We start from the raw sequence: 72,089 nt of genomic DNA on the forward strand, positions 1-72,089 counted from the left end.
TGGGGCCATTCACAGTGAGAGAGGTGCAATGGGGCCTTCACAATGTGAGAGGGGAAATGGGGCCATTCACTGTGAGAGAGGAGCAATGGGGCCATTCACAGTGAGAGAGGAGCAATGGGGCCAATCACAGTGAGAGAGGAACAATGTGGCCACTCACAGTGAGAGAGGAACAATGGGGCCATTCACAGTGAGAGAGGAGCAATGGGGCCATTAACAATCAGAGAGGAGCAGTGGGGACATTCACAGTGAGAGAGGGGCAATGTGGCCATTCACACAGAGAGAGGAGCAATGGGGCTATTCACAGAGAGAGAGGAGCAATGGGGCCACTCACAGAGAGAGGGGAGCAATGGGGCAATTCACAGTGAGAGAGGAGCAATGGGGCAATTCACAGTGAGAGAGGAGCAATGGGGCCATTCACAGAGAGAGAGCAGCAATGGGGCCACTCACAGAGAGAGGGGAGCAATGGGGCAATTCACAGTGAGAGAGGAGCAATGGGGCCATGCACAGAGAGAGAGGAGCAATGGGACCACTCACAGTGAGACAGGAGCAATGGGGCCAATCACAGAGAGAGGAGCAATGGGGCCAATCACAGTGAGACAGGAGCAACGGGGCCAATCACAGTGAGGGAGGAGCAATGGGGCCAATCACAGTGAGAGAGGAGCAATGGAGACATTCACAGAGAGAGAGGAGCAATGTGGCCACTCACAGTGAGAGAGGAGCAATGGGGCCATTTGCAGAGAGAGAGGAGCAATGGGGCCACTCACAGAGAGAGAGGAGCAATGGGGCCACTCACAGAGAGAGAGGAGCAATGGGGCCAATCACAGTGAGAATGGAGCAATGGGGCCAATCACAGTGAGAGAGGAGCAATGGGGCCAATCACAGTGAGAGAGGAGCAATGGGGCCAATCACAGTGAGAGAGGAGCAATGGGGCCATTCACAGAGAGAGAGGAGCAATGGGGCCATTCACAGAGAGGGAGGAGCAATGGAGCCATTCACAGAGAGAGGGAGGAGCAATGAGACCATTCACAGTGAGAGAGGAGCAATGGGGCCACTCACTGAGAGAGAGGAGCAATGGGGCCATTCACAGTGAGAGAGGATCAATGGGGCCATTCACAGTGAGAGAGGAGCAATGGGGCCATTAACAATCAGAGAGGAGCAGTGGGGACATTCACAGTGAGAGAGGGGCAATGTGGCCATTCACACAGAGAGAGGAGCAATGGGGCTATTCACAGAGAGACAGGAGCAATGGGGCCATTCACAGAGACAGGAGCAGTGGGGCCATTCACAGAGAGAGAGGGGCAATGTGGCCACTCACAGTGAGAGAGGAGCAATGGGGCCACTCACAGTGAGAGAGGATCAATGGGGCCATTCACAGTGAGAGAGGAGCAATGGGGCCATTAACAATCAGAGATGAGCAGTGGGGACATTCACAGTGAGAGAGGGGCAATGTGGCCATTCACACAGAGAGAGGAGCAATGGGGCTATTCACAGAGAGAGAGGAGCAATGGGGCCACGCACAGAGAGAGGGGAGCAATGGGGCAATTCACAGTGAGAGAGGAGCAATGGGGCCATTCACAGCGAGAGAGAGCAGCAATGGGGCCACTCACAGAGAGAGGGGAGCAATGGGGTAATTCACAGTGAGAGAGGAGCAATGGGGCCATGCACAGAGGGAGAGGAGCAATGGGGCCATTCACAGAGAGAGAGGAGCAATGGGGCCAATCACAGTGAGACAGCAGCAATGGGGCCAATCACAGTGAGAGAGGAGCAATGGGGCCAATCACAGTGAGAGAGGAACAATGGGGCCAATCACAGTGAGGGAGGAGCAATGGTGCCAATCACAGTGAGAGAGGAGCAATGGAGACATTCACAGAGAGAGAGGAGCAATGTGGCCACTCACAGTGAGAGAGGAGCAATGGGGCCATTCGCAGAGAGAGAGAGGAGCAATGGGGCCACTCACAGAGAGAGAGGTGCAATGGGGCCAATCACAGTGAGAGAGGAGCAATGGGGCCAATCACAGTGAGAGAGGAGCAATGGGGCCAATCACAGTGAGAGAGGAGCAATGGGGCGAATCACAGTGAGAGAGGAGCAATGGGGCCATTCACAGTGTGAGAGGAGCAATGGGGCCATTCACAGTGAGAGAGGAGCAATGGGGCCATTCACAGAGAGAGAGAGGAGCAATGAGACCATTCACAGTGAGAGAGGAGCAATGGAGCCACTCACTGTGAGAGAGGGACAATGGGGCCATTCTCTGAAAGACAGGAGCAATGGGGCCATTCACAGAGAGAGAGGAGCAATGGGACCATTCACTGAGAGAGAGGAGCAATGGGGCCACTCACAGAGAGAGGGGAGCAATGGTGGAATTCACAGTGAGAGAGGAGCAATGGGGCCATGCACAGAGAGAGAGGAGCAATGGGGCCACTCACAGTGAGACAGGAGCAATGGGGCCAATCACAGTGAGAGAGGAGCAATGGGGCCAATCACAGTGAGAGAGGAGCAATGGGGCCAATCACAGTGAGAGAGGAGCAATGGGGCCAATCACAGTGAGATAGAAGCAATGGGGCCAATCACAGTGAGAGAGGAACAATGGGGCCAATCACAGTGAGACAGGAGCAATGGGGCCATTCACAGTGAGAGAGGAGCAATGGGGCCAATCACAGTGAGACAGGAGCAATGGGGCCAATCACAGTGAGAGAGGAGCAATGGGGCCAATCACAGTGAGAGAGGAGCAATGGAGACATTCACAGAGAGAGAGGAGCAATGGGGCCACTCACAGAGAGAGAGGAGCAATGGGGCCACTCACTGTGAGAGAGGGACAATGGGGCCATTCACTGAGAGACAGGAGCAATGGGGCCATTCACAGAGAGAGAGGAGCAATGGGGCCATTCACAGAGAGAGAGGAGCAATGGGGCCATTCACAGTGAGAGAGGAGCAATGGGGCCATTCACAGTGAGAGAGGTGCAATGGGGCCTTCACAATGTGAGAGGGGAAATGGGGCCATTCACTGTGAGAGAGGAGCAATGGGGCCATTCACAGTGAGAGAGGAGCAATGGGGCCATTCACAGAGAGTAAGGAGCAATGGAGACATTCACAGTGAGAGAGGAGCAATGGGGCCAATCACAGTGAGAGAGGAACAATGTGGCCACTCACAGTGAGAGAGGAACAATGGGGCCATTCACAGTGAGAGAGGAGCAATGGGGCCATTAACAATCAGAGAGGAGCAGTGGGGACATTCACAGTGAGAGAGGGGCAATGTGGCCATTCACACAGAGAGAGGAGCAATGGGGCTATTCACAGAGAGAGAGGAGCAATGGGGCAATTCACAGTGAGAGAGGAGCAATGGGGCAATTCACAGTGAGAGAGGAGCAATGGGGTCATTCACAGAGAGAGAGCAGCAATGGGGCCACTCACAGAGAGAGGGGAGCAATGGGGCAATTCACAGTGAGAGAGGAGCAATGGGGCCAATCACAGAGAGAGAGGAGCAATGGGGCCAATCACAGTGAGACAGGAGCAATAGGGCCAATCACAGTGAGAGAATAGCAATGGGGCCAATCACAGTGAGAGAGGAGCAATGGGGCCAATCACAGTGAGGGAGGACCAATGGGGCCAATCACAGTGAGAGAGGAGCAATGGAGACATTCACAGAGAGAGAGGAGCAATGTGGCCACTCACAGTGAGAGAGGAGCAATGGGGCCATTCGCAGAGAGAGAGGAGCAATGGGGCCACTCACAGAGAGAGAGGAGCAATGGGGCCAATCACAGTGAGAATGGAGCAATGGGGCCAATCACAGTGAGAGAGGAGCAATGGGGCCAATCACAGTGAGAGAGGAGCAATGGGGCCAATCACAGTGAGAGAGGAGCAATGGGGCCAATCACAGAGAGGGAGGAGCAATGGGGCCATTCACAGAGAGGGAGGAGCAATGGAGCCATTCACAGAGAGAGAGATGAGCAATGAGACCATTCACAGTGAGAGAGAGGAGCAATGAGACCATTCACAGTGAGAGAGGAGCAATGGGGCCACTCACTGAGAGAGAGGAGCAATGGGGCCATTCGCAGAGACAGGAGCAATGGGACCATTCACAGAGACAGGAGCAGTGGGGCCATTCACAGAGAGAGAGGGGCAATCGACCCACTCACAGTGAGAGAGGAACAATGGGGTCATTCACAGTGAGAGAGGAGCAATGGGGCCACTCACAGTGAGAGAGCAGCAATGGGGCCATTCACAGAGAGAGAGGAGCAATGGGGCCAATCACAGTGAGAGAGGAGCAATGGGGCCATTCACAGTGAGAGAGGAGCAATGGGGCCATTCACAGAGAGAGAGGCGCAATGGGGCCAATCACAGTGAGAGAGGAGCAATGGGGCCAATCACAGTGAGAGAGGAGCAATGGAGACATTCACAGAGAGAGAGGAGCAATGGGGCCACGCACAGAGAGAGAGGAGCAATGGGGCCACTCACTGTGAGAGAGGGACAATGGGGCCATTCACTGAGAGACAGGAGCAATGGGGCCATTCACAGAGAGAGAGGAGCAATGGGGCCATTCACAGTGAGAGAGGAGCAATGGGGCCATTCACAGTGAGAGAGGTGCAATGGGGCCTTCACAATGTGAGAGGGGAAATGGGGCCATTCACTGTGAGAGAGGAGCAATGGGGCCATTCACAGTGAGAGAGGAGCAATGGGGCCATTCACAGAGAGTAAGGAGCAATGGAGACATTCACAGTGAGAGAGGAGCAATGGGGCCAATCACAGTGAGAGAGGAGCAATGGGGCCAATCACAGTGAGAGAGGAACAATGTGGCCACTCACAGTGAGAGAGGAGCAATGGGGCCATTCACAGTGAGAGACGAGCAATGGGGCCATTAACAATCAGAGAGGAGCAGTGGGGACATTCACAGTGAGAGAGGGGCAATGTGGCCATTCACACAGAGAGAGGAGCAATGGGGCTATTCACCGAGAGAGAGGAGCAATGGGGCCACTCACAGAGAGAGGGGAGCAATGGGGCAATTCACAGTGAGAGAGGAGCAATGGGGCAATTCACAGTGAGAGAGGAGCAATGGGGTCATTCACAGAGAGAGAGGAGCAATGGGGCCAATCACAGTGAGACAGGAGCAATGGGGCCAATCACAGTGAGAGAGGAGCAATGGGGCCAATCACAGTGAGAGAGGAGCAATGGGGCCAATCACAGTGAGGGAGGAGCAATGGGGCCAATCACAGTGAGAGAGGAGCAATGGAGACATTCACAGAGAGAGAGGAGCAATGTGGCCACTCACAGTGAGAGAGGAGCAATGGGGCCATTCGCAGAGAGAGAGGAGCAATGGGGCCACTCACAGAAAGAGAGGAGCAATGGGGCCAATCACAGTGAGAATGGAGCAATGGGGCCAATCACAGTGAGAGAGGAGCAATGGGGCCAATCACAGTGAGAGAGGAGCAATGGGGCCAATCACAGTGAGAGAGGAGCAATGGGGCCAATCACAGTGAGAGAGGAGCAATGGGGCCAATCACAGTGAGAGAGGAGCAATGGGGCCAATCACAGTGAGAGGAGCAATGGGGCCATTCACAGAGAGAGAGGAGCAATGGGGCCATTCACAGAGAGGGAGGAGCAATGGAGCCATTCACAGAGAGAGAGAGGAGCAATGAGACCATTCACAGTGAGAGAGGAGCAATGGGGCCACTCACTGAGAGAGGAGCAGTGGGGCCATTCGCAGAGACAGGAGCAATGGGGCCATTCACAGAGACAGGAGCAGTGGGGCCATTCACAGAGAGAGAGGGGCAATGGAGCCACTCACAGTGAGAGAGGAACAATGGGGTCATTCACAGTGAGAGAGGAGCAATGGGGCCACTCACAGTGAGAGAGCAGCAATGGGGCCATTCACAGAGAGAGAGGAGCAATGGGGTCATTCACAGTGAGAGAGGAGCAATGGGGCCATTCACAGTGAGAGAGGAGCAATGGGGCCATTCACAGAGAGAGAGAGGCGCAATGGGACCATTCACAGAGAGAGAGGAGCAATGGAGCCACTCACTGTGAGAGAGGGACAATGGGGCCATTCTCTGAGAGACAGGAGCAATGGGGCCATTCACAGAGAGAGAGGAGCAATGGGGCCATTCACAGAGAGAGAGGAGCAATGGGGCCATTCACAGAGAGAGAGGAGCAATGGGGCCATTCACAGATAGAGAGGAGCAATGGGGCCACTCACAGGGAGAGAGGAGCAATGGGGCACTCACTGTGAGAGAGGAGCAATGGGGCCATTCACAGTGAGAGCGGAGCAATGGGGCCATTCACAGAGAGTGAGGAGCAATGGAGACATTCACAGTGAGAGAGGAGCAATGGGGCCAATCACAGTGATAGAGGAGCAATGGGGCCATTCACAGAGAGGGAGGAGCAATGGAGCCATTCACAGAGAGAGAGAGGAGCAATGAGACCATTCACAGTGAGAGAGGAGCAATGGGGCCACTCACTGAGAGAGAGGAGCAATGGGGCCATTCGCAGAGACAGGAGCAATGGGGCCATTCACAGAGACAGGAGCAGTGGGGCCATTCACAGAGAGAGAGGGGCAATCGACCCACTCACAGTGAGAGAGGAACAATGGGGTCATTCACAGTGAGAGAGGAGCAATGGGGCCACTCACAGTGAGAGAGCAGCAATGGGGCCATTCACAGAGAGAGAGGAGCAATGGGGCCAATCACAGTGAGAGAGGAGCAATGGGGCCATTCACAGTGAGAGAGGAGCAATGGGGCCATTCACAGAGAGAGAGGCGCAATGGGGCCAATCACAGTGAGAGAGGAGCAATGGGGCCAATCACAGTGAGAGAGGAGCAATGGAGACATTCACAGAGAGAGAGGAGCAATGGGGCCACGCACAGAGAGAGAGGAGCAATGGGGCCACTCACTGTGAGAGAGGGACAATGGGGCCATTCACTGAGAGACAGGAGCAATGGGGCCATTCACAGAGAGAGAGGAGCAATGGGGCCATTCACAGTGAGAGAGGAGCAATGGGGCCATTCACAGTGAGAGAGGTGCAATGGGGCCTTCACAATGTGAGAGGGGAAATGGGGCCATTCACTGTGAGAGAGGAGCAATGGGGCCATTCACAGTGAGAGAGGAGCAATGGGGCCATTCACAGAGAGTAAGGAGCAATGGAGACATTCACAGTGAGAGAGGAGCAATGGGGCCAATCACAGTGAGAGAGGAACAATGTGGCCACTCACAGTGAGAGAGGAGCAATGGGGCCATTCACAGTGAGAGACGAGCAATGGGGCCATTAACAATCAGAGAGGAGCAGTGGGGACATTCACAGTGAGAGAGGGGCAATGTGGCCATTCACACAGAGAGAGGAGCAATGGGGCTATTCACCGAGAGAGAGGAGCAATGGGGCCACTCACAGAGAGAGGGGAGCAATGGGGCAATTCACAGTGAGAGAGGAGCAATGGGGCATTTCACAGTGAGAGAGGAGCAATGGGGTCATTCACAGAGAGAGAGGAGCAATGGGGCCAATCACAGTGAGACAGGAGCAATGGGGCTAATCACAGTGAGAGAGGAGCAATGGGGCCAATCACAGTGAGAGAGGAGCAATGAGGCCAATCACAGTGAGGGAGGAGCAATGGGGCCAATCACAGTGAGAGAGGAGCAATGGAGACATTCACAGAGAGAGAGGAGCAATGTGGCCACTCACAGTGAGAGAGGAGCAATGGGGCCATTCGCAGAGAGAGAGGAGCAATGGGGCCACTCACAGAGAGAGAGGAGCAATGGGGCCAATCACAGTGAGAATGGAGCAATGGGGCCAATCACAGTGAGAGAGGAGCAATGGGGCCAATCACAGTGAGAGAGGAGCAATGGGGCCAATCACAGTGAGAGAGGAGCAATGGGGCCATTCACAGAGAGAGAGGAGCAATGGGGCCATTCACAGAGAGGGAGGAGCAATGGAGCCATTCACAGAGAGAGAGAGGAGCAATGAGACCATTCACAGTGAGAGAGGAGCAATGGGGCCACTCACTGAGAGAGGAGCAGTGGGGCCATTCGCAGAGACAGGAGCAATGGGGCCATTCACAGAGACAGGAGCAGTGGGGCCATTCACAGAGAGAGAGGGGCAATGGAGCCACTCACAGTGAGAGAGGAACAATGGGGTCATTCACAGTGAGAGAGGAGCAATGGGGCCACTCACAGTGAGAGAGCAGCAATGGGGCCATTCACAGAGAGAGAGGAGCAATGGGGTCATTCACAGTGAGAGAGGAGCAATGGGGCCATTCACAGTGAGAGAGGAGCAATGGGGCCATTCACAGAGAGAGAGGCGCAATGGGACCATTCACAGAGAGAGAGGAGCAATGGAGCCACTCACTGTGAGAGAGGGACAATGGGGCCATTCTCTGAGAGACAGGAGCAATGGGGCCATTCACAGAGAGAGAGGAGCAATGGGGCCATTCACAGAGAGAGAGGAGCAATGGGGCCATTCACAGAGAGAGAGGAGCAATGGGGCCATTCACAGAGAGAGAGGAGCAATGGGGCCATTCACAGAGAGAGAGGAGCAATGGGGCCATTCACAGAGAGAGAGGAGCAATGGGGCCATTCACAATGAGAGAGGAGCAATGGGGCCATTCACAGTGAGAGAAGTGCAATCGGGCCTTCACAGTGTGAAAGGGGAAATGGGGCCATTCACTGACAGACAGGAGCAATGGGGCCACTCACAGGGAGAGAGGAGCAATGGGGCACTCACTGTGAGAGAGGAGCAATGGGGCCATTCACAGTGAGAGCGGAGCAATGGGGCCATTCACAGAGAGTGAGGAGCAATGGAGACATTCACAGTGAGAGAGGAGCAATGGGGCCAATCACAGTGATAGAGGAACAATGGGGCCATTCACAGTGAGAGAGGAGGAATTGGGCGAATCACAGTGAGAGAGGAGCAATGGGGCCAATCACAGTGAGAGAGGAGCAATGGGGCCAATCACAGTGAGAGAGGAACAATGGGGCCATTCACACTGAGAGAGGAGCAATGGGGCCAATCACAGTGAGAGAGGAGCAATGGGGCCAATCACAGTGAGAGAGGAGCAATGAGGCCATTCACAGAGAGAGAGGAGCAATGGGGCCATTCACAGTGAGAGAGGAGCAATGGGGCCATTCACAGTGAGAGAGGAGCAATGGAGACCATTCACAGTGAGAGGAGCAATGGAGACATTCACAGAGAGAGAGGAGCAATGGGGCCACTCACAGAGAGAGAGGAGCAATGGGGCCATTCACATTGAGAGAGGAGCAAGGGGGCCATTAACATTCAGAGAGGAGCAATGGGGCCATTCACAGAGAGAGAGGAGCAATGGGGACATTCACAGTGAGAGAGGAGCAATGGGGCCATTCACAGAGAGAGAGGAGCAATGGGGACATTCACAGTGAGAGAGGAGCAATGGAGACCATTCACAGTGAGAGAGGAGCAATGGGGCCATTCACAGTGAGAGAGGAGCAATGGGGCCTTTAACAATCAGAGAGCAGCAATGGGGCCTTCACAGAGAGAGAGGAGCAATGTGGCCATACCCAGTGAGAGAGGAGCAATGGGGCCAATCACAGAGAGAGAGGAGCAATGGGGCCATTCACAGTGAGAGAGGAGCAATGGGGCCTTCACAGAGAGACATGAGCAATGTGGCCACTCACTGTGAGAGAAGCATTGGGGCCACTCACAGTGAGAGAGGAGCAATGGGGCAATTTACAGTGAGAGAGGAGCAATGGTGCCATTCACAGTGAGAGAGGAGCAATGGGGCCATTCACAGTGAGAGAGGAGCAATGGGGCCAATCACAGTGAGGGAGGAGCAATGGGGCCAATCACAGTGAGAGAGGAGCAATGGAGACATTCACAGAGAGAGAGGAGCAATGTGGCCACTCACAGTGAGAGAGGAGCAATGGGGCCATTCGCAGAGAGAGAGGAGCAATGGGGCCACTCACAGAGAGAGAGGTGCAATGGGGCCAATCACAGTGAGAGAGGAGCAATGGGGCCAATCACAGTGAGAGAGGAGCAATGGGGCCAATCACAGTGAGAGAGGAGCAATGGGGCCATTCACAGAGAGAGAGGAGCAATGGGGCCATTCACAGAGAGGGAGGAGCAATGGAGCCATTCACAGAGAGAGAGAGGAGCAATGAGACCATTCACAGTGAGAGAGGAGCAATGGGGCCACTCACTGAGAGAGAGGAGCAATGGGGCCATTCGCAGAGACAGGAGAAATGGGGCCATTCACAGAGACAGGAGCAGTGGGACATTCACAGAGAGAGAGGGGCAATGGAGCCACTCACAGTGAGAGAGGAACAATGGGGTCATTCACAGTGAGAGAGGAGCAATGGGGCCACTCACAGTGAGAGAGCAGCAATGGGGCCATTCACAGAGAGAGAGGAGCAATGGGGTCATTCACAGAGAGAGAGGAGCAATGGGGTCATTCACAGTGAGAGAGGATCAATGGGGCCATTCACAGTGAGAGAGGAGCAATGGGGCCATTCACAGAGAGAGAGGCGCAATGGGACCATTCACAGAGAGAGAGGAGCAATGGAGCCACTCACTGTGAGAGAGGGACAATGGGGCCATTCTCTGAAAGACAGGAGCAATGGGGCCATTCACAGAGAGAGAGGAGCAATGGGACCATTCACTGAGAGAGAGGAGCAATGGGGCCACTCACAGAGAGAGGGGAGCAATGGTGGAATTCACAGTGAGAGAGGAGCAATGGGGCCATGCACAGAGAGAGAGGAGCAATGGGGCCACTCACAGTGAGACAGGAGCAATGGGGCCAATCACAGTGAGAGAGGAGCAATGGGGCCAATCACAGTGAGAGAGGAGCAATGGGGCCAATCACAGTGAGAGAGGAACAATGGGGCCAATCACAGTGAGACAGGAGCAATGGGGCCATTCACAGTGAGAGAGGAGCAATGGGGCCAATCACAGTGAGACAGGAGCAATGGGGCCAATCACAGTGAGAGAGGAGCAATGGGGCCAATCACAGTGAGAGAGGAGCAATGGAGACATTCACAGAGAGAGAGGAGCAATGGGGCCACTCACAGAGAGAGAGGAGCAATGGGGCCACTCACTGTGAGAGAGGGACAATGGGGCCATTCACTGAGAGACAGGAGCAATGGGGCCATTCACAGATAGAGAGGAGCAATGGGGCCATTCACAGAGAGAGAGGAGCAATGGGGCCATTCACAGTGAGAGAGGAGCAATGGGGCCATTCACAGTGAGAGAGGTGCAATGGGGCCTTCACAATGTGAGAGGGGAAATGGGGCCATTCACTGTGAGAGAGGAGCAATGGGGCCATTCACAGTGAGAGAGGAGCAATGGGGCCATTCACAGAGAGTGAGGAGCAATGGAGACATTCACAGTGAGAGAGGAGCAATGGGGCCAATCACAGTGAGAGAGGAACAATGTGGCCACTCACAGTGAGAGAGGAGCAATGGGGCCACTCACAGAGAGAGGGGAGCAATGGTGGAATTCACAGTGAGAGAGGAGCAATGGGGCCATTAACAATCAGAGAGGAGCAGTGGGGACATTCACAGTGAGAGAGGGGCAATGTGGCCATTCACACAGAGAGAGGAGCAATGGGGCTATTCACAGAGAGAGAGGAGCAATGGGGCCACTCACAGAGAGAGGGGAGCAATGGGGCAATTCACAGTGAGAGAGGAGCAATGGGGCAATTCACAGTGAGAGAGGAGCAATGGGGTCATTCACAGAGAGAGAGCAGCAATGGGGCCACTCACAGAGAGAGGGGAGCAATGGGACAATTCACAGTGAGAGAGGAGCAATGGGGCCAATCACAGAGAGAGAGGAGCAATGGGGCCAATCACAGTGAGACAGGAGCAATGGGGCCAATCACAGTGAGAGAGGAGCAATGGGGCCAATCACAGTGAGAGAGGAGCAATGGGGCCAATCACAGTGAGGGAGGAGCAATGGGGCCAATCACAGTGAGAGAGGAGCAATGGAGACATTCACAGAGAGAGAGGAGCAATGTGGCCACTCACAGTGAGAGAGGAGCAATGGGGCCATTCGCAGAGAGAGAGGAGCAATGGGGCCACTCACAGAGAGAGAGGAGCAATGGGGCCAATCACAGTGAGAATGGAGCAATGGGGCCAATCACAGTGAGAGAGGAGCAATGGGGCCAATCACAGTGAGAGAGGAGCAATGGGGCCAATCACAGTGAGAGAGGAGCAATGGGGCCATTCACAGAGAGAGAGGAGCAATGGGGCCATTCACAGAGAGGGAGGAGCAATGGAGCCATTCACAGAGAGAGAGAGGAGCAATGAGACCATTCACAGTGAGAGAGGAGCAATGGGGCCACTCACTGAGAGAGAGGAGCAATGGGGCCATTCGCAGAGACAGGAGCAATGGGGCCATTCACAGACACAGGAGCAGTGGGGCCATTCACAGAGAGAGAGGGGCAATGGAGCCACTCACAGTGAGAGAGGAACAATGGGGTCATTCACAGTGAGAGAGGAGCAATGGGGCCACTCACAGTGAGAGAGCAGCAATGGGGTCATTCACAGTTAGAGAGGAGCAATGGGGTCATTCACAGTTAGAGAGGAGCAATGGGGCCATTCACAGTGAGAGAGGAGCAATGGGGCCATTCACAGAGAGAGAGGCGCAATGGGACCATTCACAGAGAGTGAGGAGCAATGGAGCCACTCACTGTGAGAGAGGGACAATGGGGCCATTCTCTGAGAGACAGGAGCAATGGGGCCATTCACAGAGAGAGAGGAGCAATGGGGCCATTCACAGAGAGAGAGGAGCAATGGGGCCATTCACAGAGAGAGAGGAGCAATGGGGCCATTCACAGAGAGAGAGGAGCAATGGGGCCATTCACAATGAGAGAGGAGCAATGGGGCCATTCACAGTGAGAGAAGTGCAATCGGGCCTTCACAGTGTGAAAGGGGAAATGGGGCCATTCACTGACAGACAGGAGCAATGGGGCCACTCACAGGGAGAGAGGAGCAATGGGGCACTCACTGTGAGAGAGGAGCAATGGGGCCATTCACAGAGAGTGAGGAGCAATGGAGACATTCACAGTGAGAGAGGAGCAATGGGGCCAATCACAGTGAGAGAGGAACAATGGGGCCATTCACAGTGAGAGAGGAGGAATTGGGCCAATCACAGTGAGAGAGGAGCAATGGGGCCAATCACAGTGAGAGAGGAGCAATGGGGCCAATCACAGTGAGAGAGGAACAATGGGGCCATTCACACTGAGAGAGGAGCAATGGGGCCAATCACAGTGAGAGAGGAGCAATGGGGCCAATCACAGTGAGAGAGGAGCAATGAGGCCATTCACAGAGAGAGAGGAGCAATGGGGCCATTCACAGTGAGAGAGGAGCAATGGGGCCATTCACAGTGAGAGAGGAGCAATGGAGACCATTCACAGTGAGAGAGGAGCAATGGAGACATTCCCAGAGAGAGAGGAGCAATGGGGCCACTAACAGTGAGAGAGGAGCAATGGAGACATTCACAGAGAGAGAGGAGCAATGGGGCCATTCACAGAGAGAGAGGAGCAATGGGACCATTCACAGAGAGAGAGGAGCAATGGGGCCATTCACATTGAGAGAGGAGCAAGGGGGCCATTAACAATCAGAGAGGAGCAATGGGGCCATTCACAGAGAGAGAGGAGCAATGGGGACATTCACAGTGAGAGAGGAGCAATGGGGCCATTCACAGAGAGAGAGGAGCAATGGGGACATTCACAGTGAGAGAGGAGCAATGGAGACCATTCACAGTGAGAGAGGAGCAATGGGGCCATTCACAGTGAGAGAGGAGCAATGGGGCCTTTAACAATCAGAGAGCAGCAATGGGGCCTTCACAGAGAGAGAGGAGCAATGTGGCCATACCCAGTGAGAGAGGAGCAATGGGGCCAATCACAGAGAGAGAGGAGCAATGGGGCCATTCACAGTGAGAGAGGAGCAATGGGGCAATTTACAGTGAGAGAGGAGCAATGGTGCCATTCACAGTGAGAGAGGAGCAATGGGGCCATTCACAGTGAGAGAGGAGCAATGGGGCCTTCACAGTGAGAGAGGAGCAATGGGGCCATTCACTGTGAGAGAAGCAATGGGGCCATTCACAGTGAGAGAGGAAAATGAGGCCAATCACAGTGAGAGAGGAGCAATGGGGCCACTCACTGTGAGAGAAGCAATGGGGCCATTCACAGTGAGAGAGGAGCAATGGGGCCTTCACAGTGAGAGAGGAGCAATGGGGCCATTCACTGTGAGAGAAGCAATGGGGCCATTCACAGTGAGAGAGGAAAATGAGGCCAATCACAGTGAGAGAGGAGCAATGGGGCCATTCACAGAGAGAGGAGCAATGGGGCCATTCGCGCAGAGAGAGAGAGGAGCAATGGGGCCATTCACTGTGAGAGAGGAGCAATGGGGCCACTCACAGAGAGAGAGGTGCAATGAGGCCATTCACAGTGATAGAGGAGCAATGGGGCCATTCACAGAGAGAGAGGAGCAATGGGGCCATTCACTGTGAGAGAGGGACAATGGGGCCATTCACAGAGAGAGATGAGCAATGGGGCCAATCACAGTGAGAGAGGAGCAATGGGGCCATTCACTGTGAGTGAGGAGCAATGGGGCCTTCACAGTGAGAGAGGAGCAATGGGGCCTTCACAGTGAGAGAGGAGCAATGGGGCCATTCACAGTGAGAGAGGAGCAATGGGGCCATTCACAGTGAGAGAGGAGCAAAGAGGCCATTCACAGAGATAGAGGAGCAGTGGGGCCATTCAGTGAGGGAGGAGCAATGGGGCCATTCACACAGAGAGAGGAGCAATGGGGCCACTCACAGTGAGAGAGGAGCAATGGGGCCATTCACTGTGAGAGAGGAGCAATGGGGCCACTCACAGAGAGAGAGGTGCAATGAGGCCATTCACAGTGAGAGAGGAGCAATGGGGCCATTCACAGAGAGAGAGGAGCAATGGGGCCATTCACTGTGAGAGAGGGACAATGGGGCCATTCACAGAGAGAGATGAGCAATGGGGCCAATCACAGTGAGAGAGGAGCAATGGGGCCATTCACTGTGAGTGAGGAGCAATGGGGCCTTCACAGTGAGAGAGGAGCAATGGGGCCTTCACAGTGAGAGAGGAGCAAAGAGGCCATTCACAGAGATAGAGGAGCAGTGGGGCCATTCAGTGAGGGAGGAGCAATGGGGCCATTCACACAGAGAGAGGGGCAATGGGGCCACTCACAGTGAGAGAGGAGCAATGGGGCCACTCACAGTGAGAGATGAGCAATGGGGCCACTCACAGTGAGAGAGGAGCAATGGGCCCATTCACAGCGAGAGCAGGGAAGCAGTCCCATTAACAGTGAAAGAGGTGCATGAAGGCCATTCATAGTGAGAGCGGAGAAGCAGGGCCATTAGCAGTGAGAGAGGAGCAGTTTGGCCATTAAAAGCGAGAGAGGAGCAGTGGGGCCATTAACAGCGAGAGCGGAGAAGAAGGGCCACTAACAATGAGCATGGAGTTGTGGCGCCATTAACAGTAAGAGAGGAGCAGTGGGGCCATTCACAGTGAGCATGGAGCACTGGGGACAATAACTCAGGCATTTCAAAATTGATTTTGTGTCCCTAAACAAGGCCCGATGGGCAGGGGAAGGCAAGCTCAAGGAACAAGGTCTACTTCTTCACATGTAACCATGAGATTGGATTTTTATTTCAAAACAAACTAGTTGGCAGCCTCCTTGTCGGATAAATGAACACCACATGGCCCTTCTGCTCCCCCCAGCCTAGAACCAGTGTGCTACAATCTTCAGCACGCATGCACCAACATTGGAAGCTGTAGATGAGACCAAAGAGGAACTTTACTCCAGACTCAAACAACCTTTGGCCTGAGTCCTCGTGGCCGACAACCTGATCCTCCTTGGAAACCTCAACGGCAGAATTGGAAACGGCACAGATATCTGGTAAGGTATAATTGGCAGAGAGGGGGTAGGGAAATCCAACACCAATGGTACCCTGGAGGAGGAGGCAAAGATGGATAATTTACTGAGCACTTCTGGCTAAAAATTGTTGCAATCGCTTCGGCCTTGTCTTCTGCATTGACATGCTGGTCTCTGCCATCATTGAGGATAGGGTTGCTGATGAGGCTTCCTCCACATGTTAGTTATTTAGTCGTGCACTCCCATTTATGACTGGAAGTGGCAGGACTGTAGAGCTTTGATCTGATCTGTTGATCATGAGGTCACTTAGCCCTGTCTATAAAATGCTTCTTCTGCTGTTGTAGCTTCGCCAGGCTGATACCTCAGGTTTAGGTATGAGTGGTGCTGTTCCGGGCATGTTCTTCGACGCCCTCAAAACTGGTCTATTATACCGAGGATCAATTCTACAATTTACACAAACTGTTCACTAATTAATTGCTTCAGTAGAAAATTAATGGTTGAAATTAAATTGTGGAATATAAAATTCATATGCATATTTGAAAGATCCATTATTCCGCATTCATGGCTTGGTGAGTTGCTATTTTGCTTTATCTCTCCAATTCCATATCCTTATATTTACCAGTAATTATTCTCCAGTCTAACATACAGGTGACAAGTTGTTTTTGTGTCTGTACACATTGAGAAAGTGGAATCCTATACCATTGATATCAATGGTGATACTCAGTAAAAGTAATTTGTGAAATTAAAATGAAATGAAAATCACTTATTGCCACAAGTAGGCTTCAATGAAGTTACTGTGAAAAGCCCCTAGTCGCCACATTCCGGCGCCAGTTCAGGGAGGCTGGTACAGGAACTGAACCGTACTGCTAACCTGCTTTGGTCTGCTTTAAAAGCCAGTGATTTAGACCAGTGAGCTAAACCAGCCCCTTGGACTTTGTGGAACATTGCCTTTTAAAGCTCTTATTGGCCATTGTGAAGGAAATTAATTTATTGCCCATCACTAGTTGCCCTTCAGAAGGTGGTGGTCAGTTGCCTTCTTGAACCGCTGCAGTCCTTGAGGTGCAGGTACACCCACTGTGCTGTTAGGGGGGAGTTCCAGGATGTTGCCCCAGCGACAGTGAAGGAACGGTGATATATTTCCAAGTCAGGGTGGTGAGTGACTTAGAGGGAAACCTCCAGGTGGTGGGGTACCCAAGTATCTGCTATTCTTGTCCTTCTAGGTGGTAGTGGTCGTGGGTTTGGAAGGTGTTGTCGAAGGAACCTTGGTGAGTTACTGCAGTGCATCTTGTAAATGGTACACACGGCTACCACTGTTCGACTGTGGTGGAATGTTTGAATGTTTGTGGGAGAGGGAGCAATTGAGCTGCTTTGTCCTGGATTGTGTTGTACGTCTTGTGTGCTGTTGGAGCTGCACTCATCCAGGCAAGTGGATAGTATTCCATTATCCTCCTGACTTGTGTCTTGTAGATGGTGGACAGGCTTTGGGGGCTCAGGAGGTGAGTTACTCGCCTCTGATCTGCCCTGGTAGCCACAATATCACTACAGCTAATCCAGTTCAATTTCTGATCAACGGTCATCCCCTGGATGCTGATTGTGGGAGATTTAGTAATAGTAATGCCATGGAATGTCAAGGGGTGATGGTTAGATCCTCTCTTGTAGTAGATGGTCATTGCTTGGCACTTGTGAGGCGTGAATGTATAGAATCCCTACAGTGCAGAAGGAGCCTGCACCTCTGAAAGAGCACCCTGCACAGGTCCAAACCCCTGACCAATCGCTGCTATCCCACCTAGGGGCAATTTAACATAGCCAATCCACCTAACCTTCGGACTGTGGAAGGAAACCAGATCACCCGGAGTAAACCTATGCAGACACAGGAAGAATGTGCAAATTTCACACATTCACCCGAGGTCAGAATCAAACCTGGGTGGCTGACGCTGTGAGACAGCAGTGCTAACCACTGTGCCACAGTGCCGCCCATGTAGCTTGACACTTGTCAGCCCAAGCCTGGATATTGTCCAGGTCTTGCTGCATTTGGACAAGGATTGCTTCATTATCTGAGGAGTCACGAATGATGCTGAATATTGTGCAGTCATCCACAAGTATCCCCATTTAGAATCATAGAATTTCCAGTGCAGAAGGAGGCCATTTGGCCCATTGAGTCTGCACCAGCCTTTGGAAAGAGCACCTACTTAAGCTCACCCCCCCAATCTATCACCCTACTAAGGGCAACTTAGCATGGTCAATCCATCTAACCTGCACATCTTCGGACTGTGGGAGGAAACCGGAGCAGCCGGAGGAAACCCATGCAGACAACGACCCAAGCCGGGAATTGAACATGGGACCCTGGAACTGTGAAGCTGCTAGCCACTGTGCTATCGTGCCACCTCTGACCTTGTGATGGAAGGGAGGTCATTGAAGAAGCAGCTGAAGGTGGTGGGGCCTAGGACACTACCCTGAGGAACTCCTACAGTGATGTCCTGGAGCTGAGATGATTGAGACCTCCAACCAAGGGCTGGTTTAGCACAGTGGGCTAAACAGCTGGCTTGAAATGCAGAACAAGGCCATCAGCGCGGGTTCAATTCCCGTGCCGGCCTCCCCGAACAGGCACCGGAATGTGGCGACTAGAGGTTTTTCACAGTAACTTCATTGAAGTCTACTTGTGACAATAAGTGATTATTATTATTATATTATTATTATCACAAACATATTCCTTTGTGCCACGTATGACTCCAACCAATGGAGAGATTTTCCCCGATTCCCATTGACTCCAGTTTAACGAGGGCTCCTTGATGCCATACTTGGTCAAATGCTGCCTTGGTGTCAAGGAGCAGTCACTCTCACCTCACCTCTGGCACTCAGCTCTTTTGTCCATGTTTGAACCAAGGCTGTAATGAGGTCAGGAGCTGAGTGACCCTGGCAGAACCCAAACTGAACAACCATGAGCAGGTTATTGCTGAGTAAGTGCCACTTGATAGCACTGTTGTTGACTCCTTCCATCACTTTGCTGATGGCGGAGAGTAGACTGATAAGGTGGTAATTGGCTTGGTTGGATTTGTCCTGTTTCTTGTGTACAGGACACGCCTGGGCAATTTTCCACATTGCTGGGGTGACAGTTGTTTAGTTTGTGTGGCAAATGTCTCCAATGGCAGCCTGGAATTACCCTGTGTGTTAATAGTAGAAGCAACCTTAAAAGGTACAGACATTGTGGTACCTGTGGTGGAAAAGGGCGATTGATCTTTTGTGAGATGTGGGAGCGACTGCAGGCACTGCTCTTTGGTCAAATGCAGGTAGACCTGGTCCTGAATTCTCCACCTCCCTCTGCCGATGAGGTGAAGAATCCCATGTCATGAAGAAAGTGGGATTGTCTCCGTTTCCGACGCTCCGGGACCCATGGGTTGGGATCGACGACCGTGCCCAATGCCAGCTGGAGGATGAAAATGGGTCATTAAGACCTATTTTCAACCACTTAATGGTCCTGGCACCATATTCTCCGGGCCAGCATGATTCTCCGGACCGCCAGCCTGTGCGGCTGCAACCTTCCCCTCTACAGTCCGTTTCTCTGAAGCCCGGTCCTCTGCTGCAGTCTCTGCCTCCTCTCTGAGTGGCCCCCACTCACGCCATCACCACAGCGGCTAGCATCGCGGGTTGGTGTCCGAATGGCATTCTCTGCACGGGGTGAAAGGCCAACATGTTAGCACGGTGCAAAATCCCGTTCCCAACCAGGTACCATGGGCTACATGGTGGCCCTGCGGGCCCCACCCATACATCCCCCTTACCCCCCATCCCCGCACCCCTGCCCCATTGGTATCTTGCCTCGTCGGTGCCCCCGCTCCTTCCGCCCGTCCCTGCTGCCAGGGGTCCATTGGCTGGCACTGCCTTCACTGGGGGCTGCCTTTGCTGTGGCCCTGGGTGGTCCCCCGGTGGTTTGCTGCCAGTTGGGCGGGGGGCTCAGGGCCGAGGGGGGGAGGCGCAGTTTGCGGAGGAGGGGGGGGCACACATAAGGCTGGTGTCCCTGTGTCGAACCAGGGGCCGGGTTGGGTGGTCAGCAAGATGGCGGTCGGTGCCTGGGCACCGCCCCAGTCCCGTGGGGTGGGATCCTGGCTGCTTGGCCCGCCATCCCCACCACCCCCCCCCCCCCTCCCCCTCCCCTCCCTCGGCCCTGGCAGGGTATCACCCCCTCTCTGACACCAGCATGGCCGGTGTCCGAGCCAGCAGCCCGCAGTAACCCCACGCCACTTTCTACCTCCTCTCTCTCGCTCAGCAACCAGGACACCAGGCTCATGATTTTTATAACCACATCTGAACCACGCTGTTGGGAAATCGGCCCATCAGAGGCGCTGAATCGCGGAGGCCCCGGAGCATCGGGCGTCTGGCCCGCTAATGATATGTCTACTGTACTTTTACCCCGCGCGGCAAGTGACACACTCGCCATTTTCGGGGTTCCGGGCATCCCGATTTGTTGTCAAACCGGCGCTTAACGCAATTTCAGCGCCGGAAGCAATTCTCCGCCTAATCACGCTTTTGTCGGCGGCAAACGGAGAATCTTGCCCCAAGTCTCCCAAACGGAGAATTTATCCCATGCTCTCTGCCTGAATATTCTCATGTGGGTTAACAGCATTGAGAGCCATGGTCCTGCAGCAGGGCCTTATTAGCCTAGCATCCCAAAGTTCCTCTCCTTCCAAGGAGGGGAGAATGACAGCAGTTTTCAATGATTAGTAGACCTGTCACCGGAAATGACATTGTAAAATGGGGTAAGTACTCATTTGGACCATACCCTGTGACCAGATTTCTATAACACCTCCTGCTGCTGCCTGGCTACGTCATGTCATAAAAAGGGCCACGAGCCAACAGAAAAGCTGGGTTGATGAGCCATTAGGGAGATCTAATGGTTAGTTTTAATTAAATTAGTTCCCAAATTCAGAAGAATGCAATTTGTGCTCGCAGCATGTGGCATTAGCTGCTGGCTCTGCTGTTTCGTTTCTCGTATAGAAATAGCTAATAAAGCATCTCATTTGAATATATCGAAACATCACAAAATTGTTACATGTTCCTGTTTTAGTGCATCATTAACAAATTTTATCCCAACTGTGTGCCAGATTGAAAATGTGTTTGTGTACGTCAGGTTACAATTTGCATTTGATGTTCCTGTACTAATAAACAGAGGATGGAAACTGCAGTGAAGTACTTGTGATTTATCATAATTTCGGCAGACAAACCTGTGCAGGTTGTTGCTCAATATTGATCGATATATACACTGAGGCCAGAAAGGATCCTGCCACCAGGGCTAGAGGTGGGGCTGCAGGGGGAGGGCGGGGTGCAGATAGATAGGGTTAGGCAGTTGTCTGGATTCGGGCCGCAATTTATGGCTGGCAGCCAATAAAATGGCTGGCACCAGGCCTGCCGTTCTAATTGAAGACCGTCCTTGAGAACTGCTGGCCCAATGATCCACAGCCTCAGCAATGTCATTGAGACCAGTGGTTACTTCTGGGACTGCACATAGAGGAAGACGATGCATTGATGAATGTGCAGCTTGCCAAGTTGGGTCTGGGGTGGGTGGAGCAGGTGCCAGACAGGCAGGCTCCAAGGAGTAAGGTCACTGAAGGCAGGCAGGTGTGTCCATTGCTGGCGGTGGAAGGGAGGGGTCCTATGCAGGATCCTAAAGAGTGATCATACAGGAGGCTCCCTCTAGCCCACACCATGAGCCCAATGGGAGGCTGCTAGCATATACCTGATTGTCTCTCCACACGGTTGAATGTTACCTCCTGCCACTTGCAAAATGCCAGAAGGGATAGGAAGAAGCCCTTAAATAGTCACATAAGAAACTCAATTGGGGTCTGGCTGTGTGGGCTGTTTGTCACCTTTCCTACGAGGGTAAAATGGCATGGCAACAAGAAGTGCCGGTCACCTTCCCATGACTTTGCCACATACCGTTTCCATCTTTCCCGTCATTGAGCTAAACCCCAAAGTCTCCATAAAAACAGTATGAAGTCTCAGTCCCAACAATATAATGTGCGTAGATTTTTCAAAGAAATACACATGTAGTTCAGTATTATGAATTGGTAACGTATTCTAATTGCAACCCATGATAGGAAGTTCACTATGATGTAAACCCGATTTTTGGGCCCTCTGCTGAATTCTGACCACCCACCCGCCATTGAACGCGCCAGCACAGGTATGAGAGAACTCTACCCGTTGGGTCAAGTGGCCACTTTCTGTGCCATAAGCTTTCTGTGATTGTATAATTTTAAAAAACACGACACAAATCTTTTAAAATTGGGATTTTTGCATTTATATAGTAATGCAGAGTTCAGAATGGAGTCCAATGCAATGCTGGATCCTGGAACACCACACTAGAGGGTGGGGGAAGCATTTACAAATGGATCTTGCACATTCAATATCTTGGAGGGGTTCATATTACAGCCTCAGCATTCTCCCGAGATCTATCTTCATTTTCAGGATGTCCACCTTCTTTCTTCAATAGTGGGTCAGTGATGTTGTATACCTTTTCAAAATGGCACCCGGATAGAATGGAGACTGCATGCCATCAGGCCTGCCCCACCACTGAATATGGTGTGAAACATCTGGTTGTCTAATATGGTGTGTTTTCCTGAGAGCCTCCTCAGAAGGAAACACTTCACGTTCCTGCCCTTGCTACTGGACTTAGTCCCAGATGGGAAAATTCTGCCCATCATGTCCAAAGATGTGCAGGTCAGGTGGATTGGCCATGCTAAATTGCCCCTTAGTGTCCAAAGGTTTAGGCTGGGCTACTGGGTTACTCGGTAGGGTGGGGGAGTGGGCCCAGGTAGAGTTCTCTTTCAGAGGGTCAGTGCAGACTTGATGGGCTGAATGACCTCCTGCTGCACTGTAGGGATTCTATGCCTGTTCCTGCCAAAATTCAAGTCTCCCAAACTTACTGCCATTTTCCAGCATATGGCCTGTAGGCCTGCAGATAGTATACTTGAGGTGCATACCTAAACACCTTTTGAATGAGTCGAGGTTTACAAAATAAGTGTTTTGGGCAGCACGGTGGCGCAGTGGGTGAGCCCTGCTGCCTCACGGCGCCGAGGTCCCAGGTTCGATCCCGGCCCTGGGTCACTGTGAAGTTTGAACATTCTCCCCGTGTTTTGTGTGGGTTTCGCCCCCACAGCCCAAAAATGTGCAGGCTAGGTGGATTGGCCATGCTGAAGTGCCCCTTAATTGGAAAAAATTAATTGGGTACTCTAAATTTATAATTTTAAAAAATAAGTCTTTGAGCTCATTTGCTATATTAGCATCAAGGTTAAACCACGTATAAGGGATTGATTAACATATTGTTCGTAGGTTTATTTATTGAGGGTCATATAAATGGTATCAGACTTACATTGTTGCTGAGCTTGGAAACACACCTTTTGTTTTTCTTTGTTTTCTTTTTCTTAAGGGTACCCAATTTAGAGTACCCAATTATTAATTTTTTTTCGAATTAAGGGGTAATTTAGCTTGGCCAATCCACCTAACCTGCACATCTTTTGGGCTGTGGGCGTGAAACCCACGCAGGCACTGGGAGAATGTGCAAACTCCACACGGACATTGACCCAGGGCCGGGATTCGAACCCAGATCCTCAGCGCCGTAGTCCCAGTGCTAGCTTGGAAACACACCTGAGCTGTTGTCTCCTCACTGCATACAGACAGAGATTGAGCATTTAGAAGCCTGATTTGAATACAGCACTTTGTGAATGTGTTATTGAGAGCTCCAGTAAGCCAGCAGTGAAATGTAGATAAGGTCAGGAAAGACAGTTGATTTTTAGAGAACACTTGTGCTGGCTCAGGCACATTAGCAGGATAGTAAACAAATGCATTCCCAGGAGATTTGTGGTGCACTGCGGTGTTGGCCTGGCTGGCACATATTGTTGGCACCACCTCTTTCCCCTGCAGGTGGTTGGACTCCGCCAACTGAAAATCAGGCACTGGATGGTTGCTGACAGCCCCTCACTGTCATGGGAGTGTCCCTTGAAGAAATGGTTTTGTCTTATCACATGGCTTCAGTGATGTCATTGTCTGGGTGGAGCTGGGCTGAGGCACTGGGAGTTTGTTTTTACTTTCGTTTTTGAGTTGGGAGCTGGGCTGTGGCTCTGGGAGTGAGTTTTAATTTTGCTTTGAGTTTCACCTGGTTTTGTTCTGCACAGGTTCAAAGAAGTGTCTCTTTAAAGCTTCATTTTAAAAGTTGTTTCCAGACTGCTTGATAACTGGAAAATAAATAATTGCTTTCTGGAAGGAATTCAAACCTGCTGTTTTGGAAAAGAAACAAGGGTATCTATACCAGGTCTAGAGTCCAGTGTGCTGGGTCACACCTTTGAAAAGGGGTTTCTCGTTTATGGGATCTGGTTATTAAATTGGAACAGTTAAAGGGGGCAAGTTATTAAGGGTGATACATAGATTACTGTAACTGTGTGGGGTATTTATGTTTGCAGTTGATAAAAATGTTTTTTGTGTGTGTTTATAAAAATGTTAACTAAATTTGTAGAATAAAGTTTGTTTTTGATTAAAAGTGCTGAAGGCACTTTTAATAAAACCTGAAAGGCAGGCCCTTGTGCTCCTCGTAACCAAAATCAATAAACAGTTGTAGGTCAGGTGAACTCCATGATATACTTTGGAGTTTTCTAAACCCTGGCCCATAACATCACATAGTCCCCAGCTCTGCGTCTGCATCTCCAACATTGATAAGACCATCCTTTCCAGAATCACTAGACGTGTCTGGACGACAACCTGCTCCTGGGGTTGGGTCGCCCTCAGACTATCCACCCCCTCAGGTGTTTCTACCTCCTCCTGAAATAACATGTCATATGTGTGGGGCACCCCAGAGAGTGCTCCAGAAACCTCTTCACTAAAGTGCCTAACCATATGCTCCGGGATGGTGCGGGGTTGCGGCTGGGGGCATGGGAACCCAATGGTCCTGCCTCATCACCAGGTGGATCGTGGGGTTGCAGCTGGGGGTGGGGTACACCAGCCGGTTCCTAATTGCCTGGTGGTAACCCTGCAAGACAGAAGACAAGCCACAGGGTGAGATCGCTGGTAGGCATGGTTTGGGGGGTGGGGGTGATTCCGTGTCAAAGGAACATTGCAATGCATTGGAGGCGCACTTGGTTATCCCATGCCAATCATTGCCTCTGCGACTGCCCCCTCTCCCACTCCACCGACCAGGACCAATGCCCTCTGCTCCGCAAGGTGAAGGGCCGCAGGTCCAGCGGGCCCCCTCCAGTCATTTTCCTCTTTCGCAGTTTTGGGCCACCTTCACCTTAGGGGACAGATAATGCACAGTGTGAGACACTCGGATGTGGGCAGCACAGGAGATCCGCAACTGGTGGACTGTGTATGCGGGTCACTGGGCTGTGGCGAGCGGAACAGGTGATGGCATGTGGTGCAGGGTGGGATGCAAGAGGGCTGCCAGTGGTGGGGCATGGTTGCCCTCTGCGGAGGGGAGGGGGGCTGAGGAATGTGGGGCAGGGTGTGTGGGACAAAGGTGGTGCCAGGTGCGCGGAGGTGATGACTCACCATGTCTGGCCGGGGAGGGGTTGCCCATCCTAACCCAGCACTGCCTACCGGTTTGCTTCGCTGTGGCTGCATGTGGGGGGAAGTGTGGGAGGTGAGCGGTGTGGAGTAGGGATGTGTGGGGGGTTGGCTCGTGCCAGGGGCACAGAGGTAGTGCATCACCCGGGCTACCCTGAGGGGGTTGTGCAGCTTTTTCCGGCACTGCTGCCCAGTCCTCGCAGTGGGGCCCACGGCGCCCATGGCCTCTACCACTTTTACCCAGGCCCGGTTGTCGCCGGTGGGTGGCAGCCTCCTTCCCACCCTAGGGAACAGGGTATGCCGACTCTATCCCGACTCTCCTCCATGGCATCCAGCAGTATCTTGGGCTCTGCGTCCACGAATCATGGGCAACTCTCCGGGGTGGCACCTTCTTGGCTGGAATGAGACTGTGCGGGGAATGGAGTGCTTCCAGGCAGCTCCAGTTTGTCAGGCCCTCCAATGCCAATCCCGAACACCGACATCACCGAATCGACATCGCTGTCAGTTGAAATTGCATTCGTTCCATGTGGTGCGAGTGCTGAATTGCTCCGGGACCTGCGACGCCACCGGGACCTTGGAACACCCCCCATTCAATCCCGGCATCAGACAGTACCTCAAACGGAGAATCTGCCCACTATCTTTGATGTAATTATGTAATTAAATTTGGCCACCTGTCTGTAGATTTGAAACACTTCAGTCTGTGCCAAAGAAAATCTGCCTTTTTAAAAGCCCAATATTTGCCTGAGTACACCTTCACAACAATGTGAGTCTGAAAGTGTAATGGGAATGGTCATACAGTTGATCTGGAAGCCTTGAGTTGATACCAGAAAAGATAAACGTGAATGCTATTGAATTACTATTAAATATTGTCCTAAATATATGCTGCACGTGGTTCCAGTCTCCGTCAAACACCTCTCACTATGCAGTACAGTGCTGCTCATTTTCTGCAAGCTACTCATGTCAGCCTCAAAGGATTTGGAAAGGCTTTTCGCACCTGCATTTACTCCTGTCTACAGGAATGTTCAGTAGAAGACAGATGTCTTGCTCGTATCTCAACAGATATATAAGACCAGAAGACCAGAAGACATAGGAGCGGAAGTAAGGCCATTCGGCCCATCGAGTCCACTCCACCATTCAATCATGGCTGATTTCAACTCCATTTACCCGCTCTCTCTCCATAGCCCTTAATTCCTCGAGAAATCAAGAATTTATCAACTTCTGTCTTGAAGACACTCAACGTCCCGGCCTCCACCGCCCTCTGTGGCAATGAATTCCACAGACCCACCACTCTCTGGCTGAAGAAATTTCTCCTCATCTCTGTTCTAAAGTGACTCCCTTCTATTCTAAGACTGTGCCCCCGGGTCCTAGTCTCCCCTGCTAATGGAAACAACTTCCCTACATCCACCCTATCTAAGCCATTCATTATCTTGTAAGTTTCTATTAGATCTCCCCTCAACCTCCTAAACTCCAATGAATATAACCCCAGGATCCTCAGACGTTCATCGTATGTTAGGCCTACCATTCCTGGGATCATCCGTGTGAATCTCCGCCGGACCGGCTCCAGTGCCAGTATGTCCTTCCTGAGGTGTGGGGCCCAAAATCGCTCACAGTATTCTAAATGGGGCCTAACTAATGCTTTATAAAGCTTCAGAAGTACATCCCTGCTTTTATATTCCAAGCCTCTTGAGATGAATGACAACATTGCATTTGCTTTCTTAATTACGGACTCAACCTGCAAGTTTACCTTTAGAGAATCCTGGACTAGGACTCCCAAGTCCCTTTGCACTTCAGCATTATGAATTTTGTCACCGTTTAGAAAATAGTCCATGCCTCTATTCTTTTTTCCAAAATTCAAGACCTCGCACTTGCCCACGTTGAATTTCATCAGCCATTTCTTGGACCACTCTCCTAAACTGTCTAAATCTTTCTGCAGCCTCCCCACCTCCTCCATACTACCTGCCCCTCCACCTATCTTTGTATCATCGGCAAACTTAGCCAGAATGCCCCCAGTCCCGTCATCTAGATCGTTAATATATAAAGAGAACAGCTGTGGCCCCAACACTGAACCCTGCGGGACACCACTCGTCACCGGTTGCCATTTCGAAAAAGAACCTTTTATCCCAACTCTCTGCCTTCTGCCTGACAGCCAATCGTCAATCCATGTTAGTACCTTGCCTTGAATACCTTATTCTACTCAGCAGTCTCCCATGAGGCACCTTATCAAAGGCCTTTTGGAAGTCAAGATAGATAACATCCATTGGCTCTCCTTGGTCTAACCTATTTGTTATCTCTTCAAAGAACTCTAACAGGTTTGTCAGGCACGACCTCCCCTTACTGAATCCATGCTGACTTGTCCTAATCCGACCCTGCACTTCCAAGAATTTAGAAATCTCATCCTTAACAATGGATTCTAGAACCTTGCCAACAACCGAGGTTAGGCTAATTGGCCTATAATTTTCCATCTTTTTCCTTGTTCCCTTCTTGAACAGGGGAGTTACAACAGCGATTTTCCAATCCTCTGGGACTTTCCCTGACTCCAGTGACTTTTGAAAGATCATAACTAACGCCTCCACTATTTCTTCAGCTATCTCCTTTAGAACTCTAGGATGTAGCCCATCTGGGCCCGGAGATTTATCAATTTTTAGACCTCTTAGTTTCTCTAGCACTTTCTCCTTTGTGATGGCTACCATATTCAACTCTGCCCCCTGACTCTCCTGAATTGTTGGGATATTATTCATGTCTTCTACTGTGAAGACGGACGCAAAGTACGTATTTAGTTCCTCAGCTATTTCCTTGCAACCCATCACTAGAATACCAGCGTCATGTTGGAGTGGCCCAATGTCTACTTTTGCCTCCCATTTGTTTTTAATGTATTTAAAGAAACTTTTACTATCATTCCTAATGTTACTGGCTAGCCTACCTTCATATTTGATCCTCTCTTTCCTTATTTCTCTCTTTGTTATCCTCTGTTTGTTTTTGTAGCCTTCCCAATCTTCTAACTTCCCACTACTCTTTGCCACATTATAGGCTTTCTCTTTTGATTTGATGCATTCCCTAACTTCCCTTGTCAACCATGGCTGCCTAATCCCCCCTCTGATAACCTTTCTTTTCTTTGGGATGAACCTCTGTACTGTGTCCTCAATTACTCCCAGAAACTCCTGCCATTGCTGTTCTACTGTCTTTCCCACTAGGCTCTGCTCCCAGTCGATTTTTGTCAGTTCCTCCCTCATGCCCCTGTAGTTACCTTTATTTAACTGTAACACCTTTACATCTGACTCTACCTTCTTTCTTTCAAATTGGAGATTGAATTCGACCATATTATGATCACTGCCTCCTAAGTGTTCCCTTACTTTCAGACCTTTAATCAAGTCTGGCTCATTACATAACACTAAGTCCAGAATGGCCTGTTCCCTCGTGGGCTCCATCACAAGCTGTTCCAAAAAGCCCTCCTGTAAACATTCAATGAATTCCCTTTCCTTGGGTCCACTGGCAGCATTATTTACCCAGTCCACCTGCGTATTGAAGTCCACCATGATCACTGTGACCTTGCCTTTCTGACATGCACTTTCTATTTCGTGGTGCATTTTGTGCCCCCGGTCCTGACCACTGTTAGGAGGCCTGTACACAACTCCCATTATGGTTTTTTTGCCTTTGTGGTTCCTCAACTCTACCCACACAGACTCCACATCATCTGACCCTATGTCGTTTAGTGCTGTTGATTTAATTTCATTCCTAATTAACAAGGCAACTCCGCACCCTCTGCCCACCTCTCTGTCTTTTCGATAGGTTGTGAATCCCTGGATGTTTAAATGCCAGTCTTGAACCCCCTGCAACCACGTCTCTGTGATGCCTACCACATCATAACTGCCAGTCACAATCTGGGCCACAAGCTCATCTACCTTGTTCCGTACACTGCGCGCATTTAAATATAGCACCTTTAATTCTCTATTGACCGTCCCTTTTTGTTTTCTTAGTGTGGTGGACCTTGGTTTACTGAGCCTTTCCATACTCTGTGTCATATTTTGTGGGATTGGGACTATCGTAACCTCTCCTGAGTTTTGTCTTTTCGTGCTTTTTTGTATTCCTAAGCAGCTACGCTTCCCACTGATTACTTCACCTCTTGGTTCCCTGACTTTCCCTTCCCCCCCAATCTCTAGTTTAAAGTCCTATTGACCACCCTATTTACTCTTTTCGCCAGAACACTGGTCCCAGCTCGGTTCAGGTGGAGACCATCCCAACGGTATAGGTCCCCCCTGTCCCAAAACTGATGCCAGTGTCCCATGAAAAGGAACCCCTCTTTCCCACACCACTCTTTCAGCCACGTGTTAACTTCCCTTATTCTTGCCTCCCTATGCCAATTTGCACGTGGCTCGGGCAGTAATCCGGAGATTATGACCCTTGAGGACCTGTTTTTTAATTTGAATCCTAGCTCTTTATAATCTCTAAACAGGTCCTCTTTCCTAGACTTGCCTATGTTGTTGGTACCGACATGGACCACAACAACTGGATCCTCCCCCTCCCTCTCCAGTATCCTTTCAAGCCGGTCAGAGATGTCCCGCACCCTAGCACCGGGCAGGCAACATACCATGCGGGACTCTTTATCCTGCTCACAAAGGATACTATCTATCCCCCTGATAATAGAATCCCCTACAACTACAACCTATTTACTCCCTCCCCTTGAATGGCCTGCTGAACCATGGTGCCTTGGTCAGCTGACTCACCCTTCCTGCAACCCTGTTCGCCATCCACACAGGGAGCAAGTGCCTCATACCTGTTGGACAGGGTCAAGGACTGAGGCTCCTGAGTTCCTGACTGCTGGTTCCCTTTACCTGCCTGACTTGCAGTCACACCCTGCTGTCCCTGGCCACTGGCAGGATTTAAACTACTTACTCTGACAGGTGTGACTGCCTCCTGAAACACAGTGTCCAGGTAAGTCTCCCCCTCCCGGATGTGCCTCAGTGTTTGAAGCTCAGACTCCAGCTCATCAACTCTGAGCCGGAGCTCTTCGAGCAGCCAACACTTACTGCGGATGTGGTCACTGCAGCTCCCAATGGGATCTGCCAGCTCCCACATATCACCTGACCAGCCATCACTAATTAATTAATTAGTTTAATTTAAGTTAACGAGTTTAGCTGTGTTTTTTTTAAATTTGGGGCAAATTTGCTATCAACCAATCAGATCACAGCTTCCCTCTGACATCACTTTTGGGGCAAAAAACTGGAAAGCAAAGTTACCGCTAGGTTTTTATACTCACAGAGACTGCTCCGCTTCCTCCGAACGGCTCCCGAAATTAGGCCCGGAGAAAGAGAGAGCTGCCCATTGTCAATGGGATTTCTCATTGAAATCACCCGACAGGCTGGGAAACCCATGAGTGGGTGTGCATTCTTGGCGGCAACAATGGGCGGGATTCTCTGTTTCGGATTTTGAGGCAATGTCCGGAGGAAGTGTTTAGTTTTCTAATGAAAAAGTCGGCGGTGCCCCCGCACCAATGCTCTGCCAGGTGGGGGCTGGCAGTCGCACCACATAAAGCTCTTTACCTGGAGATACGGATGAGACCCCGATTAATTGCAGTTCCTCATGACACGGAACCCCCCCCCACACCACCCTCACCTTCACCCTCACCCCTACACCACCCTCACCCCCACATCACCCTCATTCCCACAGTACCCTCACCCCTACACCACCCTCATGGCAACACCACCAACCCCCTTCCCAACTCCCCCCTGGCCCGTGCTCTAATAATGCGTCTTGTCTTGTGTCTTGCAGGACCTGCTGGGGATGGGGTGGGACCATTTGGTGTCCCTGCCCCCAGCCAGTGTCACAGTCAAAGCCCCTCCCCTCATGAGCCGAGCAGTGACGGGGACAGCAGCCCGGTTACCAGCCCTCCGTCTGAGACTCAGGAGACTCCGGAGCTCGGGGAGGGTGACAGCTATTTCCATCACAGCTGTCTCCAACACCCTCCACCATCCCAGAGACACTCACCTCTGTTGGGCACTTTAGTAAAGAGGCTCCTGGGACACTATCTGGTGTGCACCACACAGCTGACCTGGTACACCAGGTGGAGGTAGGAGCACCTGAGGGGACGGATGGTCGGAGGGCAGGCCGACCCAAGGGACTAACTAGACAATGCTCGAGCTTATGGAGCAAACAATCCCATTAATAGTGGAGATGCAGTCGCAGAGGCAGAACCTCCATGAGGTGTCGGCGAGCATATCACCTGACCAGCCATCACTAATTAATTAATTAGTGTAATTTAGGTCTACGAGTTTAGCTGTGTTTTTTTTAAATTTGGGGCAGATTTGCTATCAACCAATCAGATCACAGCTTCCCTCTGACATCACTTTTGGGGGAAAAAACTGGAAAACGAAGTTACCGTTAGGTTTTTATACTCACAGAGACTGCTCCGCCTCCTCCGAACGGCTCCCGAAATTAGGCCCGGAGAAAGAGAGAACAAAACAGTCGGGAAAAAGCCCCTTAACAGGCCTCAGGTGACTGCCAGATAACTGTCTCTCAGCAATTAGGGTAGGGGCAGCTTCAGCCAATCAGACACTAATCTACACTGCACTTTTAACTGAAAGACAACAAAATTAGATTAACCACTTACCTTTCCTGGTTACCTCACTGCACCAAATTACCAAATTCTCACTCTGTCTGTGTCTCACTCACTCAGGCTGTGTCTCCTTGACCAGCGCAATGCTTACTAAGTGCACTTTCTGTCTGTCTTTTATACTGACTTTAGGACGACTCACACTAAACCTTCAAAGAGAAGAATACAATGTGTACCTTTGTGCCCCTTAACAGGCCTCAGTTGACTGCCAGATAACTGCCTCTCAGCAATTAGGGTGGGGGCAGCTTCAGCCAGTCAGACACTAATCTACACTGCACTTTTAACTGAAAAACAGCACAATTAGATTAACCACTTACCTTTCCTGGTTACCTCACTGCACCAAATTACCAAATTTTCACTCTGTCTATGTCTCACTCACTCAGGCTGTGTCTCCTTGTCCAGCGCAATGCTGTGGAATGTCAACCCCTCACCACTTCTCCTACAATTTGCATGCCTCATACTTGTGAGTTTGTGCTACCACGGACATTTATCTAAAATGTCTTATATTTTCTGGTGGTCTTTAGGGCTGTGGTGTGCTTGATGCAACCTTTGCATGAAGTGCCACAGTCTGTCCTGTCACTTGGTTTCACCTCTTTGCCAAAAGGAATCAACAGTAAAATAAAAGCATTTACAATGCATCCCAGCACAATGCTTTCTGTTTCATGTAAGGGACTGGATTCTCCGTTCCTGAGAGTAAGGCAGGATTCGTGGACTTTCACGACAGCAAAACTGGTGCCGAATCTGGAGCGTTTCAGCGACTGTGGAGAGACTAGCACTGGCGTCATGTGGAACACAATTGGTTCCAATGGAAAATGGTGCGCGATTCACCGGGTGCGTGATTGACATTCGGGAGGCTGGCGAGCTGCAGTCACATATAGACATTACAATCCCAATGCACACTCATCCCAGCCAACGATGTGGCACTGATTGCGCTGGAGCGCATCCCGCTGATGGGTCAGTTGGAGTCGAGAAGCCTGGGGGGGGGGACCTATACGACCCATGGCCCTAAGTTTACAGTGGGCTGTTAGCAGCGTGCACAGCTACATGGCTGCCTTTCCGGCCGTTTGCCCCGACCCCACAGCCCACCGCCTGGCCACTCCCCATTACTCCCCCCACCGCCCCCCCAGCCCTGGCAGAAGCCCCCCCAGCCAGCAGCACAACTATCAGCAAACTATGCTTATGTTGGACACGTTCCACACTCCCTCTCTCTCCCTCAGCAGCCATGATGCCAGTTTCATGATTTTTAAAAGTACAAGTGAACTGCGGCATCGGGAACCCGGCCCATCGGAGGCGGAGAATCGCAGAAACCGGGAGAATACTGGGTCGGGCCCACTAATGATATGCCAATGGTGTTTACTGTATGTGCATTGTGGAACTCATTGGCACCCCTGTCGAGGTGACGGAGAATTGCGATTTGGTGTCAAACTGGCACCCGCCACGATTTTGCCGTCGGAACCTATTCTCCCGCATTTCCTAATGTGGTGAATGTATAATTACTGATAATTCACCAGTACACTGTATTATGTTATGTTATGTTATTAACCCTGTGGGCTCCACCTATGGGCCATTGTGTGGCTTCACCCACAGGGGGATATGTTGGGGCATGTACGGGCTCTGCCCATGGCTCCACCCCTTTAGAGGAAGTATAAGAGCAGCTGACCTGCTGCTCTTACCGGTCGCAGGCAGGCACAGTTCTAAGCTGATTAAAACCACGGTTTACTTCTCCACGTGTCTTCGAGTGAATTGATGGTCACATCACCCGATTTCAGCCTCAGCCAACGGAGAATCCCGCCCAAGGCTTTTTATGCATCATGCACTTGTTTTGCAAAGTTAGCTTCTGCTATAAGCATTAAAAAGGCCAGTCAGTGTAGACAATTTTGCCCTTGTCAATCCCCAGATTCAACAGATTTGAAACAGAAAGGATTTAGGTTCAGCTCCTCACACCGAACAAGCAGCTTCAGCATGGCTGGCCTGATGTTTGTTTTTCGTCACATTCAGTGGCTATGCACTGCTTTGGCTTGTAAACAGAACATTTAATAAGATGTTTACAATTACCTGTGAGCCCCAATCAGTACCTCCACACACAGAGCACCTCTCTTCCTTTGCCAAATCTCTATGAGCTAGCACAGTGTTTGTGCTACTGTGCTCTTTGCAAGCTAAATATTGAACTTCTATTTGTGAGGCATAGCTGGGTAGTTTGAAGTTCTGCCTGACAGACAAGGGCCAGGATTCTCCGACCCTCCGCGCTGCAATCGCGCCCGGCGCAGGGGCGGAGAATGGAACGTCAGACCCGCGATTCTCTGGCAACTGGAGAATTGCCGCCAGTCGCGTGCGCGCGGCCGACGCAGCGCAGGTCGGGGGCCAATGAAAGAGGCCCCCGCGGCGATTCTCCGTGGACGACTGGCCGAGTTCCCGCCGGCGTGGTTCACGTATGGTTCCACTCGGCAGGAGCACGGAGTCGCGGCTGTGGTGGTCGTCCTGGTGGTGGGGGGGGGGGGGCGGGGGATCCGTCACCGGGGGAGCCTCCACGACGGCCAGGCCGCGATTGGGGGCCACCGATCAGCGGTCGTGCGCAATCTGGGGGGGGCCTACTTCTTTGGTGCCGGCCCGCTGTGTGGGTCCGCCATGTCGCGCGTGTCTGCCGCGCGCATGCACGGACCCACGGCCAGAAGTGCAGGGCCCTGTATTGGCAGCCGGAGCTGCGTGGAGCACTCCGGGGCCCTGCAAGCCCCCTTTAAAATGGAGAATCACCCCGGACTTTCTAGAAAAAAGTCCGGAGTGATTTGCTGCCGTTTTCCCGCAGGCGTGGAGCCATATCCCCACTATTGGAGAATCCCGCCCAAGCCCTTTCCCCTTTACTATGTTCACCTGTGGCTAAGTGGCATTGCTCCTGCCTTTCAGTCAAAAGGTTCTAGGTTTACAATCTTAGAGACTTGTGAATACTTTGAGTCTGCAAATGGCAGTGCAACACTGAGTGAGTGCTGCAAAGTCGCAAATGAGTTGTGTTTTGGTTAAGATGTTAAACTAACGTTGCTTTGGTGTATTGAAAAAATCCTATAGCTCCATTCAACGAAGCTCTCCGTAGAGTCACTGAAAGATATTGGGCTGAATGAGGGTTCCCCCTGGAACACCACTGGCAAACCCTAAAACTGACCCAACATGTTTTTTGCTGGGTGGCCTTCGAGGGACGAAAGAAAGCCTTGAGGCTCCCATTTAATTCCTGAGCCTCCATTTAATTGCAGTGGGCTCAGGGACAATGGATGTCAATTTTTTCATGAATGAGCTGAATTGACATCCCACCTTTGGCAGGAAAGCAATATAATCTGTTTGAGCCATTTGACTTTGCCTGAAAAAAAGACACCTGCTCCTGTGTCTAGTTTGAAAGTCTATGGGATGTCCATCCACTTAGAGTATATACTCAACACCTGTATTCAATATCATTTACTTCCCTCTGGATGGCTGGTTCCTTTGATTTCCAGAGTTTTCACACTCTGCCCCCCCCCCCCCCCCTAGACATTTTCCTCCCTTGTGAAGTTTGTTCCCACCATACCAAAGACATTTGTGGAACTGATAGCTGGCGTATATTTCTCATTTCGCAAACTTAGGCTTTGCCACTATTTCTCTTTTGTGACATACAAACTGAGTGGCTTCATTCGATCTTTGTTGTCACCTCTACTGGCTTCAACTGACAAAACAGACCAATCAGTCATAATGTGGATTATAGTCAATACAAACTTTATTCAATACAAACTTTATTCAATACAAACTTTATTCAATACAAACTTTATTTAACTCACTTTTTAGTTATGTGCGTGTTTGAGCAGTTACATAAGTTTCAAGGCTCACAGCTTGAATTCAAAATACGACCCGAGAGGGAGAACTGGCCAAGCTCGTTCTGGAGTGTCTGCTCTTCTCTGAGTTTCAAAACTCCAGGGTCCCTTCCTGTGAATGCTGACCACAGCTGAAATCTCAGCAGCTTCTTTTTATAAACAATTATTCACCATGTAGGCACCAGTTGTTCTTGAAGAATCTTGGGCTGGATTCTCCATTTCAGGGACTATGTCCCCACGCGATTGTACAAATCGTGGTCTTTCATGCCAGAAAAACTGTTGTGAAAAGGCCACATATTCATCCCCAGCAGGGGGCTAGCAGGGACCCGTTGTGAATCTGGCAGCTTTAGCTGCAGATACGGGCCCCCGCACTTCCAGGTCAGAGGCTGCGCATTCACACGGTGGCGGCCTCCAGCGGCTGCGCCGTGCTCCATGGTGGAATCAGACTGTGGAGTTGGACCTCCTAAATAGTGCCTCCGATCGGCCGCGCGCCCGAATCGGACCACCTGCCCAAAAATAGCCCGGTCCCCTGTGAGGCCCCCCCTACCCTCCGATCGGCCCGCCCCCGACCATGGCAGCCACGGACTGAAACCGCAGCCACTAGGCGAGTATCCTGAACGGTTGGGACAATGTTAGATCCATGCCGTCAGGACTTTGGGTGGTCAGGGGCGGATAATGGCGGGGCGGGCCTCCAGCAATGACACAGGTTGGGGATACGCTGCGTGACGTACTTCCCGGCTATGCCGCTTTTCGGGGCTCGGAGAATTGGGGAACCGGTGGCGGTCCCGATTCCGTGTGCGAAAGTGGATTCTTCACACCGGCGACAGACCCAATTTCGGCGTTGGGGTGTGGAGAAAGCAGCCCCTTGTTTTTAGTGTTTCAACACAAAGTGAAAAGTCCAGGGGCTGGTTTCTCTGCCCCGCCGCGGGTTCACATCGCCAGCGGGGTGCTCTGTTACCCCAGCTGGCCAATGGGGTTTCCCATTGTGGGGCAGCCCCACGCCGTCGGGAAACCCCCGGGCTGCCGGCAAAACGGAACAACCCGCCGGCGGAGAATCCAGCCCCAGCTGTGCAAGGTGTTCTCCATTTTCCCACGAAACTCATTTTGCTGAGCTGCAGCTTCTCACACACACAAGTCTGTTAGCCTCCTTTACTATCATGCCTCACAGCACAATGTTAGCCATTTCTCCACCTCAACAATTTTCGCTGCTTGACTTCTCCTTTCCCGCAAACAAATGCCTTCATCTAGAGCTCTGACTATGATTTTGTTGTGAAATCTTGTAAGATTCTATAATCATACTGTGGTAGTATGTATTAGGGGTCATGTGGGACTGTGAAGCCGTGATGCTATTGGCTGACAGATCCCGGGTCCTGGTTGGCTGTTGACTCCTGGCTCCGCCCTGAAGGCGGAGTATAAGAACCCGAGCTTCTCCCCGCCGCTCCATTCTGTTGCTGAAATGCTGTGGACAAGTCTCGCTTAATAAAGCCTCATCGACTTCATCTCTACTCGTCTCTCTCGTAAGTCATTGTGCGCTACAATTTATTAAGCAAGCTTAAAGGACTATGGAGCTCCGGATCGCCCCGGAATGCCTGCGGATCAGCCCCCACGCAGCGAACTCGGCAGCAGTCTTTAAACACTGGCAAGCTTGTTTTGAAGGCTACCTCCGAACGGCCCCCGGCCGGATCACAGAAGACCAGAAAATGCAGGTCCTGCATTCGAGGGTAAGCCCGGAAATTTACCCTCTCATAGAAGACGCAGAGGATTTCCCGACGGCGCTCGCAGCACTGAAGAGCCTCTACGTTCGCCCCGTGAACCAGGTCTATGCACGCTACCAACTCGCAACGAGACGACAAAGTCCCGGAGAATCGTTAGAGGAATTCTACGCCGCGCTGCTAATTTTGGGACGGGGCTGCAGCTGCCCGCCGGTGAACGCGATTGAACACACGGACATGCTAATTCGCGATGCGTTTGTGGCAGGTATGAACTCTCCCCAAATCCGCCAAAGACTTTTAGAAAAAGAGTCGCTAGGACTCTCAGAGGCACGGGCCATTGCAGCTTCCCTAGATGTGGCCTCGCAAAACGCCCGTGCCTACGGCCCCGACCGCGCGGCAGCCCCTTGGGCTCCGTGGACCCCCGTCGCGACAAACCCCCCCCCCTCCCTCACAGGCTTGCGCGGGTAAAGCGCCAGATCATCCCGGGGGGGCCCGCTGCTATTTCTGCGGGCAAGTGAAACACCCCCGGCAGCGCTGCCCGGCCCGCGCAGCTATTTGCAAAAGCTGCGGCAAGAAGGGCCATTACGCGGCTGTGTGCCGGTCCCGGGGGGGTCGCCACAATCCCCAGAGAAGAACGAGCCCAGCGCATCCCAAACACTCCCCAACCCCCCCAGCGCCCCATGTGCGACCCGCGGGCGCCGCCATTTTGGGTCCCGGCCACCACGAGGGTGGGATGGGCGCCGCCATCTTGTGACTCCCCAGCCACGTGCGATTCATGGGGGCGGCCATTTTGTCCACCCCCGACCACGTGCGATCCATGGGGGCGGTCATTTTGTCCACCCCCGGCCGCGTGCGATTCATGGACGCCGCCATCTTGGATGACAACAAAGGACCCCAGCATCGACGGCTCCACGGGGTCCGAAGAAGACGCCGAGACACTACGACCACGACTGGCTTCGGTGACGCTGGATCAATCACGGCCCCGGATGCTCCAGACGATGACAACAACGGTGCTGATCAACGGACACGAGACATCATGCCTGATCGACTCCGGGAGCACCAAAAGTTTCATTCACCCCGACACGGTAAGACGCTGTTTTCTGACCATCCATCCAAGTACGCAAAAGGTTTTCCTAGCTGCAGGATCCCACTCCGTAGAGATCAAAGGGTTCTGCATCGCGAACCTAACGGTGCAAGGAAGGGAGTTTAAAAACTACAGGCTCTACGTCCTTCCCCAACTCTGCGCGCCCACATTACTGGGATTAGATTTCCAGTGTAACCTGCAGAGCCTAACATTTCAATTCGGCGGCCCAATACCCCCACTCGCTATCTGCGGCCTCGCAACTCTCAAGGTTGAACCGCCGTCCTTGTTTGCAAACCTCACCCCGGATTGCAAACCCGTCGCCACTAGGAGCAGACGGTACAGCGCCCAGGACCGGATATTTATTCGGTCTGAAGTCCAGCGGTTGCTGAAGGAAGGCATAATCCAGGCCAGCAATAGTCCCTGGAGAGCCCAGGTGGTAGTAGTAAAGACCGGGGAAAAGCAAAGGATGGTCATAGACTATAGCCAGACCATCAACAGGTACACGCAGCTAGATGCGTACCCTCTCCACCGCATATCCGACATGGTAAATCGGATTGCCCAGTATAAGGTTTTCTCCACCGTGGACCTCAAGTCCGCCTACCACCAGCTCCCCATCCGCCCAGGTGACCGCAAGTACACAGCCTTCGAGGCAGACGGGCGTCTATACCACTTCCTAAGGGTCCCATTTGGTGTCACGAACGGGCTCTCGGTCTTCCAACGGGAGATGGACCGAATGGTTGACCAGCACAGGTTGCAGGCCACGTTCCCGTATCTCGATACTGTAACCATCTGCGGCCACGACCAGCAGGACCACGACGCCAACCTCCAAAAATTCCTTCAGACCGCTAACGCCTTGAACCTCACATACAACGAGGAAAATTGCGTTTTTAGCACAAACCGGTTGGCCATCCTGGGATACGTAGTGCGCAATGGGATAATAGGCCCCGACCCCGAACGCATGCGCCCCCTCATGGAATTTCCCCTCCCCCACTGCTCCAAAGCCCTGAAACGTTGCCTGGGGTTCTTTTCATATTACGCCCAGTGGGTCCCCCAGTATGCAGACAAGGCCCGCCCGCTAATACAGACCACTACATTCCCCCTGTCGACGGAGGCTCGCCAGGCCTTCAGCCGCATCAAAGCGGATATCGCAAAGGCCACGATGCGCGCCATCGACGAGTCCCTCCCCTTCCAGGTCGAGAGCGACGCCTCCGACGTAGCTCTGGCGGCCACCCTTAACCAAGCGGGCAGACCCGTGGCCTTTTTCTCCCGAACCCTCCACGCCTCAGAAATCCGCCACTCCTCAGTGGAAAAGGAAGCCCAAGCCATAGTGGAAGCTGTGCGACATTGGAGGCATTACCTGGCCGGCAGGAGATTCACTCTCCTCACCGACCAACGGTCGGTAGCCTTCATGTTCGATAATGCACAGCTGGGCAAAATTAAAAATGACAAGATCTTAAGGTGGAGGATTGAGCTCTCCACCTTCAACTACGAGATCTTGTACTGTCCCGGAAAGCTGAATGAGCCGTCCGATGCCCTATCCCGCGGCACATGTGCCAACGCACAAATTAACCATCTCCAAACCCTCCACGAGGACCTCTGCCACCCGGGGGTCACTCGGTTCTACCATTTTATAAAGTCCCGCAACCTCCCCTACTCTGTGGAGGAGGCCCGTACAGTCACCAGGAACTGCCACATCTGCGCGGAGTGCAAACCGCACTTTTTCAGGCCGGATAGAGCGCACCTGATCAAGGCTTCCCGCCCCTTTGAACGCCTCAGTCTGGATTTCAAAGGGCCCCTCCCCTCCACCGACCGCAACACATACTTCCTGAACGTGGTGGACGAGTACTCCCGTTTCCCCTTCGCCATCCCCTGCCCCGACATGACAGCGGCCACGGTCATTAAAGCCCTTGGCACCATATTCACTCTGTTCGGTTACCCCGCATACATCCATAGCGACAGGGGGTCCTCCTTCATGAGTGACGAGCTGCGCCAGTTCCTGCTCAGCAAGGGCATAGCCTCGAGCAGGACGACCAGCTACAACCCCCGGGGGAACGGGCAAGTAGAGAGGGAGAACGGCACGGTCTGGAAGACCGTCCTACTGGCCCTACGGTCCAGGGATCTCACAGTTTCCCGGTGGCAGGAGGTCCTCCCGGACCCTCTCCACTCCATCCGGTCGCTGCTGTGTTCCGCCACTAACCAAACTCCTCATGAGCGCCTCCTTGTCTTCCCCAGGAAGTCCTCCTCCGGAACGTCGCTGCCGACCTGGCTGGCGGCCCCAGGACCCATCTTGCTCCGGAAACATGTGCGGGCGCACAAGTCGGACCCGTTGGTCGAGAGGGTTCACCTCCTCCACGCGAACCCGCAGTACGCCTACGTGGCTGACAGGGCACGGTCTCCCTGCGAGACCTGGCGCCCGTCGGCAACACACACACCCCCCCCCCCGACACCGATCATCCCTTCCCTGCCACCGGCGCACCCCGCGACCGCCCCCTTCCCGGGAGGATCGGTCCTCCTCCCGTGTCCGCCCAGGAGTGAAACAGGAACAAACACCGAAACGCTCCCGGAGACGACAACGCCGGAACAAGCACCTGCACCGCCACCGGGGCTGAGGCGATCGACGAGGAAGACCAGACCGCCCGCTCGACTCGTGGCATCGGCGTGACATCAAGAATGGTGTTGGACTGTAACAAAAAAAAATTTCTCTTACTAATATTGTAAATAGTTTCACAAACCTTGTACATAGCCCAGTGTAGGGCTAAAACTGTAATGACATGCCCGAAATGTTTCCTCCCAGGACCAGCCTTGTAAACCCCTACCACCATGCGAACCACCACCCCGCCGGGTTCATTTTTAACAAGGGGTGAATGTGGTAGTATGTATTAGGGGTCATGTGGGACTGTGAAGCCGTGATGCTATTGGCTGACAGATCCCGGGTCCTGGTTGGCTTTGACTCCTGGCTCCTCCCTGAAGGCGGAGTATAAGAACCCGAGCTTCTCCCCGCCGCTCCATTCTGTTGCTGAACTGCTGGGGACAAGTCTCGCTTAATAAAGCCTCATCGACTTCATCTCTACTCGTCTCTCTCGTAAGTCATTGTGCGCTACACATACTTCCCTGTCAGCCTATAGAGATCATTAATGAACGAATCCATGCTTTCACCTGATCTTTACTTTCTTTTATTAAATTTAGCCCTCTCTATTATTAAATTCTGATGGACATTGATTTAAGAGTCAAAAGCTTTTAGGATTTCTTCACAAGAAGTTGAAGTCTCATCAACCCTTGCCTTTATATCGCATTGTCAGTGATAGATCCTATTGCATAAAGTAGTGTTTTGACCTGTTCTTTTGTATCTTTTTTGTGTAACCCTGAAGCAGTTCTGTGGTAGTGGTAGTGTGGATTTAATGCTTCTGCTCAGCCCTGGAATTGTTGCTGCCTCTGGTTCAGGCCTGTCCTCACCATTGTCCGGTCTCCGGGTCTGTGTATTAGCTTGCATCTGAAATGAAATTAAATGAAATGAAAATCGCTTATTGGGCCAATGTCTTGGCGCGTCTTCATTTTCCCCCCGCTTTTGTCCTTCCTTTAAAGATTTCTTTATGTGCCAACCCCGTATCTTTATGAGGTTTGTTATCTCTTTAACTCACTACCACTACCTATTGTTGTGTGGTCAGGATCTAGACAAGGGTTTTGGGGAGTGGCTATTCTCTCAAAGTTTGCTTTTTTAATTATTCATTCATGGGATGTGGCTTTTGCTAGGCCTGCGTGTATATCCCATCCTTAATTGTCATTGAGAACGTAGTGGTGAGCTGCCTTCTTGAACTGCTGCAAACCATGCGTTGCAGCAACATCCACAGTGCTGTTAGGAAGGGAATTCCAGGATTTTGACCTAATGACAGTGAAAGAACTGCTTCTTTGGTCTGTCGATCCTCAAAACCACTAGTCTTTATTTAAAGCATTTTTTAAGAAATTTGGATCTCGAGGTTGGAACTTCTCCCCCTTCCAAATCGCCCTTTCTTCTCAGTCATGTGATCTGGCATCATTCTTACAACAGCATCATGTATGCTTCTGATGTCAATCCTTTGCTCTACAGTTAGCCTTCTCCGCACTCATGGGTATGTGAAGACTTAGAAAATATAATCATACAACTGCATCAGTGGTGGAAAACTGCCTCAGACCAACAAACCATTTGGATTACAAGCGCATCTTTAGATAGAGGTATCTTTGCACACATTACTTTGGGTGTATATTCATGTCTTTCTTCAACATTAGACAGAAAAATAATGGGCAGGATTTTCCACGTTTCCTGCCAGGAGTTTCGCGGCGGTGGAGGCAGTCCGCCCTCGGCCGACGGCAGGAATTTCTGCTCCCGCTGCTGTCAACAGGATTTCCTGTTATCTGCACCGACCCCTCCCCCAGCCCCAGGAAATATGGAGCGGGTGTTTGCCCCACCGGCAGAATGGAAGATCCCGCCGACAGGAACAGCCAGAAAATTCCGACCAGTGAGTTTACGCTTTAATAGTAAGCAGCGCTCCTTTAAGAGCTGCTGGCTCATCCAACGTTTCCGTATCTAGCTAAATAAAATGCAAGGATGTCTTCCTGTCCTTGCATTCCTACTCAAAATGAATGGCAAAGGGCCTGCCTCACCAATATTCTTGGCTAGGGGTGTACCATAGAGGCCAGCCATCTAAAATTGAATATTCAATTCACTCCAATTTTTTTGATCTTGTTAAACTACGGCGGAAGTTTACAAACTTACACAAATTGCCCAAAAGCAGCTTAATTTTCCTCAGTTCAGATTCAAAATTGAACTCTGCAATCATCCTCCAGACTTCCTTTCTGGATCCAACCTGCAGTGCGGCAGTTCTACTAATTGTAGCAACAAAGCCAGAATTTGTCACCCGTATCCAGGCGGCACTTCAGCAGTTCACTAGCCAGGAGTTTAGTAAAATTAGCTAAATCTTTTCACCCAGACAAGAAAGGATTGTTGTACAAAAACAACAAACATGGCTGAGATTTGCAGAACCTGATAGATTGAATGGTTAAAGTGCATCCTGTTAATGGGCCCTTTGGTAGTCGCAAGCCTCATTTAATTGCGTGCTATTTAATTCCACATGTATTCTCCCAGCACGTGCTCTATATGAGCTGGAAACCTTTCAGTACTTTGTGGTATTCTGTATTTTCCATGTGTTGATTCAAATCTACTTTTCACAAATATACATCAAACCAACACACTGAAATTATCTAAAAGAATTAGCTCCAGTACAATATCTACTTTTTAAATACTTTCCGAGGAAGTTTTTGTACCCTGTCAATCAGAATCTATCAGTATCATGTAGGTCCTGAGCACGGTCTACTTTTCATTGTTCTTAACGATTCTGATGTGTTTATTTTTCGCTGTTTTTTTCCAGAAATGATGGATTAACAAGGCCCCCTGCTGCAGATAAATGGTAAATGCACCAGTGAATCTCAGTTTGACAGGTAACTGAGCATTTGGTCAACCCATGGGAAGATTTATTATGTAATCTGTGCATTTTATAGTGGCTCCACTGTATATTAACTGTACACATCAGCCAGTTAATATGTTTTTCATCATTTTAGAGAATGAGATCATAAACAACTCCAGTTAACATGGCACTGGTTTGTTTTTCCAAGAGGCAGTTGGTTCAGTTTTATACAATGTTGGATGAGAGTGGCAAGCAATGTGTCCAGGAATTATATTAAAGTATTAGGAATAAATACTGGGGGTTACCATAACAGTGTGGCAGGGGATGAAAAAAAAACAGCACATGTGCCTGGTGAAATTGAGAACTAATTTACCAATACAACATAACGGGGATTGTTTCTTTTGGGTGGATATATCAGTCGGACAGTTGGCTTCACTTCCTCATAGCAGTAGGCAGGGAGCCCAATCAAATTGCATTGTTGGGCCTCATTAATATTGAGCAGACAAGCTGCCAGTGTTAATTGCATTCCTTATAGGCAGTTTTGTTGAGAGGGAGCACATAAAGCCAGTTGCAGCTACTTAAAACAGGCTCTGGCCCCATAAAGAAGAGATGCAGGGCTGTAATTTTACTTGATGAAATCCTCACACCAAGGTCATTCTGAAACATAGAAACAAACCAAAAGGCCTTTCCAGGCATAAGCCATAAGCTGCCCTCTAAAATATTGATCGTTCTTGCTTTTGGAGTTCATAAATTTCTTTGCGTCCAGAACTGAGATCATGCGTTGGAAAGGTCTTGTCAAAGAAGCCTCGATGAGTTGCTGCAGTGCACCCCATAGGTAACACACACTGCAGCCATGCTCCATTAATGATAGTGGCTATGGATGTTTGTAATGGTGGATAGGCTGTCAATCAAGCAGATGGTCTGTTCTGGATGGTGTCAAGCATCTTGACAGTTGTACCCATATGAATGGAGAGTATTCTGTTGTACTCCTGACTTTGGCTTTGAGATAATGTGCTGACCTTATGATCGAGGATAGGTCATTGATGGAGCAGCTGAAAGCAGTTGGACATGGGACCCTGCCCTGAGGAACTCTTGCAGGGACGGAAGGGGGACTGAAACGATTGGTCTCCCACAAGAATAAGAACGACTCAGTACTGCAAATTACATTTTGAGCCTTTTGGTTTTGCCAAATATGATTCCAGCTTACTGTCAAGTGTTCCCTTGATCTCCATTGACTTTAGTTTACTAGAGCTTTTTTCAGTACCCCATTCAGTAGAATACTGCCCTGATATCAAATTCTGTCACTTCTACCTTACATTTTCTGTCCATAATTGGAACATAACTGGGCCATAATTGGACCATAACTTCAATGAGATCTGGAGCTGAGTTATCATTGTTGAACCCAAAACTGAGTGTTGATGAGTAGGTTATTTGTGATAATGGGCGCGATCGAGAGCGCGATGAGGCTGTTGAATAGCAGGAGAGGCCAAAAATAAGAATCGCGCCAGCCGCCAAGCTGTGGCAACCGTAAGCAAAACCAATATCCCACCATAGCGTGGTGAGAAACCAATAATCACCTCTCAAGCCCTATTTCGATACAATTAACGGGAGCCACCCCATATCCACCAGCCTCCAGTGATCCACCCACTTCCCCAGCAAGTGGTCACGCTGACGCTGATTAGTGCTCCTTTTGAAAAGCATGAGTTGGCGGAAGGGTTGCTGTGGGGTCTTGAGGAGGTGAGCGGGGCAGCATGGTAGCACGGTGGTTAGAACTGTTGCTTCACAGCTCCAGGGTCCCAGGTTTGATTCCCGGCTTGGGTCACTGTCTGTGCGGAGTCTGCACGTTCTCCCCGTTTCTGCTGGGTTTCCTCCGGGTGCTCCGGTTTCCTCCCACTAACCCCGAAAGACATGCTTGTTAGGTGAATTGGATATTCTGAATTCTCCCTCAGTGTACCCGAACAGGCGCTGGAATGTGGTGATTAGGGGCTTTTCACAGTAACTTCATTGCAGTGCTAATGTAAGCCTACTTGTCACACTAATAAAGATTATTATTAAAAAAATTATTATTGTAGCCAACTTCGCTCACAGGAAATGAGCCCGGCGGTACTGGGCTCGCTACCGCTGCGCTCAGAGGGGCTGGGGGGCAACTGGAGAGGGGAGAGAGCACCGTCAATTGGGGTGGTACGCCATGGAGGGGAGTTTTGGAGCTGGGGGGGGGGCTTCACTGGGGGCAGGCAACCGCAAACGGCCCCACTACCTTAACCCCTGGATCGTGTGTACCCATTCCTGCCTGTCTGCCCAACCAACAATCCATAGCACCCACTGACTGCGGAGGCCACTGCTGTGCAGCTGAAGGGTTTTGTTGATGGGGAATTGGCAATCGTGGTTAAGTGAGCACTTCACACATCCCAAGTAGATTCCTGTGGTTGAGCGGGTCATTTAGCATGTAGGAGTTATTGCCCAGCATCTCAATCAGACCATAAAGCCTGGACACTGAGCACGGAAGCACCAGACACACAGCAGCCAACATCCGAACACCCAGGAAATGGGCCTCAGCCCCGGGGACATGACCGCGGCCGGAGGATGGGTGAGTGCAACGGGGAGAGAACCAGTGCCGAGTCCAGTTAACATTATGTGTGGTATCAGGGGTACAGGGTGTGGTGATACACCACTGTACCTCCCTACCATTGTACATAGTATATAATAGTTGTGCGTAACGTGGCCCTGTAATACTGTGTATTGTACTGTAACTCTGCAGAGGTTCGGTCACTGGTAGGTAACCCGACCTGGCCACGGAGAGCTCCGCCTTAGCCACTCCCCCGGGAGTCAGTATAAGAACCTCTTCTGGGACAGCCCCCATTCTTTCTGGGGTCGTCTGTGTCGGGTAAGCCTCCCATGTAGTATATTAAAGCCTGAGTTAAAGTCTCACATGTCTTTGTGGTTCTTGACGCTTAGCGCATCACAGGGTTCAGGGTCCGGTGAGCGGGGGCCTCCGCCGCGAGCGGGTGAGCATGAGCAGGGCACTACGGGTGTGGGGGGAGGGATCAATGAGGCAATGGGGGTCTCAGGTTTAAGACATCGATGGTTGTCAGTCTCCCTCCCTCTCTCGATTCCTAACAGATATTGAACGATATAGACAGTATTTTGGACCCTGAGGAACTTGCCCTAGTGGTGCTGCCAGCTGGCCGGGCGGTCAGGCGCCGGAGACGACGGCAGCAACAGCGTCGAAAGAGGCTGAAGATGGCAGCCCATGTGCAGGGCCCCGACCCACACTCTTAGGCCCATCAGGCCAGGGTGAGCCCAGAGAGGGAGGCCCGCGACAGCCCAGAGTGTACAGACATCGCTGGTCTTTCTGGCAGATGACGGAAAGCATATGCCGGAGGAGGCTCCACCTCAACAAGTAGATGGTGCGGCACTTGTGCCATGTCCTCGCTGACTTACCACCATGTGGAGGAGGGGGACACCTGCTCTCTGAGGCTGTCATGGTCACCACAGCCCTTAACGTCTATACCTCAGGGGCATTCCAGGTCTCAAGCGGGGACTTGTGTGGCATCACTCTAGCTACAGCTCACAGGTGCATTAGATCACCTGGGCAGAAAATTATATAAACTTTGACATGGAACATGCCCAACAAGATGCCCGGGCAGCAGGATCCTCTGCCATTGCCGGGATGCCCCAGGTCCAGGGGGTGGTAGACTGTTAGCATGTCGCCTTGTGCTCACTGGGTAATCTGGGAGTGCCCCATGTCAACAGAAAGGGGTTCCACTACCTGAACATCCAGCTCGTGTGCGACCACCACCTTAGGATCATGCCTGTGTGTGCACACTTCCCAGAGAGTGCGCACGAAGGCTACATCCTGAGGCAGTCAGAAATCCCTGGTCTCTTCGAGGACCACCCAGGATGGTCGGCTAGGTCTCAGGGGATAAGGGTGACCGATACGGAGAACCAATACAGAGAGGCCCATGTGACACCCGGCCTGTTATTGAGCAGTGCATTGGACTCCTTAAAATGCGGTTCCGATGCACCAAACACTCTGGTGGTGCCCTGCAGTACACCCCCTGGAAGGTCGCCCACTTTGTTGTAGTCCGCTGTGTCTTCCACAACCTGGCACAACAGCGGGCAACGTGCTGCAGGTGGGGGATGAGGAATACATGGCCACCTCTGAGGAGGAGGAACGGGAGGAGGGTGATGACCAGCAGGACCGGAGAACGATCCTGGGGAGGATCCGGAGGACCAGCCGTAGTTTGGAGGACAGGCAGCTGCGGTGAGGATCCAGCAAGCCCGGAGGGCATGGGAGGCATCATCATCGCACACAATGGACGTGGCCTGGTCCATCATCGCTACCCTCCTCTCCCCGCCTATTTCCCACCCTTCCAAGAGTCTGTGCTACATCACTCCAGGGTGCTGGGACTGTATCGGCACCGTCATCTGCTCACTGTCGAAGGCAGTGGGGTGATGATAACTGACGGAGAGCTGGGTACTGGAACTCTTCAATCTATGCCTGATGCACTATCAATTACGACGAGACAAGAGTAGAATGTAACCGAGGCTTTATTACACAGAGAGATGTGTGGCCTCCTACAGCAGCTTACGAAATGGCTGCAGTTCGGAGAGCACACACATTTATACTCCGCCTCCTGGGCAGAGCCAGCAGGCAGGGATCTACCCCCGTACCTGTAGTACAGGGGCCTTACCATAATACCCATATATACAATATAATACAACAGTGGTGAGTACCACATTCACACCCTGTTAAAAATGAGTCCAACGGGGGTGGTGGAAAACGATATACCTACAGATTGGTTTTAAAATTACAGAGAAGGTTACAAATTTAGACAATCGGGCGCCCTGATCTGTCGTTGAGAGCGCCGCAGTGCTGGTGGCGACTCAGGCGTCGGCTTGGTCTTCAGTGACTCCGGGAGCGTGTCGAAATCCTCTTCATCCCCGGGTGGGAGCAAGGGGAGGAAGGATTGTCCTGGAGCGGGGGCTGCGATGGGGTGCGCCGGGGGAGGGGAGGGTGCCGCCGGGGCAGCGGAGGGGTGTGTGGGGACCCAGCTGGTGCCAGATCCCTGAGGGAGACTGTGTCTTGGTGGCCGTCGGGGTATGCTACGTAGGCGTACTGCGGGTTTGTGTGGAGTAGCTGTACTCTCTCAACCAACGGGTCCGCCTTGTGGAGCCGCACGTGCTTGCGGAGGAGAACGGGTCCTGGAGCTGCCAGCCACGTTGGGAGCGAAACCCTGGAGGTGGACTTCCTGGGGAAGGCAAGGAGACGTTCATGGGGGGTTTCGTTGGTCGCGGTGCACAGGAGAGACCAAATTTAGTGAAGTGCGTCGGAGAGGACCTCCTGCCAGCGGGAGGTCAGGAGATTTCTGGACCATAGGGACAGCTGGACGGCCCTGCAGACCGTCCCATTCTCCCGCTCCACCTGCATCCTGGGGTTGTAGCTGGTCATCCTGCTCGAGGCAATGCCCCTGTTGAGCAGGTACTGGCACAGCTCCTCGCTCATAGATGAGGATCCCCGGTTACTGTGGACGTAGGCGGGGAAATCGAACAGAGCGAAAATGGTGTTGAGGGCTTTGATGACGGCGGCAGGTCATATCGGGACATGGGACGGCGAAGGAGAATCGGGAATACTCGCGACCACATTAAGAAAGTACGTGTTGCAGTCGGTGGAGGGGAGGGGCCCATTGAAGTCCACACTGAGGCGTTCCAAGGGGCAGGAGGCCTTCACCAGGCGCGCACGGCCTGGCCGGTAGAAGTGTGGTTTATACTCCGCGTCTCTGGTGATAGCCCTGACTTCCTCGATGGAGTAGGGCAGATTGCGGGCCTTAATGAAGTGGTAAAAGCGGGTGACTCCCAGGTGACATAGATCGTCGTGCAGGGTCTGGAGTCGGTCCACTTGTGCACTGGCACATGTACCTCGGGACAGGGCATCGGGAGTCTCATTGAGCTTACCGGGGCGATACAAAATCTCATAATTGTAGGTGGAGAGCTCGATCCTCCACCTCAAGATTTTATCATTTTTGATCATACCCCGCTGAGTGTTGTTAAACATTGATGCTCGATCAATAAATCCAGAAGCGAGATTGGAGCCAACTGAAGGCTTTATTCCACTAGATGTTTCCCCAAGCAGCGCAGGTACAGAAGGCAGCTGCTGGGGCGGCACGGGCTCTTATACCCCGCCTTGCTGGGTGGAGTCAGCAGACAGGCTTAACTAATGAGAACAGAGTACCTTCTCCACCAATGGTCTTCCGGCATTACAGAGTACCATAATACCGCCAATACTGACGACCACATTCACCCCCTGTTAAAAAAAAAGTCCGGCGGGGGCCTCGCATTACAGAGTGGTAAAAGTTAAGGTTATGAAGATACCTGGTATACCGCCGTACAGTGTTTCGCCTCGTTACATCACAACTATTGACAAAATGTATTTACATTTCAGAATGAAGCAATTAGTCGGTCGGGGCCCTGGTCATCCACTGCGATCGTCGTAGCTTTGGTGGTGATGCAGGCGGCGGCTCAGGCGTCTGTGACTCCGGAAGCCTGGCTTCGGCTTCTTCGGCAGCTTCATCACCCCTAGATGGGACCGGTGGGAGAACCGATCCACCTGGGAAGGGGGCGGCTGTGGGGTGCGCCGGTGGGAGGGAGTGTGGGACTGGTGGTGGGGATCCAGCGGGCGCCACGTCCCGTAGGGAGACCGTATCCTGTCGGTCACTGGGGTACGCCACAGGCGTGCTGAGGGTTAGCGTGGAGGAGATGGACCCTCTCAACCAATGGGTCTGATATGAGCGCCCGCACGTGTTTGCGGAGCAGGATGGGTCCAGGAGCTGCCAGCCAGGTCGGGAGCGAGGTCCCGGAGGAGGAATTCCTAGGGAAGACAAGGAGACGTTCGTGAGGTGTTTGGTTGGTCGTGGTACACAGCAGTGACCGGATGGAGTGGAGGGCATCCGGGAGGACCTCCTGCCAGTGGGAGACTGGGAGATTTCTGGACCGCAAGGCCAGTAGGATGGACTTCCAGACCGTTCCGTTCTCCCTATCTACACTGTCCGTTTCCCCGGGGGTTGTAACTGGTCGTCCTGCTCGAGGCGATGCCCTTGCTGAGCAGGAATTGACGCAGTTCGTCGCTCATAAAGGAGGACCCCCTATCGCTGTGTATGTAGGTGGGGAAACCGAACAGCGTAAAGATACTGTGGAGGGCATTTATGACGGTGGCTGCGGTCCTGTCGGGGCAGGGGATAGCGAATGGGAACCGGGAGTACTCGTCAATCACGTTCAGGAAGTATGTGTTGCGGTCGGTGGAGGGGAGGGGGCCTTTGAAGTCCGTACTGAGGCGTTCAAAGGGACGGGAAGCCTTTATCAGGTGCGCTTTCTCTGGTCTGCAGAAGTGCGGCTTGCACTCCGTGCAGATTTGGCAGCTCCTGGTGGCTGTCCTGACCTCCTTGATGGAGTAGGGCAGGTTGGGGACTTGATAAAATGGAAGAATTGAGTGACACCCGGGTGGCAGAGGTCCTCGCGGAGGGCTCGGAGGCGGCCCACTTGTGCGTTGGCACATGTGCCGCGAGATAGGGCATCAGGAGGCTCGTTTAGCTTCCCAGGACGATACAAATCTCATAGTTGTAGGTGGAGAGTTTGATCCTCCACCGTAAGATCTTGTCGTTTTTTATCTTGCCCCGCTGTGCATTATCGAACATGAAAGCAACCGACCATTGGTCAGTGAGGAGAGTGAATCTCCTACCGGCCAGGTAATGCCTCCAATGCCGCACAGATTCTACTATGACCTCGGACTCCTTTTCAACTGAGGAATGGCGGATTTCTGAAGCGTGGAGGGTGAGTGAGAAGAAGGCCATGTGTCTGCCCGCTTGGTTGAGGGTGGCCGCCAGAGCTACGTCGGACGTGTCGCTCTCGACCTGGAAAGGGAGGGACTCGTCGATGGCACGCGTCGTGGCCTTTGCAATGTCTGCTTTGATGCGGCTGAAGGCCTGGCGGGCCTGTGTTGACAGGGGAAAAACCGTGGATTGGATCAGTGGGCGGGCCTTGTCCGCATAGTTGGGGACCCACTGGGCATAATAAGAGAAAAACACGAGGCAGCGTTTCAGGGCCTTGGGAGCAGTGAGGGAGGGGGAACTCCAAAAGGGGGCGCATGCGTTCAGGGTCTGGGCCTATAACTCCATTATGCTCTACTTAGTCGAGGATGGCTAGGCGGTCGGTGCTGAACACGCATTTATCCTTGTTATATGTGAGGTTAAAGATTTTTGCGGCATGGAGGAATTTTCGGAGGTTGGTGACGTGGTCCTGCTGGTCGTGGCCGCAGATGGTGACATTATTAAGGTACGGGAATGTGGCCCGCAAACCGTACCGGTCAACCATTCGGTCCATCTCTCGTTGGAAGACCAAGACTCCATTAGTGACACCGAAGGGAACCCTTAGGAAATGGTAGAGCCGCCCATCTGCTTCGAAAGCAGTGTATTTGCGGTCGCTTGGGCGGTTGGGGAGCTGGTGGTAGGCAGATTTCAGGTCCACTGTCGAGAAGACCCGGTACTGTGCAATCTGATTGACCATATCAGATATGCGTGGAAGGGGGTAGGCGTCGAGCTGTGTGTACCGATTGATGGTCTGACTGTAGTCAATGACCATCCTGTTTTTCTCCTCGGTTTTCACCACTACCACTTGGGCTCTCCAGGGACTGTTGCTGGCCTCGGTGATACCTTCCCGCAGCAGCCGCTGGACCTCAGACTTGATGAAGGTCCTATTCTGGGCGCTGTTCCGTCTGCTCCTGGTGGCGACGGGTTTGCAATCCGGGGTGAGGTTTGCAAACAGGGAAGGCGGGTCGTCCTTAAGGGTCGTGAGGCCGCAAACGGTAAGGGGTGGTAGGGGCCCGCCAAATTTCAGGGTTAGGCTCTGGAGGTTGCACTGGAAGTCCAGGCCGAGTAACAAGGCAGCGCAGAGGTTGGAGAGGACGTAGAGCCTGAAGCCGCTGAACTCCACGCCCCGGACGGTGAGGGTGGCGGTGCAGTACCCCCGGATGGCCACAGAGTGGGATCCGGAGGCCAGGGAGATTCTTTGGTTAGCGGGATGTACCGCAAGGGAGCAGCGCCTTACCATATCGGGGTGGATGAAGCTCTCAGTGCTCCAGGATTCCAGAAGGCAGGATATCTCATGCCCGTCGACCTTCACCTTTGTCGACGCGGTCGCGAGGTTGTGCGGTCAAGACTGGTCGATCATGACCGAGGCGAGAGGCGGCTGGTCGTCGGTGGTTGCAGGCGATGAGCGGCCAGATGAGGTGCCCGACGGGCAGGAGTCCTGAGGCGGGTAAGATGGCGGCGCCCACGGGCCGCACGTGTCCTGGGGCAGGCAAGATGGTGGCGCCCATTGGTTCTGGGGTGGCGCCCGCGGGCCGCATGTGTTGTGAGTGGAGCAAGATGGCGGCGCCCACGGGCCGCACGTGGTCTGAGGAGAGGAAGATGACGATGCCCATTGGCCGCACGTGGGGGTGCCGGGACAATAGCGGCGATTGAGCGGGCCTGACACACTGCAGCGAAATGCCCCTTCTTGCCACAGGCCTTGCAGAGCGCGCTCCGCGTGGGGTTGGCTGAGTGCGGTCGCAGATGGGGTCCTCAATGGGGTGGCTGCTGCCGGAGTCACACGATGCACGGGGGGTGGGCCGTGCAGTTGGGGACATAAGCCTTTACATTGCGTGAGGTGACCGTGATCGAGAGCGCTAGTTTCTTGGTCGCTGCGAGGTCAAGCGTGGCCCCTTCTAAGAGGCACTGACGGATGTAGTCAGACCCTATGCCCGTAATGAACGCGTCTCTCATTAGCAGGTTCGAATGTTCAGTGGCCGAAACGGCAAGGCAGTCACAGTCTCTCACCAGGGCGAGCAGGGCACGCCAGAAATCTTCCACAGACTCACCGGGAAGTTGGTGCCGGGGTATAGGAGGTGCCTGGTGTAATTCTCCTTCAGTAGCGCCAAGGCCTCTGCGTAGGTAGGCGTGTCCTGGACGAGGGGAGAAACATTGGAGCTCGGCCGCGTGTACAGAATCTGGAGCTTCTGTGCTTCTGGGATTGGGTCTGGAGCAGACCCGATATATGCTTCAAAGCAAGCTAGCCAATGTTGGAAGTCCTTTTTGGCATTGTCTGCTTGAGGATGCAGCTGCAGATGATCCGGCTTGATGTGGAAGTCCATCTCTGAAAAATCTCTGTGCAATAAATCGATGCACTATCAATTACGACGAGACGATTACAGCAGCTTACGAAATGGCTGCTGTTCTGAGAGCACACACATTTATACTCTGCCTCCTGGGCGGAGCCAGCAGGCAGGGATCTACCCCCGTACCTGTAGTACAGGGGCCTTATCGTAATACCCATATATACAATATAATACAACAGTGGTGACTACCACAATGCCAATGTCTGATACCTGCCTATCTGCCGAGTACTTCCTCACACCCATCACCTGCACGCGGTTTGCACCAAGGTGAAGGGGGGGCGGGGGGCAGGACCCCCATGACTGCCCTGGCGCACTTGACGATGGCACATGCACAGATATGTCCCTGGTGCTCATTACAGGACACGGTGTCGTCAGCGAGGTGGAACTTGGGGGAGCTAGTGGCCACTATGCCACCATCGCAACTCCATAGGACAGCTCCAGTTTGGCACACCGTGCCCCCTCCTCCTGGTCGGTTACCATAGGTGTGTGTCTTTGCACTGTTGGAGGGTAGGGATGATAACTGTGATGCATCGATGGTGCATCCTCGGAGCTCCCCTCCAAGGTGCTCTCAGGGAAGGCAGGAGGGGGGACCACCTCAGATGGACTGGTGCCGTCGGTTGGAGGCCCTGCGTGTGAATGGACATGTGGTCAGTGGATGGGTCATTCTGAACTGCATTAACAACTCACGTGCCAATCCATCTGGATGAGTCCAGATAGGTCCTCACCTCGCCACCGCGCGCCGACCTCCGCGTTGGTGACTGCTCTGTTCTTGGCGAACCCCCCCCCCCAATAACCTCCAGAGCACGTCCCTCGAAGGTGGTGAGGATTCTGATGCCTGGCACGCTGCCACCATTGTGAGCCCTGTCCCGATGGCTGTGGGACAACTTGTCCTGAGGGGACAGAGAGAGGGCACTTTTAGCCGTAAGCGTTGTTCACTGCCGGGGGGAGGGGGGGGGGGGGCACTTCAAAACGTTTTGGAACAAATTGCGCCCGAATTGTTATTAGATTAAGTGTTATTAACACCTCATTATATCACTTTTCTGATGATTGAGAATAGGCTGATTGAGCAGCTTTATTGAGGAAGGAGCAGCGCTCCGAAAGCTAGTGATTCGAAACAAACCTGTTGGACTTTAACCTGGTGTTGTAAGACTTCTTACTCTGTTTTTTATGGACAGGACATACCTGGGATATTTTTCATTTGGCCAAGTAGATGCCAGTGATGCACCTGTACTGAAACAGCCTAGCTAGGGGGTAGCTAGTTCTGGATCGTAAGTCCTCAACAGGACAGCTTGTGTACAGCAAACACCCATAGCAACAATATCAAACTGACCAGATAATCCGCTTTTTGTTATGTTGAGTAAGATATTGACCAGGACACAATGAATAACTCCCTTGCTCTGTTTTCACAATAGTGCCATGGTATCTTACTCCAGGAACAGCAACCACACCATTCTGGGAAGCTGTGAACATTTCTATCCTCATCCTCATTAATGAGGATTCTACTGTTTTTGAGTCGTTCAATGATTTACAAACCAAGAACTAACAGAGCCCTGATCATTGAACAAGTCCTATTTGCAGAGGTTAATAGCTAACCCTATCTGCAGAGGTATATTCTATCAAAGGTCTTGGTCTCACCAAGTGGATCCATGTACATCCCTCATAGGTTAGATGGTACCGAGTGCTAGGAAACACATAATACTCTAGTTACATCTCTGAATAGCTTCACAGAATGGTTTCCGATCTTTATAGGTAATTGGATTATATTAATTTTCAATCTTCCAAAGAAATGCACATCTATCCATCTATTTTTGTGTTTGTTTTGTTTTTGAAATGAAAATGAAATGAAAATGTAAATCGCTTATTGTCACAAGTAGGCTTCAAATGAAGTTACTGTGAAAAGCCCTTAGTCACCACATTCCGGCGCCTGTACGGGGAGGCTGTTACGGGGGCAGCAAGCTATCATTGTATCATTTAGCAGAATCACCAATTTTAGAGGGTTCACTTGGGAGAGGAGCAACAGCATATATGTATATATTTTCTTTTGAGGGCCTAACGGGTGTTTAATCTTTTCTTTTTTTTCCCCTTTAAATCTCTTCGGGAGTTCTGATCAGAGGGGATGGAGGCTAGGGCAGTTGCATGCTCTCCTGTAGGATGTGGGTGGTAAGGGACACCACCGGTGTCCCCGCTGACTACACCTGCGGGAAGTGCACCCAACTCCAGCTCCTCCGAGACCGCGTTAGGGAACTGGAGCTGGATGAACTTCGGATCATCCGGGAGGCAGAGGGGGTGATAGAGAGGAGTTACAGGGAGGTAGCCACACCCAAAGTGCAGGACAAGAGTGGCTGGGTTACAGTCAGGGGAAGGAAAAGGACCAGGCAGACAGGACAGGGACCCTCGTGGCCGTTCCCCTTCAAAACGAGTGTACCGCTTTGGATGCTGTTGGGGGGGATGACCTACCGGGGGAAGGCCCTAGCAGCCAGGTCTCTGGCACTGAGCCTGGCTCTGCAGCTCAGAAGGGAAGGGGGGAAGAATAGAAAAGCAACAGTGATAGGGGACTCAATGGTTAGGGGAATGGATAGGAGATTCTGTGGTTGCGAACGAGACTCCCGGAAGGTATGTTGCCTCCCAGGTGCCAGGGCCAGGGATGTTTCGGATTGAGTCTGCAGGATTCTTAAGGGGAGGGTGAGGAACCAGAAGTCGTGGTGCACATAGGCACCAACAACATAGCTAAAAAAAGGGATGAGGACCTAAAAAGTGATTTTAGGGAGTTAGGTTGGAAGCTAACGAGCAGGACAAGCAGAGTAGTGATCTCAAGATTGCTACCGGTGCCACATGCAAGTTGTCGTGTTAAGCACACTGAGATAACACGGGCTGCAACTGGATGCAGCTATAACTGAAAGATACTCCAGACCTTTGAAGTTAGTTCAATTTGATTTATTGAACCTGTCACACAGTCAGCTCAGTTCTCTGTGAGTTCGACTCTCTGCTAACCTAAGTGTGATTACACTCTCTGACTGAACCAGACTAGCTCTTAGCCAGGTGCTGTAGGTGTTATGTGATATGTACACCTGACTCACTCTGTAGATGTCCCCAGTGGAAAGAGGCGGAGTGTGAGTGCCTCGTGCCTTTTATAGTGGAAACCACCTCCAAGTGTTCTGCCTGCTGATTGGTTATGTCCTGTTCTCTGTGTTCATTAGCTGCCTGTCTGGATCTCATTATGTGCATGTCTGCATATCATGACACAAGTGAGGCAAGGAACAGAGAGCGAGTGCAGCTGAACACGTGGCTACAGGGCTGGTGCAGGAGGGAAGGCTTCAGATATGTGGATCATTGGGATATCTTCTGGGGAAAGTGGGACCTGTACATGAAGGACAGATTGCGCCTAAAGGGGAGGGGCACCAATATCCTGGGTGGGAGGTTTGCTAGAGCTCTTCAGGAGGGTTTAAACAAGTTTGGCAGGGGGATGGGAACCAGAGCTATGGATCAGAGGATAGGATGTTGAACTGGCAGAAAGAGCATGCAGCGAGTCTGTGAGGAAGGATAGACAGTTGATAGGGCAAAGTTGCACTCAATGGAATGGGTTAAAGTGTGTCTGTTTCAATGCAAGTAGCATCAGGAATAAGGGAGATGAACGTAGAGCATGGATCAGTACCTGGAACTACAATGTTGTGGCCATTAAAGAGACATTAATTTCACAGGGGCAAGAATGGTTGTTAGATGTTCTGGGTTTAGATGTTTTCAGAAGATTAGGGAGGGAGGCAAAAGAGGAGGGGGAGTGGCACTGTTAATTAGGGAATGTATCACAGCTGCAGAAAAGGAGATAGTTGAGGAGGGCTTGTCTGCTGAGTCAGTATGGGTGGAAGTCAGAAACAAGAAAGGAGCAGTCACTTTATTGGGAATTTTCTATAGACCCCCCAATAGCAACAGAGAGATAGAGGAACAGATTGGGCGGCAGATCTTCGAAAGGTGCAAAAGTAACAGAGTTGTTGTCATGGGTGACTTCAACTTCCCTAATATTGACTGGGATCACCTGAGTGCAAATAGTTTGGATGGAGCAGATTTTGTCAGGTGTGTGCAGGAAGGGGAAATTATACTGCTATTAGACAGGAGCTGAGGAGCATAAAGTGGGAACAATTGTTCTTGGGAAACGCACAACAGTAATGTGGGGGTTGTTTAGGGAGCACTTGCAGCGAGTGCTGGCTAGTTTTGTCCCACTGAGATGAGGAAGGAATGGTCAGGTGAAGGAGCCTTGGATGACAAAAGAAGTGGAGCTTCTAGTCAAGAGGAAGAAGGAAGCTTACGTAAGGTTGAGGAAGCAACGATCTGGCACGGCTCTAGAGGGTTACAAGGAAGCCAAAAATGGATCAAAAATGGACTGAGGAGAGCTAGAAGAGGGCATGAAAAAGCCCTGGTGGGAAGGATTAGGGAAAATCCCAAGGCGTTCTTATGTGAGAAATAAGAGGATGATCAGAGTGAGAATAGGGCCGATCAGGGTTAGTGGAGGGAACTTGTGCCTAGAGTCTGAGGAGATGGGGGAGGCCCTAAATGAACATTTTGCTTCAGTATTCACTGGAGAGAGGGACCTTGTTGCTCATGAGAACAGTGTGAACCAGGTTAATAGACTTGAACAGGTTGATATTAAGAAGGAGGGTGTCCTGGAAATTTTGAAAAGCATCAGGATAGATAAGTCCCCTGGGCCTGACGGGATATACCCAAGGTTATTACGGGAAGCGAGGGAGGAGATTGCTGCGCCATTGGTGATGATCTTTGCGTCCTCACTCTCCACTGGAGTAGTACCGGATGATTGGAGGGAGGTGAATGTTGTTCCCCTGTTCAAGAAAGAGAATAGAGAAATCCCTGGGAATTACAGACCCATCAGTCTTACGTCTGTGGTGAACAAAATATTGGAAAGGATTCTGAGAGATAGGATTTATGATTATTGAGAAAAACATAGTTTGATTAAAGATAGTCAGCATGGCTTTGTGAGGGGCAGGTCACGCCTCACAAGCCTCACTGAATTCTTTGAGGATGTGGCGAGACACATTGATGAAGGTCGGGCAGAGGATGTGGTGTATATGGATTTCAGTAAGGCATTTGATAAAGTTCCTCACTGTAGGTTCATTCAGAAAGTTAGGGAGCTTTGGATACAGGGAAATTTGGCTGTCTGGATACAGAATTGGCTGGCCGAAAGAAGACAGCCTGTGGTAGTGGATGGAAAGTATTCCACCTGGAGGTCGGTGACCAGTGGTGTCCTGCAGGGATCTGTTGTGGGACCTCTGCTCTTTGGGGTTTTTATAAATGACTTGGGTGAGGAAGTGGAAGGGTGGGTTAGTAAGTTTGCCGATGACACAAAGGTTGGGGGAGTTGTAGATTGTGTCGAGGACTGTTGCAGGTTACAACAGGCCATTGACAGGATGCAGAGCTGGGCTGAGAAGTGGCAGATGGAGTTCAACCTAGATAAATGTGAAGTGATTCATTTTGGAAGGTCGAATTTGAATGCTGAATACCAGGGTTAAAGGCAGGATTCTTGGAAGTGTGGAGTAACAGAGGGATCTTGGGGTCCACGTAAATAGATCCCTCAAAGTTGCCACTCAGGTTGATAGGGTTGTTAAGAAGGCATATGGTTTGTTGGCTTTTATTAACAGGGGGATTGAGTTTAAGAGCCGTGAGGTTTTGCTGCAGCTTTATAAAACCCTAGTTAGACCACGCTTGGAATATTGTGTCCAGCTCTGGTCGCCTCATTATAGGAAGGATGTGGATGCTTTGGAGAGGGCACAGAGGAGATTTACCAGAATGCTGCCTGGACTGGAGGGCATGTCTTATGAAGAAAGGTTGAGGGAGCCATGTCTTTTCTCACTGGAGCGAAGAAGGAAGAGAGGTGACTTGATAGAGGTGTACAAGGTGATGAGAGGCATGGATAGAGTGGATAGCCAGAGACTTTTCCCCAGGGAGGAAATGGCTGTCATGAGGGGACATAATTTTAAGGTGCTTGGAGAAAGGTACAGAGGAGATTTCAGAGGTAGGTTCTTTGCACAGAGAGTGGTGAGTGTGTGGAATGCACTGCCAGCAGAGGTGGTGGAGTCAGAGTCATTAGGGACCTTTAAGCGACTCTTGGACAGGCACATGGACAGCAGTAAATCGAAGGGGTGTAGGTTACGTTGATCTGAGATTAAGATAAATGGTTGGCACAATATCGTGGGCCGAATGGCCTGTACTGTGCTGCACTGTTCTATGTTCTATGTTCCATCCAGCATAGGTCTCTGTTCCCTTTCCTCAATTCACCAGTTATGTAGCTACAGCATAAGATTACGAAGGACATAGCAATGAATCATTTCAGCTTATTTCTTTTGTACATCAATTATTTTCCACCTCCAGTATTCAATGTTTGGACCAGTTGGCTTCTTCATTAAGCTGATTTAGATAAAAGGATATATCCACAACATAGAGCACCCTCAAAGTTACAGTAGATGAAGGCACCTCTGCTATTGTTGTCCGGGGTGAGGCACTCAGTTACAAGTGTAATCTTGATCAAAAATCCAGGGACAGTTCTATATCACCCCTGTTAGGGCAAACTCCACAGCAGAAGATGTGGCCACGAATTCAATTTGTTCTGCAGGTGATGTCACTATAAGCAATGCCATGCTAAGAGGCAGTGGCGTGGTGGTATTCTTACTGGACTAGTAATCCAGAATCCTAGAGTAATGTTCTGGGGGCCCGGATTCAAATCCCACCAGGGCAGACGATAACATTTGAGTTCAATAAAAATCTGGAATTAAAAATCCAATGCTGAAATGAGTGTTGATTGTCTTAAACACCCATCTGGTTCACTAATGTCCCTTAGGGAAGGAAAGCTGTCATCCTTACCTGGTCTGGCCTATATGTGACTCCAGATCCACAGCAATGTGGTTGACTCTGAAATACCCTCTGGGATGGGCAATAAATGCTGGCCCAGCCAGCGAAGCCTACATCCCATGAACAAATTTAAAAAAAGAAACTTCATGTTTCTAATCTCCAGATTGTGTTCGATGAAAAGAAATATTAGTCACCTTCTGCTGTCTCCTTTGAGTTGTTGCTGGGCCCTTCCTCACACCACTAGGTCTAAGAAGGACCTTCACACCAGATCTACAATCAAATGCAGTGAGGAACCCCCTGTGTTTGATCACTTCACTGACTAATTTTTAAAGATATGTAAACCCCTTTATACTCACTGAGAAAATCTCTGAACTCATAGTCGGCCTAACAGGAACAGAGATCGAGTGTAATGGCTGTAATAACTTTTATATCTCCACAGTCCTGACAGCTGAGTGTTATTATCAACAAGTGCTGAGATGAGGAAAGATGAGGCAGGTTGGTCCTTGTTGGCGTAAACAATTTTATGGCTAGGTAGGAGGGTGACAGAATATTGTCCTGAAATAGTTCAAATGGATGCTGAACGGCCTGACACCGGCGTAAAAAAAATGGCGCAAACCACTCCGGCGTCGGGCCAACCGGAAGTTGCGGAATCCTCCGCACTTCCCGGGGCTAGGCCAGCGCCGGATGGGCCGGCGTGAGTTAGCGCTTGCGCAGAACTGCCGTCGTGGATCCGTGCATGTGCAGACTGGCTGGTGTATTCTGGTGCATGCGCAGGGGGGTGTCTTCTCTGCGCCGGCCATTGCGGAGCCCTACAGAGGCCGGCGTGGAAGGAAGGCCCGCCCGCAGATCGGTGGTCCCCGATCGCGGGCCAGGCCACGCGCCAACCAGCCAGGTCCCACCGTGTGGGACCATGTCCATTTCACGCCGGCGAGACTGGCCAGAAACCGACGGCCGCTCAGCCCATCAGAGCCCGGAGAATTACCGGGGGGGGCGCTGCCAATGGCCTCCAACCGGCATGGTGTGATCCCCGCCCCCGCCTGAAAACCGGCGCCGGTGAACACGGCAGCCGGCGTCGGACAGGGAGTTGAATAGAACTGAGGCTTTATTACTCTAAGATGTGTGGCCTCCTACAGCAGCTGGCGAAATGGGTGCTGTATAGGGAGCACACATATTTATACTCCGCCTACTGGGCAGAGCCAGCAGGCAGCGACTACCCCCGCACCTGTAGTACAGGGTCTTACCACACATCTTCTAATATGTACAACAGTGGTAATTACCACATTCAGCCACTGTTAAAATTGAGTCCGACGGGGGTGGTGGAGAACTGTATACAGAGCAAGTTTAATACACAGAAGCGAAAAAAAAAATTTTATTTCTGAAGTCCAGTACAAGGTGGTTTGATAGTCCCGAATTAATTATAGATTTAGCCAGTCCGGGGCCTTGATGTGGCGTTGGGAGCGAGGCAGTGGTGGCGGCGACTCAGGTGTTGGTCTGGTCCTCGGTGACTCCGGGAGCGTGCTGAAATCCTCTTCATCCTCGGTTGTGGGCAGGGGGAGGACAGATGGTCCTGGGGGGTTGCTGTTGGGTGCGCCGGGGGAGGGGGGCTGGAGCCGGGCTGGAGGGGTGTGTGTGTGTGGAACCTGCTGGTACCAGGTCCCTGAGGGAGACAGTATACTGGCGGCCGTCGGGGTACGCTACGCAGGCATACTGGGGGTTAGCGTAGAGTAACTGCACACTTTCAACCAACGGGTCTGCCTTGTTGAGTCGGATATGTCTACGGAGTAGGACGGGTCCTGGAGCTGCGAGCCAAGTCGGGAGTGACACCCCGGATGTGGACTTCCTGTGGAAGGCAAAAAGACGTTCATGGGGTGTGTCGTTAGTGGCGGTGCACAGTAGCGACTGAATGGAGTGCAGTGCATCGGGGAGGACCTCCTGCCAACGGGAGGCCGGGAGACTTCTGGACCGTAGGGCCAGTTGGACGGCCCTCCAAACCATCCCATTCTCCCTCTCCACCTGCCCGTTTCCCCGGGGGTTATACCTGGTCGTCCTGCTGGAGGCGATACCCCTGCTGAGCAGGAACTGGCGTAGCTCATCACTCATGAATGAGGATCCCCTGTCACTGTGGATGTAGGCGGGGAAGCCGAACAGAGCGAAGATTGTGTTGAGGGCTTTGATTACGGTGGTAGACGTCATATCGGGGCATGGGATGATGAAGGGGAATCTGGAGTATTCATCGACCACACTGAGGAAATACGTGTTACGGTCGGTGGAGGGGAAGGGCCCTTTGAAATCCACGCTGAGGCGTTCAAGGGGGCGGGAGGCCTTCACCAGGCGCACGCGGTCCGGCTAGTAGAAGTGCGGTTTGCACTCCGCACAGACCTGGCAGTCCCTGGTGATTGCCCTGACTTCCTCGACGGAGTAGGGCAGATTGCGGGCCTTTATGAAATGGTACAACCGCGTGACTCCCGGGTGACAAAGACTGTCGTGCACGGCCCGGAGTCGGTCTACTTGTGCGCTGGCACATGTACCTCGGGATAGGGCATCTGGGGGCTCGTTGAGCTTGCCGGGGCGATACAAAATCTCGTAGCTGTTGGTGGAGAGCTCGATCCTCCACCTCAAGATTTTATCATTTTTGATCTTGCCCCGCTGTGTGTTATTGAACATGAAGGCTACCGACCGTTGGTCAGTGATGAGAGTGAATCGCCTGCCGGCCAGGTAATGCCTCCAATGCCGCACAACTTCAACGATGGCTTGGGCCTCTTTTTCGACGGAGGAGTGCCGAATTTCGGATGCATGAAGGGTTCGTGAAAAGAATGCCGCGGGCCTGCCTGCCTGATTGAGGGTGGCGGCTAGGGTGACGTCTGATGTGTTGCTCTCCACTTGAAAGGGCAGCGTCTCGTCTACTGCGTGCATCGCGGCCTTGGCGATATCGGCACTAATACGGTTGAAGGCATGTTGAGCCTCGGCTGTCAGGGGGAAAAGGTGGTCTGGATGAGTGGGCGGGCCTTGTCCGTATAGTTTAGGACCACTGGGCATAGTATGAAAAGAACCCCAGGCAGCGTTTGAGGGCCTTGGGGCAGTGGGGAATGGGGAGCTCAATGAGGGGGCGCATGCGGTTGGGATCGGGCCCCAGAACTCCATTCTGGACCACATAGTCGAGGATGGCTAAGCGGTTCGTGCTGAATACGCACTTCTCGTGCACGTATTTGCAGGCACGGAGATGGGTTGAAGTGTGTATACTTCAACGCAAGAAGCATCAGGAATAAGGTGGGTGAACTTAAGGCATGGATCGGTTCTTGGGACTACGATGTGGTGGCCATCACGGAAACTTGGATAGAAGAGGGGCAGAAATGGTTGTTGGAGGTCCCTGGTTATAGATGTTTCAATAAGATTAGGGAGGGTGGTAAAAGAGGTGGGGGGGTGGCATTATTAATTAGAGATAGTATAACAGCTGCAGAAAGGCAGTTTGAGGAGTATCACCCTATTGAGGTAGTATGGGTTGAAGTCAGAAATAGGAAAGGAGCAGTCACCTTGTTAGGAGTTTTCTATAGGCCCCCCAATAGTAGCAGAGATGTGGAGGAACAGATTGGGAAACAGATTTTGGAAAGGTGCAGAAGTCATAGGGTAGTAGTCATGGGCGACTTTAACTTCCCAAATATTGAGTGGAAACTCTTTAGATCAAATAGTTTGGATGGGGTGGTGTTTGTGCAGTGTGTCCAAGAAGCTTTTCTAACACAGTATGTAGATTGTCCAACCAGAGGAGGGGCAATATTGGATTTAGTACTGGGTAATGAACCAGGGCAAGTGATAGATTTGTTATGGGGGAGCATTTTGGAGATAGTGACCACAATTCTGTGACTTTCACTTTAGTAATGGAGAGGGATAGGTACGTGCAACAGGGCAAGGTTTACAATTGGGGGAAGGGTAAATACGATGTTGTCAGACAAGAATTGAAGTGCATAAGTTGGGAACATAGGCTGGCAGGGAAGGACACAAGTGAAATGCAGGTGCTACGTGTCCTTGATATGTATGTCCCTGTCAGGCAGGGAAGAGATGGTCGAGTGAGCGAACCATGGTTGACAAGAGAGGTTGAATGTCTTGTTAAGAGGAAAAAGGTGACTTATGTAAGGCTGAGGAAACAAGGTTCAGACAGGGCATTGGAGGGATACAAGATAGCCAGGAGGGAACTGAAGAAAGGGATTAGGAGAGCTAAGAGAGGGCATGAACAATCTTTGGCGGGTAGGATCAAGGAAAACCCCAAGGCCTTTTACACATATGTGAGAAATATGAGAATGACTAGAGTGAGGGTAGGTCCGATCAAGGACAGTAGCGGGAGATTGTGTATTGAGTCTGAAGAGATAGGAGAGGTCTTGAATGAGTACTTTTCTTCTGTATTTACAAATGAGAGGGGCGATATTGTTGGAGAGGACAGTGTGAAACAGATTGGTAAGCTCGAGGAAATACTTGTTAGGAAGGAAGATGTGTTGGGCATTTTGAAAAACTTGAGGATAGACAAGTCCCCCGGGCCTGACGGGATATATCCAAGGATTCTATGGGAAGCAAGAGATGAAATTGCAGAGCCGTTGGCAATTATCTTTTCGTCCTCACTGTCAACAGGGGTGGTACCAGGGGATTGGAGAGTGGCGAATGTCGTGCCCCTGTTCAAAAAAGGAACTAGGGATAACCCTGGGAATTACAGGCCAGTTAGTCTTACTTCGGTGGTAGGCAAAGTAATGGAAAGGGTACTTACTGAAGGATAGGATTTCTGAGCATCTGGAAAGACACTGCTTGATTAGGGATAGTCAGCACGGATTTGTGAGGGGTAGGTCTTGCCTTACAAATCTTATTGAATTCTTTGAGGAGGTGACCAAGCATGTGGATGAAGGTAAAGCAGTGGATGTAGTGTACATGGATTTTAGTAAGGCATTTGATAAAGTTCCCCATGGTAGGCTTCTGCACAAAGTAAGGAGGCATGGGATAGTGGGAAATTTGGCCAGTTGGATAACGAACTGGCTAACCGATAGAAGTCAGAGAGTGGTGGTGGATGGCAAATATTCAGCCTGGATCCCAGTTACCAGTGGTGTACCGCAGGGATCATTTCTGGGTCCTCTGCTGTTTGTGATTTTCATTAATGACTTGGATGAGGGAGTTGAAGGGTGGGTCAGTAAATTTGCAGACGATACGAAGATTGGTGGAGTTGTGGATAGTAAGGAGGGCTGTTGTCGGCTGCAAAGAGACATAGATAGGATGCAGAGCTGGGCTGAGAAGTGGCAGATGGAGTTTAACCCTGAAAAGTGTGAGGTTGTCCATTTTGGAAGGACAAATATGAATGCGGAATACAGGGTTAACGGTAGAGTTCTTGGCATTGTGGAGGAGCAGAGAGACCTTGGGGTCTATGTTCATACATCTTTGAAAGTTGCCACTCAAGTGGATAGAGCTGTGAAGAAGGCCTATGGTGTGCTCGCGTTCATTAACAGAGGGATTGAATTTAAGAGCCATGAGGTAATGATGCAGCTGTACAAAACTTTGGTAAGGCCACATTTGGAGTACTGTGTACAGTTCTGGTCGCCTCATTTTAGGAAGGATGTGGAAGCTCTGGAAAAGGTGCAAAGAAGATTTACCAGGATGTTGCCTGGAATGGAGAGTAGGTCTTACGAGGAAAGGTTGAGGGTGCTAGGCCTTTTCTCATTAGAGCGGAGAAGGATGAGGGGCGACTTGATAGAGGTTTATAAGATGATCAGGGGAATAGATAGAGTAGACAGTCAGAGACTTTTTCCCCAGGTGGAACACACCATTACAAGGGGACATAAATTTAAGGTGAAAGGTGGAAGATATAGGAGGGATATCAGAGGTAGGTTCTTTACCCAGAGAGTAGTGGGGGCATGGAATGCACTGCCTGTGGAAGTAGTTGAGTCGGAAACATTAGGGACCTTCAAGCAGCTGTTGGATAGGTACATGGATTACGGGAAAATGATATAGTCAAGATTTATTTGTTCTTAAGGGCAGCATGGTAGCATTGTGGATAGCACAATTGCTTCACAGATCCATGGTCCCAGGTTCGATTCCAGCTTGGGTCATTGTCTGTGCGGAGTCTGCACGTCCTCCCCGTGTCTGCGTGGGTTTCCTCCGGGTGCTCCGGTTTCCTCCCACAGTCCAAAGATGTGCGGGTTAGGTGAATTGGCCAATGATAAATTGCCCTTAATGTCCAAATTGCCCTTGGTGTTGGGTGGAGGTGTTGAGTTTGGGTAGGGTGCTCTTTCCAAGAGCTGGTGCAGACTCAAAGGGGCGAATGGCCTCCTTCTGCACTGTAAATTCAATGATAATCTATGATTAATCTAGGACAAAGGTTCGGCACAACATCGTGGGCCGAAGGGCCTGTTCTGTGCTGTATTTTCTATGTTCTATGTTCTCCTTGTTAGAGGTGAGGTTTAGGAGAGTGGCGGTGTGGAGAAATTTGGCAAGGTTGGCATCGTGGTCCTGGTGATCATGGCTGCAGGTGGTGACATTGTCTAGGTACGGGAAGGTGGCCCGCAACCCGTACCGGTTACCATTTGATCCATCTCCCTTTGGAAGACCGAGACCCCGTTGGTGACGCCGAAGGGAACCCTGAGAAAACGGTAGATGCGGCCATCTGCCTCGAAGACAGTGTATGGGCGGTCCGCCTTACGGATGGGGAGCTGGTGGTAGGCGGATTTGAGGTCTACAGTTGAGAAGACCTGGTACTGTGCAATCTGATTGACCATATCAGATATGCGTGGGAGGGGGTACGCGGCGAGCTACGTGTACCGATTGATGGTCTGGCTGTTGTCCATGACCTTTCTGTGTTTCTCCCCAGTTTTCACCACTACCACTTGGGCTGTCCAGAGCTGTTGCTGGCCTCGATGATACCTTCCCGAAGCAGCCGCTGGACCTCGGACCTGATGAAGGTCCTGCCCTGGGTGCTGTCCTGTCTGCTCCTGGTGGCGACATGTTTGCAATCCGGGGTTAGGTTTGTGAATAGGGAGGGTAGGTCGACCTTAAGGGTCACGAGGCCGCACACAGTAAGGGGTGGTAGGGGCCCATCGAATTTCAAGGTTAGGCTCTGGAGGTTACACTGGAAGTCCAGGCCAAGTAGCAGGGCAGCGCAGAGGTTGGGGAGGACGTAGAGACGAAAGCCGCTGAATTCTACGCCCTGGACCGTGAGTGTGACTATACAGTACCCCCGATCGCCACAGAGTGGGATCCGGAGGCCAGGGAGATTCTTTGGTTGGCGGGGTGTACCGCGAGGGAGCAGCGCCTTACCGTATCTGGATGGATGGCGCTTTCAGTGCTCCCGGAGTCCAGCAGACAAGAGGTCTCGTGCCCATCGATCTTCACGCTTGTCGAGGCGATGGCTAGATTGTGCGGGCAAGACTGGTCGATCTTGACCGAGGTGAGTCATGGCTGGTCGTCGCTGGTGTCGAACGATGGGGTGCTCGGGGGCACGGGTCCTGGAACAATGGTGGTGCCCATGTGCCGTGGGGAAGACAAGATGGCAGCGCCTGATGATCTTGGGGTGGACAAGATGGCTGCGCCCACGCGCCGCACGTGGCGGGGGTTGAAAAAGATTGCGGCGCCCATGGGCCGCACGTGGTCCGAGAAGGGGAAGATGGCGGCGCCCACTGGCCGCGCGTGGTCTGAGGGGGAGAAGATGGCGGCGCCCACTGGCCACGCGTGGTCCGGGGAGGTGAAGATGGCGGCGCCCATTGTCCATACGCAAGGGGGGTCGAGACAACAGCGGCGACTGAGTGGGCCTGGCACACTGCAGCGAAGTGCCCCTTCTTGCCGCAGGCCTTGCAAAGTGCTGTGCGGCCCGGGCAGCATTGGCGGGGGTGTTTCTGTTGCCCGCAGAAGTAACATCGGAGGCCCCCGGGGTTGGTTGGCTGGCACGTGGCACAGGCGTATTGGCTGGGTGAGGCCACCAGTGGGGTGGCCGTCTGCGGAGTCCAGGATGTGTAGGAGGGGTGGGCCGCCCGGCTGGGGGTGTAGGCCTGAATATTGCGCGAGGCGACCGCCATCGATAGCGCCAGTTTTTTTATTGCTGCGAGGTCGAGCGTGGCCCCCTCTAAAAGTCACTGGCGTATGAAGTCTGACCCTATGCCCGTAACGAAGGCGTCCCGCATGAGGAGATTTGAATGTTCCGTGGCCGTGACGGTCTGACAGTCACAGTCTCTGACCAGGGGAATTAAAGCATTCTAGTAATCTTCTACGGACTCACCAGGGAGTTGACTGCGAGTAGAGAGTACGTGTCTGGCGAAGAGCGTGTTCGTCTGCTGGGCTTAATTCTCTTTCAGTAGAGCATGGCTTCGTCATAGTTCGGCGCGTCCTGGATAAGAGGAAAGACGTTGGAGCTCAGCCACGAGTAGAGTATCTGGATCGTCTGAGCTTCCGAGATTGGGTCTGGTGCAGACCTGATGTAAGCTTTGAAACAAGCTAGTCAGTGTTGAAAGTCCTTTTTGGCGTCGCTTGATTGCGGATCCAGCTGCAAGCGATCTGGCTTGATGCGGCGGTCCATCTTCTGAAAATCTTAGAGTAATAAATTGATGCATGATCAATTGCACAGAGCCGAGAGTTGAATACAACCGAGGCTTTATTACTCTAAGATGTGTGGCCTCCTACAGCAGCTGGCGAAATGGCTGCTGTATGGGGAGCACACATATTTATACTCCGCCTACTGGGCGGAGCCAGCAGGCAGGGACTACCCCCGTACCTGTAGTACAGGGTCTCACCACACATCTAATATGTACAACAGTGGTGATTACCACACTCTTAAATACCCTCTGGGATGGGCAATAAATGCTGGCCCAGCCAGCGAAGCCCACATCGCATGAACAAATTTTTAAAAAGAAACTAAAAAGGGAAGAAGATCTGTCAGCGGAAAACAAAGAAAGTGAATACTGAAGCCTTTCAGGGACTTCATGTTTTAATCTCCAGATTGTGTTCAATGAAAAGAAATATTTGTCACCTCCTGCTCTGTCTCCTTTGAGTTGTTGGTGGGCCCTTCCTCACACCACTAGGTCGAAGAAGGACCTTGACACCAGATCTACAATCAAAAGCAGTGAGGAACCCCCTGTATTTGATCACTTCACTGACTAATTTTTAAAGATATGTAAACCCCTTTATACTCACTGAGAAAATCTCTGAACTCATAGTCGGCCTAACAGGAACAGATATCGAGTGTAATGGCTGTAATAACTTTTATATCTCCACAGTCCTGACAGCTGAGCGATATTATCAATAAGTACTGAGATGAGGAAAGATGAGGCAGGTTGGTTCTTGTTGGCGTAAACAATTTTATGGCTAGGTAGGAGGGTGACAGAATATTGTCCTGAAATAGTTCAAATGGACGCTGGATGGCCCGACGGCAGCGTAAAAAAATGGCGCAAACCACTCCGGCGTCGGGCCAACCGGAAGTTGCGGAATCCTCCGCTCTTCCCGGAGGGGCCGGCGTAAGTTAGCGCATGCGCAGAACCACCGGGGTGGATCCGCGCATACGCAGACTGGCTGGAGTGTTCTGGTACATGCGCATGGGGGTGTCTTCTCTGCACCAGCAATGGCAGAGCCCTACAGAGGCCAGCACGGAAGGAAGGAGTGCCCCCACGTCACAGGCTGGCCCACAGATCAGTGGGCCCCGATCGCGGGCCAGGCCACTATGCCCCCCCTCACCCCCCCCACCCCCCACCCCCCGAGGACCGCACCAGCCGGCCTACCAGCCAGGTACCGTCGTGTTGGACCATGTCCATTTCACGCCGGCGAGACTGGCCAGAAACCAACGGCCTCTTGGCCCATCGGGGCCCAGAAAATTACCGGGGGTGGGCGCTGCCAATGGCCCCCGACCTGGGTGGCGTGATCCCTGCCCCCGCCTGAAAACTGGCGCCGGTGAACACGGCAGCCGGTGTCGGAGCGGCAGGGTGGGCTCAGTCCTCTAATCTATGTTGGCTGTATTTGATTGCTCAAGCTTGTGGGTGGAACAAAAGAGTTAAGACTGAGAAAGTTCTAAAAAGATAGGTTCTGAGCTGAGAAGATGTACATGTGTAGAAGGCCGTGCATGTTCTGAGATATGTTAAAATAATGTAAATAAACCGATTGTAGTATTGGAACTAGTGTATCCTACACATCAGTCTGAGATAAATGAGACATAGATGATATACAACAAACCATCGAACACATAACAAAGGTGACAATGTGGGCTAGACAGCTGGTTTGTGATGCAGACAAGACCAGCAGCGCGGGTTCAATTCCCGTACCGGCTGAGAATTCTGAATTCGCCCTCTGTGTACCCGAACAGGCGCCGGAATGTGGCGACTGGGGCCTTTTCACAGTAAATGCATTGCAGTGTTAATGTAAGCCAACTTGTGACAATATTTATTTATTTATTTAATGAGGATGGTTGAGAAAAGTTTGAATTTACCAGCTCCGGCAGCATTTCTTTTGCCGCATGGAAGTCCTCCCATATCCTGGGAGTGATGGGATTCAGAATTCAAGATCTACTTACTCACTACAGGAATGGGCAGTCTGGATGTCGCACCCTGTCCATAAGAAGGCGATAATCATATGTTATTCTGGAGCAGAAGGTCAGCGAATACCTGTGCAACTCACAGAAGATAAGTTTATGTTGGATATGGCAGTAAGTGCTCTCAAAAAATACATTGAGCCAAAGAAAAGTGTGATGATTGAATGATATACATTCCACCAGAGATGCTAGGGAAACAGTGAGTGCATTAAACAATACATGGCCGTGTTGTGGCAATTGACTTCAACATAGAAATTTGGCACACTAACTAATTAACTAATTTGTGACAAATTAATTGAAAAGATTTCAATTCTATGAATCAGGGAAAGATTTCCTCGTGGAGGATAATGATGTCACCTTGGAAAAAGCCACAAACTTGGCAGCCCAATCAAATCTGCAATGCAGCAATACATCCTTAGACTCAGAAT

The sequence above is a fragment of the Scyliorhinus torazame genome, chromosome 3, assembly GCF_047496885.1.
Source record: "Scyliorhinus torazame isolate Kashiwa2021f chromosome 3, sScyTor2.1, whole genome shotgun sequence".
Taxonomy (NCBI): domain Eukaryota; kingdom Metazoa; phylum Chordata; class Chondrichthyes; order Carcharhiniformes; family Scyliorhinidae; genus Scyliorhinus; species Scyliorhinus torazame.